Here is a 72,089-nt window from a genome sequence, read left to right as displayed (position 1 = left end):
CGGCACATGAGCGAGTGAAGCAAGCTGCACGTGTGCAAAGCGCACAAGCAGCGAACCAGTACTAACCAGTTGAGGAACCCAGCCCTGAACCTCACCACTAGCACCCAACAACAAAATGCCATAAGTATAAACACTAAAGGAAAGCCCTGATCTCTTGAAATGCCTTTCTAACAATTGCTGAACAACATCAACTTCTCCACATAGAAATTTCAGCAACTTCTTTTTCAACATTGCTCCTCAATTATTTCTAAACTTAAATGTCAGCACTAGTCTCCACTTATTTCATTATACTTTACCTTATTTAATTTGATTACTAAACATTGTGCCAGTTTGTATGAGGTTTCTTCGGTACTGTTGCTGCAACCACTTTATTACAGAAGGTAATTGTCCTTTTCTTGAGTAATAGCAGGAGTTCAACATTATTTTGAGGTTTCAAGGCACTTTAAGAGATGCAGCTGACTTCCAGAGTGTCCTCAGTAACTGTTTTCTGTGGTTCTTGAAAAAACAATCACATTATTAAATATTGATTTCCGTTTTTTTCAGAGCTGCCAATTTTACCAATTTGAGTTTCACTATTCTGCTACTATTTTGTTGTTAATTGTTAATGTGGCTAATTGTTTTATAATTTTGCATGTTCACCTTTTATGAGGTCCTGTAGCAAGGCTATTGAAAGGGGAAGGGAATCATCTGTATTCCACAGAAATGGGCTCCAGCCTTCAAGGCAAAGCTTAGGAGATGTGGCCCAATAACCACCTTTTCCACTCATTGCCGGGAATGTATCATTAATTCACTTCCTATCCATTGCCCACCACCAACAAGGCTCAATAATTGACTCCATGAAGGACCCTCTCAGTAAGCCTTTCCACTGCAAGGACCCTCTCAGTAAGCATTTCCTGGCCTGAATAAAATAAATTATTAATTTTAATCTAATTTCTAAATTTCATTGTAAATGTCTATTGGGGTTTTTGGGATATTCTATTTAATCTTTCTTTTAATTTTTGTAATATGTCTTTTTATGTTGTACGCCGCCCTGAGTCCTTTGGGAGAAGGGACGCATATAAGTCCAATAAACCTGAAACCTGAAACCTGCAGCAATTGTTTGCATCTTGATTGCTTAACAATTTCCTCTTGCCGCTGCGATCCGCTCTGCTTCTATCTCCCCCCCCCTCTGCTCCAGAGAAGCCGGCTGCTAGCGAGTCTCCACGAGCCCCGCTTCCCTCGCCGGACTTTCCGGCAATAGATGACAGCATTCCGCTCCTGCCGCTTTCTCCCAGAGCTCCAGCAGGCCTTGCGGAGTGCCAAAAAGGGGAGGGGGCTTCTTGGAACACCCCACCCCCACCCCTCTTCGCCCTTTCCTCCTGGAGCTGCTGGCTGGGAGACCGCGGCTCTCGCTCCAGCCTGCTGCGGGGGGGGGGGGGCTTTCTTTCTTTTTGCCTCACCAGGCAGAAGCTTCACCGCACGTCACTGGTGTATATGTAGCAGTTAATGCACTAGGTTACAAATTGGAAGATTGTGTGGTCTTGACCTGCCTTAGGCTAGAAGCCAGCTTGGTGACTTTGGGTCAGTTATTCTCTTACAGCCAAAATTACTGCTAGATATTTGGGCTGCAAAGAAAAATAGATTGAGGAAGGAGATTTAAGTATGTTCACCTCCATGAATAATTTATAAAAATAAGAAAGACAGAATGAAAAATACCTAAATCTAAAAAAAGATTCCTACTGAAAAGATTCCTACTATTTGTCTTAATATGACACTAATTCCAAAAACGATTCTTTTCCACATTAACTGATCATTTCAGTGGATTTTTAGAAAGGTTGGATATCAATTCGAGATGTTGGTTTTTGAAATTTGCTTCTTCATGTGCACTGTATAGTAGAAGCTTTGTCTATCCTTATCCTGTTTGGTTTAAGGTCCTAATTATTGGGATCATTAACATGTTAAAAACACTTTAACATATCTTGGGAAGATAAATTAAGTTAGAGATTTTTAATAAAAAGTGTGTCCTTATGAAATACTTTGTTGCTAAGCATCAGGAAATATCTAATCTACCAAACCCTGATTGTACACGCAGCTTATAGAACCAAACTCTCCTTCTCAGTTTTAGCTCAACTTCCATCTAAGGAATACAAATAAGGTTGCAGGAATATTTCCAATACTACTACTCCATCAAGAAAACCTTGATGTGGGTATTGGTCAAACAATCCAATGAAGTTGACTTTCATAGCTGTAAATGAGTGGAGTGTCTTTGTCATCGGATCTAAAGCTTTTTGGGAGTCTGGGATATTCTGGGGATTCCTTGTGCAAGCTCTATATCTGAGCTTCATAGAAACAACTTTTCAAGAGCTGAACAGAGCAGTAAAGGACAAAAAAATTAACACTAAGACAAGAGAGAAATAAAGAGTAAAATCAGAATCCGAAGTCCAGATCCTGCATTTCAGTAGAAGAAGATGGTACCTTGAAAAAAATGGATGTAAATATCAAGATATCTTTATTCTTTATTCACCTGTCTCCTCTTTTTCTTTTCACAGGGAATGCCCACCACCTGTGTCATCATCAAAGTGGACACAATTTTCACCTTTGCTCCTGTCCTCTTGACCTTGTGAGACCAGTTTGTGGATGGCAAGAGAGATGTTGAAGACAGTAAGAAAACTATTTTCTAATAGGGATGCCATAGATATAGATGGGGACACTCTGTCTGATGTTGTTTAGCTGCACAAAGCATTGCAAGGCTTTGAAATGAACAGGGAGAGCATTTCCTGGAGAATGTATAGACTCATGAGGCTCAGTACAGAGGAAAACTGTACAAACATTAGTATCATAGATTCACTTTCCATGGGGCAAGTTAACTGAGATAACTGAAATTAAAACATTCCTTCTCTCAAGTCTAATCATTAATCCCAAACAACAAAAAGTCATAAGCATGAATAATAAGTAAAATCCTGGTCAATTCAAATGCCTTTCTAACAGCAGCTGAACAATATCAACTTCTTCGCATAGAAATGTAGTCAGTTTATTTTCAAATACTGCTCAATTATTTCTAAGCTTAAATGTAGGTAATGGTCCTCATTTATTTTATTACTCTTTACCTTACTTAACTTGATTACCAAATACCAAGTCAGTTTGTAACTGAGGTTTCCTCATTACCGTTGCTTTACCCACTCATTACACAAGGTAATTGTCCATTTCTTGGGTAATGGGTGGAGTTCAACATTATTCTGAGGTTTCAAGACACTTTTAGAGATGCAGGGTGTCCTCATTAACTACTTTCTGTGGTATTTGTGGTATTTGAGCAAAAACAGCCACATTATTAAATATTGATTTCCTTTCTTTTCAGAGCTACTAATTTTACCATTTTCAGTCTCTCTTGGTCTGCTACTATTTAGGGTACCTGTGGTTAATTGATTTCTAATTTTGCATGTTCATCTTTTATGAGGTCCTGTAGCAAGGCGATTCGAAGGGGAGGGGATCATCTGTAGTCCACAGAAAGACCGTAGGCCTCCACCCTCAAGGCAAAGCTTAGGAGATGTGGCCCAATAACCACCTTTTCCACTCATTGCCTGGAAAGTACCCTTAATCCACTTCCTATCCATTGCCCACCACCAACAAGGCTCAATAATTGACTCCATGAAGGACGCTCTAAGTAAGCCTTTCCACTGCAGCAATTCTTTTTGTCTTGATTGCTTAACAACTTCTGTATTATATTTCTCCATGTAATACAGAAATTGTTATATCTTTGAGTAAGTATATTTTCTATCCTCCTTCTTATTCCTCACCCTTAGGATCCTTTCTCAGAGCAAATATTTTGTAGATACCGAAAAGAGAAGATAGTCTAGTCTAATACACCCTCAAATATTTCCCCTTTACTATAGCAGTTCCCTTGCAGTTGAATTAAAAAAGTCAGTGGGAAAAATATATGACTATATTTTATTTTTTTTATTTTTACTTATTAAGTTTGTTTGTTGCACTTCTTGCTGCAATCTTCCTTTAGCTGGAAGCCCAAAACTATAGGTATCCTAGGCAAATGTTGAATAGTCATATTTAGTTTTAGAAATTAGGTTGGCTATATAACTAAGTCTGAATATTTTGTTTCATGAACAGTTTTTAAGTTACTATGTCACTCAGCGTATGGGAAAGTGGCTAGTGCTTCACTTTGAAATCATCTCTAAATCTCTATAGCTTCCATGGCAACTGGATGCGACAGTTCAGAACCAACCAACCTAACTTACAGAATAACCAAGTTGGAAGGCAGTCCAATCCCCTTCTCAGTTAGAAGATCCTATACCATTCCAGACAAATGGCTTTCCAAAATATTCTTTAAAACCTCCAGTGATGGAGCACCCAAAACCTCTGGAGCCAAGCTGCTCCACTAGTTAATTCTCTGCACCCTCAGGAAATTTCTCTTTTGTTATAGGTTGGATCTCTTTCTGATATGTTTCAATCCATTACTTCTTGTCCTTCCCTAAGTTCTTTGGATATTAGGCTGACCCCTCTTCACTGCAACAGCATCTCATATATTGGAGGACTGCTATCATGTCACCCCTAGTCCTTCTCTTTATTATTCTGCCCAAACTCATTTTTTTCAGCCATTCATAGTATGTTTTAGCTTCTAGCCCCCTAATCATCTTTATTGCTCCTCTCTAAAGTTTCTATCATGGTAATCAAAATGATACAGTATTCCAAGGATTTTCTTAGCTAAGCAGTATAAAGTATAAAGTGGTACTAACATTTACGTGACCTTGATAAAATCTCTCTCTTAATGCAGCCTTGGCTTTTTTTGGTAGCCGTACCACACTTCTGGCTCATATGTAAATGGCTGTTCACTAGGCGTCTGAAATCCCTCTTGCAGGTACTGCTATTGAGCCACATATCACCTCTTCTCTAGCTGTGCATTTGGTTTTTCTTTCCTAGGTTTAAAGGCATATTGTTCTCACCACTGAAATCTAGAGATGAGTAATAAAAGTATGGCCCCATGAGATCTTCTATAGATGAAGCAGCAGGAAACATTCAATAGAACCAACACTCACAGAATACAAAGCTCTTAGAACCCAGCTTTCCTTCCCAATTTCAGTTAATCTTCTGTGTCCCACGGGACTTCTAATAATTCTTGATTAAGGGTACAGGAATATTTCCAACACGCTGCCTTCAGGGAAATAGAAATCACCTGCATGAGATAGGGAAACTACAATGAAAGCCAAAGAAGTCGGTGCTTCATCTGAGTACCACAAACACCCACCAAAAAGCACAGCTGCTGTTTTCCCCAAACCCAGCAATAAAAATGTGTCACCCCAGATTTCTACCATTGGGTTCTAAGGGCTCTTCCAAAACTCCAGCTGCTAGTGAACATGGCTGAGCATTATCATTGTGGACTTGTAGAGTTTGGGCAGCAATTCAGTAAGGAATTTTCTTTCCTCCATTAGAAATTGCAAGTCCTGAGCCTCCAATCTTTTACAACCATAGCAGGTTAGCGGTTGAACTAAGTCTGTTGCTCTTTCGTGGACTTTTGCAACATCAAACCCACAAGACTGTTTCAATTCAAGGAAGAAGCACTATTGCTTCATGTAATAACTGTAAAAATAACACCGAAGAATATTTGCAATAGTTCACTGAGGTGATATGATGCAATCATTATAATTCTATAAATAGAGAGATGTGTCTGTCCCAGGAATAAGATCTGCTCCGGACCAATCCCAGCATGAAGATCATTTATCTGCTCTTCGCTGTTCTTTTCCTTGCATTCCTGTCTCAACCAGGTAAGAAAAAAATTAGTTATAATTTAACCAGGATTGATAACTCACTTCTTTCTAAACAAGTATGAGTATCACTGAAGGCAGGATAATCTTCCGCATCTTCTTTTTGCTTTACTTTATAGAAATAGCTTTGAACTGTGTGGGCTTTTGACAACATGAGCATCCAAACATTTGAAAAACCTGCCATTGATTTTTCCTTTGTAGTAAATTGTCAGGTATTGAGAAGGGGCTGGAAAATTAATTCATTGATTCACTATTCTCCAAAAACTTTATTAGGGGTTTTGTTGCTGTAGTTTATTTTTGTTGATTTGCTTAACTTTAATATTGGCTTACCAAATTCTCAGCAAAATATGTTCCATTCGAATAAAGGGGCACAATAGAGAAACAGTTCAATCTAATGATTAAAGCAAAGGGCTACAAATCTTGGAAACTGAATTCCAGTCCCACCTTAGTCCTGAAAGGTGGCTGGGTGAATTTGGATCAGTATCTCTCTCTCTGGCCGAATCTTCTCACAGTCTTGGTGCTTTGCAGAAAATAAAAGGATGAAAGGCTATTAAATGAAACCTGGCTAGGTCTCTCTCTCCCTCTCTCCCTCCCTCCTTCCCCTGCCCCTGCCCCTCCTTCCCTCTCTCCCTCTCTCTCTCTCTCTCTCTCTCTCTCTCTCTCTCTCTCTCTCTCTCTCTCTCTCTTTCATCACCTTGAGTTATTTTTTAAAAATAAAGATGGGAAAAAATAAAAGATATATATTAATCATCTAGTGATTATATTTGTACTTAATGTGGGAAAAAGAGAAGAAATTGCAGCAAAATATCGTAAATACACAGCATTTCAAGAGCAAAAAAAAGTAGAAACATTAAGAGAAGAGGAAGAAAGACAAATGAAAACCAAACTTCTCTTGAAGTTTAAAGGAAGTTAACCCTTCTCATTCAAGGTTTTTACCCAGCAGAACCGGCCACTGTAACCCAGCATTATTTTCCAGCAAGCAAGGATCCATGTAATACTAGAGTGAAATTTATCACAGCCAGTGGGCCAGAATATTTCTTCCCTCCTATCTTATTAATGTAGGCTTACCAGCAAATTCATCTCTGAACCAAGCTTTACACCTCGGTTAATAGCTGGTTTTTTGAGATGCTGCAGGGAGATCCTGTAATTCTGTAGGAGAAGGTGATGTCTTGGAAGGAACAATGTATTTAAATATTAAGGAATCTTTACTCGTCGTTTACCTGTCTCCTCTTTTTCTTTTCATAGGGAATGCCCAACCCCGCTGTCGTGGGTTAGGAGGAATCTGCAGGCCCGGTCGATGTCGTCCTGGCCAACATTGCTTTGGGCAAATTGACTGTAGACGAGGATGGAAGTGCTGCAGACGGTAAGAAAACTCTCCTCTAATAGAGATACTACACTTACAGTATATATTTAGATTCTCTGCCTGATATGGTTTGCATTCACAAAGCTTTCCAAAGCATAGAATTTACTTTAAACTCACTTTGATCAACCTATTACTTTTTCTCATTTGTATAGGGGTAGGGGAAAGTGATGCCATCTCCATCTACCACCCTGGATGTCTTCAAGATATAGCCAATGACCTGAGATTACCGCCTGCTATCGCTTTATCTTTCTTTACATGAATCAAATTGCTATCTATCAAACTTGAAAACATTTATGCATTGAAGTAAAATTTGGCAAATATTTCCTGAAATAAAGCAAAATGAGCATTGCAGACATTGTGAAACTTCTTTAAAGAGGACCTGGAGCAATATATTCCTATTAGGGAGGGGGGAAGAGGGAGGCATCTCTATGTCTACCCTTCAGTGTGAAAGTTGTTATCTGCTTTTCAGCCACATATTATGCTCTAATTCTTGTTCTTCCCCTTCTGTCTATTTATTCTAATGGTTACTTTGCTACTGAGATTTAAAAGCTGATATAGATCTTAGCAACTGAGAAAAACACAAAACTCTTTTTTCAAAGTGCTACAAAGTACCATGTTACACTCTCAGCTCAAAGACTAAACCCAAAGCATCCTCATAAAGAAATAAAGACTGCAGAAGTCTGTTGTGCTTTGAAGAGAGTTGCCAGAGAGGCTGTGTGTCTTCTATGCATTTTTCATCTTTTATAGAGTCTCTGGTGTGTTCCTCCAGGTCAGGCTTTATACAAACAGAGCATAATGTAAACTTTGTGTAGGTTCAGCAGTTAATATTGGCCCTTTACCCAACGGACCACATGGCATTTGAGAATTCAACCAAACCTGGACTCAGCTTATAGAGTTGCCCCTGCATGGCCCCATGTGAGTCTGACAACAATCGGAATACATTTCTTGCACAGGAGGAGGAGGCAGATAGGTGGGGCCGAACAGATTATAAAAAGCCCTGCAAGCCCCTCTCTCGACCCTTCTTCTTCTTCAACCAACACCTGGAAGCATGTGATCACCTTTTCCCCCAGGACTTCAAGCCATGCGGTCCTGCCCACCATTAAACATGAAACCATCTTTCTAAGCAGCCTCCATGCCTCCAGTGTCTTTTTCCCCACTTGGAACTGAACCCAGAAGGACATTTCTTCCAATACATCTTTCCCAAATAAATCTGAATACAGCAAAAGAATTCCCATATCTAGGAATTCTTCATTAGGTCAAAAAGTCATAGTTGCATTCCCACGATCCAAAGCAGAAATCTAAGTGGCCCCAAATACTAACATCCAAGCCATAGATTACAGACATATATAGCTTGGATGGATGGATGGATGGATGGATGGATGGATGGATGGATGGATGGATGGATGGATGGATGACAGACAGACAGACAGACAGACAGACAGACAGATAGATGTTTCTTGGTAAATATATTAATAGATTTAATTACAACCACGTGTTCCTTATAAAGAATTCATTTGCAAGTTTCTAGTTATGTCAACTCTGCAGGCCACTCACTAATGGAACCAGACATTTATTATTCCAAACTATTTTAGCTATAAGCAGAACCTTTTATCCATTCTCTTTTAATTAGCTCTCTTGCTCTTGAAAGGACATTTGCAACAGTGAACCCACAGGAGTGTTTCAATAGAAGGTAATACAACAGCCAATAACTGTTAAGAGTAGTTACAATATTTCACAGTGTGATGCAATCATTATAACTGCATAAATAGAGAGCTGTGTCCTGTCCCAGGAGTAACATTTGGTCCAGAACCAATCCAAACATGATGACCCTTTATCTGCTGTTCACATTCCTTTTCCTTGCATTCTTGTCTGAACCAGGTAAGAAATTAAATTATTGATAATTGAGAAATGACTGATAACTCACTACTTTCTAAGCAAGTAAGATCATTACTGAAAGCAGGATAATCTTCAACTTCTTCTTTTAGTTTATGTTAAAGAAATAGCTTTCAACAATGTGAAGTATTGAGCCATCAAACATTTGAAGAATATGCCATTGATTTTTCCTTTAGATTAAAACTTGAGGTCCAGGGAGATGTAGGGCATCAAGGAGGGACTGGAAAACCAATTCATTGATTTACTATTCTCTACAAAGCTTAACTGGAGGCTTTATGATGAGCCGAGGTGGCGCAGTGGTTAAATGCAGCACTGCAGGCTACTGCTAGATCAGCAGTTCAGCGGTTCAAATCTCACCGGCTCAGGGTTGACTCAGCCTTCCATCCTTCCGAGGTGGGTAAAATGAGGACCCGGATTGTTGGGGGCAATATGCTGACTCTCTGTAAACCGCTTAGAGAGGGCTGAAAGCCCTATGAAGCGGTATATAAGTCTACTGCTATTGCTATTGCTATTTATTATTATTGTAATAAAATAGCTAATTTGGACAGAGTGCTATGCTTCCAGGAATTCTGTAGTGTTTTTCGACTAGGTTTGATCTAGGTTGATCACAGTTCCCCAGTTGAAAGTATGGTTAAATCTATTCTTATGTTGAGCGTTTTCATCATGTTTTATGACTGCTAGTTGGTGTCCATGGAAATAGGAGGAGGAATGAGTATTAGATACATTTGCCACCTTGACTTATTTTAAGAAATAAAGATGAGATAAAAATAAATAAAAAATAAATATTAATTATCTAGTGAATCTTGATATTCAAGGTGTAAAAAAGGTATTGCAGCAAAATGTCGCAAGTGCACCACTTTTCAAGAGCAGAGAAGAGCAGCATTAGAAATATTAAGAGAAGAGGAAGAAAGCCAAAAGTAAACCAGATCCTGAAGGTCAAAGGAAGTTAAACATTCTCACTCAGCATCTCCCTCCAAAGCACCCAGCAGAACCAGCCATAATTTAGGATTGTTTCCTAGCAAGCAAGGATCCATAGTAATAATGGAGAGAAATATATCACAGTAAGGTCTTCCTTTGGTTGAATCAGATTTTTTCCTCTGTACTACCTTAATAATTACAGGCATATCTGCCCATCCAAATCTGGCCATGCTTAAAAACTGGGTTGATATCAGTGGCCGGTTCTGGCTTCTGCTACTGCCGGTTCGCTCAGGAACACACTTTGCACACACACATGTGCGCCTGATGTGCGCATAGCACGCATGTGCAGTAGTGAAAAAATGCTTATGTGCCTAAGCAGAGAACAAGATGGTGGCGCTGATAAAACAGGTTTGAGGGCATGACTGACTGAGTTATTACCACCTCGGCCAAACCAGTCCAAACCGATAGGAACTCATCTCTAGTTGATATATGATATACTAGCTGTGATGACCCAGGTATTTATTTATCCGAATCCTGTATTAGACAGGAAAAGCCATCGCTCACTGTGGTGAAAGTAGAGACCTAATTGCCTGGCCAACAGCCTGGAAAAAGTTCTAAAGAGAACCTTTTTTAGGGTAATTATCTGCATTAGTGGGTGGGTGGATGGATGGATGGATGGAAGAAAAAGAAGCTAGGATAGGGTAGCGTAGGGTAGGTAGACAGAGGCTGCTGAATGGAGATTAACAGAAATGGATTCCTTGGCCAGAGAATTTTCTGAATTCATAGGAATCTTGCAATTATGTAGAAGAAAGTGATGTCTTAGAAGGGAAAAAATGTCTAAATAACAAAGTATCTTTACTTATCATTTCCCTGTGTACTGTTTTTCCTTTCACAGGCAATGCCCAGCACCAATGTCATCGTCAGAGAGGACTCTGTTTATGTCGATGTGAAGGAAACACTGTGAACATTGGGAGATTGGACTGTAGATTTGGATGGACACGCTGTCGACCCTAAGTAATCACTCCTCTAATAAAAATGCTACAGGTGTACATTTGGATACCCTTCATCGCCTTCCAAAGCATTCCAAGGCATTGGCCTGAAGAGGAACAGGTGTTTCAAAGGCAGAAAGCAGGACAGGAGAGATTTTTGGGTTCAGATAATAGAATTTACCTTAAACTCACTTTGATAAATCTATTATTTTATCTCATTTGTACATCTACTTTGGAAAATAATGCCATCCCCATCTACCACCCAGGATGTCTTCAAGATATGGCCAATGACCTGCAATTACAGCCTGTTATCGTTTAATTTTTCTTTACATGAATCAAATTGCTATCTATCAAACTCAAAAACATTTATGCATTGAAGTAAAATTTGGCAAGTATTCTTTCAAATAAAGTTAAATGAGCATTGCAGATATTGTGCAACTTCTTTAAGTGGGAGCTGGGAGCTGTATATCCATTTGATTATATGAATGTGTCTGTGTGTCAGTGTAGGTACGGTTGCAATGGGGTCCGGCATCCACCACATGAATTTGTGTGGCGCAAATGCACAGCGCATGCATGTGTTGTACCTTCCAGCAACATCTCTGCAAGCCTCTGTGATGCTCCAGCTGCTCGGTGGAGTGTCACGCAGGCGCTGTACGCACCATGTGCATGCGCAGAAGTGCCAAAGGCTTTAAAGGACAGGTAAGCAGCACAGGTGGGCTGGTGGGCCCTCTGGAGCACCGTACCAAAACGGTACCCGGTATTCCAGGCAGGCTCCAGTACACCCGTACCAGGGCGTACCACCTGCAACCCACCACTTCTGTGTGTTTGGGTGTCAGATCTCTGCCTACATTTCAGTGTGGAAGGTGTTTCCTGCTCTCCAACCACAGATTTGCCATAAAGTCACAAAGTTTCATTCTTCCCCATCTGTTTATTTATTGAAGCAGTTATTTTGCCACTGAGGTCTTCCAGTTGATTTGGTTGCTTGAGCAGAAGTAGAACAAAACCAAATTTAAACTATTAACTAAGACCCCACGATGGAACTTAACAGACCCAGCCTATACTGATACGTTAGAATCTATTAAAATTATTTTTTAAGCTAAATATCATAGGATAGTACTTGGAAAAAAGAATACCTTTGTCTGTTGACTCAGTAACGCATAGTCTTGTTAAAAGAATGGAAGACGTAGCAAGAGAAAATCTACATGGAAGAGATCTCTTCCTGAACCATTCTGTTTCTTAAGTGGACTGACTGTTAGATGTATTGTATTAATTTTACTCACCAGCATAAAACAAACGGAAACACCACAATACAATAAAAGTACCAGAGAGTGGTTCAGGTAGGATATGTTACAAACACACTGAGAGATGGGGAAGGGAGGGAGTGCGCAACCAAATAAGGAGTACTATTGCAGACACTGTTATACCTATGCTCATAAAGGTTGAGATCTAATGAGATGCACAAGTAAAAATATAATTTGCAAAACCAGAATGGACACAAAAGTGTAAGAAACATAATCAGAAATCAAGTCTGAACCTTCCTAATTTTTCTCCCTCTCAATTCTTGTTCACTTACTTTCCAATTCTCCTTTATTACAGTGCCTAAATTTTGAAAGGGATACAAATATTCAATTTACAACCAAATAATTTAACCTCATGGACACAAATATTCCTATAAATTCTTAAAATCTGAGCTATAAATCATAGATCACTGAAAAGACTTATTAACATATAAATAGTAATTAACTTGTATGCCTAAGATCAATTGTTTACAAATATTCACTGCCATTATACAAAACCTGGCTATTATATGGGATAGAGTATCTTATTTGGAAGCTCTATCTCATAAAAGAAAGTTAATATAAAGTACCTCAGGCTGACCTGAAGGAAAAGGGGATAAAAGAAAGACAAAGAAAAGATAAACCTTCTTCCGGTACTGTAATATAATGCACAACATAACAGCACGTGAAGAATGATATGAATCAGCTTTATAAGTTTCAGAGATGCTGTTAGGGGATGTATGTGCAATGTCTGAAATGCCCTTGAGATTGTGCGATGTAGTGAGCTCTGTGTCTTCTGCTAAATGGTATTGGTTTAATCCTATTATGCCCTGAAGGATCATGTGCTATTAGAGAAGTCTGCTTTCTGTTTTTAAGAACATGCTTCTCCATTTCTCTCTTTGGGGAAATGTAATATTATAAAAATAATATAATATTTTTAATATTTCCCAAAATATTTCATTTTTCTAGGGGGGGGGGGGGGCTTCCCACAGATGGAATCAGTCTGCCTGGAATATAGCAATCCTTGAACCAAAATGCCAGGTTTTGCAGAGATCAGTATTCTCTCCATTCTTGTTTCACATCTACCTGAAAAGTTCAGATAACATGATTGATTGCCATGAGATGAGGGACGAAATGGCAAACTGATCACAGCTCAGGATTTACAGCAAAGGTGAGTTTCTTTCAAATCTTAGTGAAATAAGTTTTAAATAAAAGTTTAAAGACACCACCTATCTTCTGTTTACTATGCAATCCTTTTAGCAGTTTCAGGAAGGCTGTCAGCCCTGGAAGCCATCTTTAATTTGGATCTTCAGGGCTGCCACGCTCGGTGGATGGGAATGCTGTGGGAAATGGGAGGGGGCTTGTATAGTCATAACAACATTCTTTTCCCTGGGAGTCAAGGACATTAAGCCTGGAGGGGCATGGCGAGGCAAGGACGTTCAACCTGGATAGGCATGACTACGAAACAACTTCAGTTGGGATGGTGACCTGATTGGTCCATACGATGGACATGTGAGTGCAGGAGAAGAGTCTTTGATTTTACTTTGGGTGGGGAAAACCTGGAGCCTTTCAGATTCACGTTTTCCGAGGTGTGCCAATATGTCATCTCTAATAAAATAGAACTTTGAGGAAAATGCCTGCCTTGGAGTTTTACTTCCTCTGGAGGTGTTACTTGAAACCTGACAAAGGCCCCATACCCATTTGCAATATTCAGGTGACTCTGCGGATATAGATAAACCTTCAAAAAGCCTCAATCACACTTAGAAAGAATGCTAACAAGCAGGTCACTGCAAGGAATATATTTCTTTCCATCCTCCATCATTTGGGCAGAGCTGAAAAGGCTTCTTGAATGAGAATGAGAAGTGAAAGGTCTGGGGGGGGGGGGCGTGCCTTTTGAAAAATCACTTTTAGGACAACCATGACCTGGATGACTGAGAATCTCCAGGGACTTTAAGGACTTTGTTTTTTTCTGGAGAAAACAGCAGAGCTGAATAAATATCAAAATAGCAAAACTAAATTGTAAGAAGTATGGGAATAGATTATTTGAGGAACCACTTCTTCCTGATTATATCCATCCATCAAGTCTGGCAGGAAGAACATCGTACGGGTTCCTTCTGACAGGATGTCTTAGAGATGGCCCATAGCCGTGATGGCGAACCTATGGCACGCATGCCACCTGTGAAGCCATTTCTTGTGGCATGTGAGGCGTTCCCTTATGTTAGCTCCAGCGTGATTTTGGCCTTCATTTTGGCCGGTTTTTCAGACTCCGGAGGCTTCAAGAAAGCCTCCTGAAGCCTCCGGAGGGTAAAAAAATGGCCCAACACACAAAACGGAAGTTGCGCGTCACCCCAGCACAGCTATGGCCCTCTTGGAGAAGTAAGTTGCTGCGCAGAGCTCCAGCTTGGCACGGAGGAGCCCCAATCCTCCGCTTCCCTTTAGCCTTTCTGCTTTCCCAGATACCAATCGTTCCCCTTTCAAAAGATAAGCACACACACAGAGAGACAAAGAGCCAGCCAGCCATTCCCTCCAGAAGCCTAACACTGCAGGCTCTGCCCAAGCGGTTGGCCAAGCAGTTGGTGAGGAAGGTTGGGGGGGGGAGCGCCTCTTGTCCTATATCTGCCAGAATAACAAACAAGAAAACACCCTTCTTCCCACCTCTTTGAAATAGATGAGCTCAGCGTACAAAGCCCCGCTTGGGGCTTTCTGAGAAGCTTTTCCTCTTCTGAGAACTTTTGCTCTTCAGCTGATCTCCTATTTCTGATCTTCCATATTCCTTTCGGTTTGTTCTGTTCGGTTTGTTCTCCCCCCCCTCCCTCCTTCTTTGGATCAATCAGCAAATCATAAGGTAGCTGCCTTTTGGAGTCCCTTGGAACCAGACTTGGCAAATGGTTGATCTGATTAAAAACAAGCCTGCCTAAGGTGGCTGGTGTTCCGGTTTTTCTCTAAATTGTCAGTTTAAAAGAAACTTTAAAAGTTAAAAAGAGCGGGAGAGAATAAAGATTAGCTAGGCTGGCTAAAACTGAAAGATAAATGCAAGCGTGTCTGTCTGTCTGTCTGTCTGTCTGTCTGTCTGATTTGTGGCTGCTATGTTCTATCCACATGTTCCCGGGTATTGTTACAGGTAGGTGGGATTTTGCCATTTGCTAACTCTTGGGATCGCTCTCTCCCTCCCTCACTCCTCCCCCACCTTTATCTCCTCCTTGCAACTCTCCTACTTGCAGGTTTGGTAGGGGGGGGGGACATTGTTTCCATTTGTTTTGCCCTGGAATCAATTCCCCAGGTTTCACTTTAGAACTCTTGGGAAACTTCATTGGAAAGAGCCAAACTTAGGGTGGATTTTTGTAAAATGGAACTGGGCTGGGATCCTGCTTTTTATAAGTGATCTTGCCCTGGGTTTTTTTCTTTTCCTTTTTGCTGGGGGCTGACTAAAACTGAAAGATAAACACAAGGGTGTGTGTGTGTTTGTGTGTCTGTGTGTGTGTGTGTTTCTATTCGTTTTGATCTTGAATCAATTTCGCAGGTTTCACTTTAGAACTCTTGGGAAGCTTCATTGGAAAGCTAGGATCCTGCTTTCTATAAGAGATCTTGCCCTGGGTTTTTGTTTCCTTTTTCTTTTTGCTGGGGGCTGCATGCAGGCCTCTTGGAACGACAGCTTCTCCCTCTTCAGCACTGGAAACTTCTGAGTTTCGGATAGAAATAGTCACCTTATTCAACTGGCCTCTTTCGGGGTATTCCCAGGCTGATAGGCCTAATTGGGGCCACCTCCAAGACATCTTAATTATTTTCCTCCAGAAGCAGAGGGGCTCAAGCCTTCCAAGGTAGTGGACCCCCCCCCCCCAAAAAAAAACAAAAACACCTAGCTCTCCTTCTGGAATTTCAGCCTTAGAACAAACAAAGGAGAGATCTGGCTTACCTTGAAAGGCCTGTCCTGGCTTCAACCCTCTCAAGGTCACATGTGCATGTGCAGGGGGCACGGCGTGGAAGGGTTAAGTTATGGGGTGGGCATGCAAGAGCATGCGATATCACGCATGCTCGTGCTTTTAGCGCCCAAGGCGAAAAAGGTTCGCCATCACTGGCCTATACAGCTGTAGTGGAGAATCATTCAGATTTTGTTATCCTTTAGTTGTGTAGGAAGTTATCACTAGGGTGACCAGATGACCCGATTTCAGCATGATAAGCACGCTTTATAACAATTTTTCCCGTGTCCCTCCGCCTTTTAAAAAAGTCCCAATTTTCTGGCTTCATGTTGAAAGCCCAGTGGATTTGCTTAAGAAATCCTAACCGGGGCAAGACAAAAGACACCCTGTCTAACCTCTCTCTCTGTCTCAGTACTTTCATTGAAGATATTAAAACATTAAAGCAACAAAACGGACCACCCCCCGCCCCGTGCCGTTTTTACTCACTTTTATAAGAAAAAAATGATCTAGTACCATAGAGCTGCAGGAAATGGCTAGAGAGGTTACTTCCTGGATTTTCTGGAGGGGAGGGGCACGTAGGTTGGAGGACTGCTCCGAAATATGGTGGCATTTTTCCCTGACTAATTTCACCATTTCAATTTGCTCAGTTCTTTGTATTAACATCTACATCATTCTGGGTTTACTTGGAGTGCAAGCCTGCTGGTAAGTGGGTTTTTTTCTTTTATTTTAAAATAATATTTTATTTATTGTGCATAGGATTTATTAAAATAGTTTTATTCTGTGTGGATTTAAGTTAAGAACTCCCTGTCATTAAGCTTTCCTCAACTAATCTCTGAGTAGATTCCCACCAACTTCAAGATCCCAAGGGCACATCTTGGAAGCTACACCTTTGCTTAGTTTATAGATGATGCCTTTCCTTAAATATGAAAATAAATACATTTATTGTTCAAATGTGTACATCTCAATAGAAATGACTCTCAGGGATGACAACAATCCACTAAAATAATAATATAAAACAGTAATTACAAAAACAGGAGCAACTGTTATGAAAATTATTATTAAAAAATAAAGAATAAAAATTGAGTTATTAAGTATATTAATTGCAGCAAAAACAATACAATACCTCGGTCCTTCTTTTTATTAAACTAGACATACCCAATTCCAAGGAATTAAAAGACGGTTGCTCCTGGGGAGGAAAGCTATGGCAAATCTAGACAGCATCCTAAAAAGCAAGATGACCAGATTTTCAGTAAAGAGGGAAACCTTTGACTGGGGGTGGGGGCTTGATTAAAAATTTTATACGGAGCAACAAAAAATTTCATACAATGGAAAAATAGTATTGTAATATATTTTTTTTATTTCAACATAACTACAATTTACAAATATAAATTGTAACTGTTGCCAAACATCAAAATTTTGATCGTGTGACCATGAGGATGCTGCAACGGTCGCTAAGTGTGAAATGGTCGCTAAGTGTGATAAATGGTCGCTAAGTGTGAAAAATGGTCATCAGTCACTTTTTTCAATGCCATTGCAACTTTGGTCACTAAGCCCATTATACCACCTTTCTTGCCACAGTGCTTAAGTGAATAACTGCAGCTGATAAGTTATTAGCATAAGTGAATCTGGTTTCCCCATTTGACTTTGTCAAAAGGTGATTATATGACCCCAGGACACTGAAACCATCATAAATACGAATCTGTTGCCAAACATCAAAATTTTGATCGTGTGACCATGAGGATGCTGCAATGGTCGCTAAGTGTGAAAATGGTCATCAGTCACTTTTTTCAATGCCATTGTAACTTTGGTCACTAAGCCCATTATACCACCTTTCTTGCCACAGTTCTTAAGTGAATAACTGCAGCTGGTATTGTCTTAGACTATTTTAAAAAAGATTCAATACAAAATACCAGCTGCAGTTATTCACTTAAGAACTGTGGCAAGAAAGGTGGTATACTGACCAAAGTTACAATGGCATTGAAAAAAGTGACTGATGAGCATTTTTCACACTTAGCGACAATTTTCACACTTAGCGACCGTTGCAGCATCCTCATGGTCACGTGATCAAAATTTTGATGTTTGGCAACAGTTACAATTTATATTTGTAAATTGTAGTTATGTTGAAATAAAAAAATATTACAATACTATTTTTGTGTTGTATGAAAATTTTTGTTGCTCCATATAAAATTTTTAATCAAGCTCCTCCCCCCCCCCGTCAAAGGTGTCCCTCTTTACCAATCTGAAAATCTAGTCACCTTAGTTATCACCCACCCCTCTCCTAGAAAAATGAAATATCCTAGGAAATATTGAAAAGGCAGAATATTTCTCTGGATGTGAAAAGGAAGAAATATGTTTCAAAAAGACAAAGTAACTCTCCCTGCAGCTTCCTGCCCCCTCTTTTTGTCAATGAGCCATTAAAACCTGAGCCAGTCCACTCTACATAATAAAGGGTTCTCCCCTTCAGCTCCAGGGGGATGGGATTAAGGCATGATAATATTGGCCTTTTACCCAACTGACCGCATGACATCTGAGAATTCAACCAAACCTGGATTCAGCCTAGAGAGTTGACCCTGCATGGCCCCATGTGAGTCTGACAACCAATCAGAATACGTTTCTTACACATGAACAGGAAACAGATAGGTGGGGCCGAACAGATTATAAAAAGCCCTGCAAGCCCCTCCCTCAGCCCTTCTTTTTCTTCACCCAACACCTGGAAGCATGTGATCACCTTTTTCCCCAGGACCTCAAATCATGCGGTCCTGTCCACCACTAAACATTAAACCATCTTAAATAAAGTTATACCTAGAAACCAGCATGAGTTTCTTAAAAACAGATCATGCCAAACCAAACTTATTTCATTCTTTGACAAAGTAACTAAATTAGTATGGTAGATCAGCAAAATGCTATGGAGCTAGTATACTTAGACTTCAGCAAGGCATTCGACAAAATCTTGATAAACTAGAAAAATGTGGGATAGACAGCATCACCACCAGATGGATTTTTAACTGACTGACAAACCAGAGTCAATGAGTAGTCCTTAATGGTACTGTCTGGGTACATCTACATGGAGGGAAGTAAGTAATGGGGTACTACAAGGTTCCTTCTTAGGCCCAGTACTCTTCAATATCTTCATCAATGACCTAGATCAGGGAATAGAAGGAGAACTCATCAAATTTTCAGACAACACTAACCTGGCAATAGGAGTAGCCAACACTCCAGAGGATAAACTCAGGATCCTAAAAGATCTTGACAGACTTGAAAAATGGCCCCTATCCAACCACATGAAATTTAATAGCAATAGCACTTAGACTTATATATAACTTCATAGTGCTTTTACAGCCCTCTCTAAGCCATTTACAGAGTCAGCATATTGCCCCCAAAAATCTGGGTCATCATTTTACCCACCTCGGAAGGATGGAAGGCTGAGTTAACCTTTAGCCAGTGAGATTTGACCTGCCGAATTGCAGGTAGAAGTCAGCTGAAGTAGCCTGCAGTACTGCACTCTAACCACTGCGCCACCTCAGCTCAATGTGGAGAAAAGCAAGATTTTATACCTAGGCAAGAAAAACCAAAGGTACAAGTACAAATTAGGCAAAACCCAGCTCAAAAACAGTAACTGGGAGAGGGATTTTGGAGTCCTAGTGGCTGATCACTTAAGCATGAGCCAGCAATGTGCGAGAGCAGCAAAAAAGCTAGCACAATACCTGATTGGATAAACAGAGGCATAGAATCAAAATCACATGAAGTATCCTCCGCGGTGCGCACATGCAGCCCCAGGATATCCGCCCACCCACCTGCCCGGAGCACCACCACCGCCAGATGCTGACCCCATTGGGATCTGAAGGGCAGGCGTTTGGGCCAGCAGAGGTGCATGTAAATCGAGGGGTAGTCCTCAATTTATGGCAACAACTGAGTTAACATTTCCATTGCTAAGCAATATTTCAGTGAGTTTTGCTCCATTTTGTGATTTTCCTTGCCACAGTTAAGTGATGTTCAGTAGTAGTAAATAAATAGAGATTGTATCTTGTTGAGGCCAGGAGGCGGGGCCAGGAATGGTGAGTGATGTTCAGTTGGCCACACCCAGCCAGTCACATGACCACTCAGCCATGTCCACTCAGCCATGCCCACCCAGCCAGTCATTACGGCAAAGATCCGGTTGTTAAAAAAATTGCAGCCCACCACTGGATGAAGGATTCATGTTCCATTCATTAAGCTAGTGAAAAACAAACAAACCCTCCTCGGCCATTGTTTAGCCAAGTGAACACTTTACTGCAACTTAAATGGATACAGAAGAATTGTGAAGCTGGCTTTGGTGGTTCCACATGCAAAAAGTGCAATTAATTGTTCGTTTCCCCTGCAACCCCCTGCCACCCCCCTACCCCATTATCTACAGATAATTAAGTGCTGGTATATTATTTGGGCAACAGCTGTCAGCATTGCAGGGTTTTTTTCCCTTCACATTCCATTGGGTAATCTTGGAGATCAGATGTTCTTCATCCATCGGCTGGCACAGTTGGTTTCCTTCCCCCCCCTTCCTCCCTGCATCCCAAACCCCCTTTCCTCCCCTCATTGCTAGTGTCAGGCTGTCTGTTTTTCAAAGCTTGCTTTGGAGATTGGCAGCCATGACAGTGACTTTGAAAAACAGGAGGTTGTTGGAGTTGGAAAATGATGATTTGAGATGGTGGTTTGTGGTATGACAAAATTAAGGTTAATATAGATTTCAATAATCATTTTATTAGCCGTGCTATGTTGAGCATATGGAATCAGTATAGAACAAGATTGACTACCAAAATTCATATACAGTTATCGCTCCCAAAAACTTTTTTTAGAACACATCAAGACAGTTTTTCATAATATAAAACAGCAATGGTTGACAGGGGCCAAGTGTACCAGTGTTTAAACCAAGGTCCAGTCCAGAATCCAAGTGCTAATCAAAGTCAACTCAAATTAACCTTTCCAGTCAGTCAGATTCATGAAGCCTTGGTCAAAGCTAAATTATCAACGCATTATCATGTTACCTTCAGAAGTCATAGGATTTTTGAATTGAAATCATGCTAAGGCTTGAGACTGGGGCTTGGATTTTATTATTACTTGGATTGAATTGGATTAGTTTTCATTCTATGTCTCTTTTTTAAAGGTTTTTGGAAATCAACTTGTTATCATATAGTCTTTCTTTTTGGGATACCACCGAACAAAAGCACTGTCCTATTGATCAGGTTTGAACATTGATAGCTTTTTGATATTCTCTTCTCATACTATGCAGTTCACAGAAAATACTTGAGTATTAAATTCAAACAGCTTTGTGAGAGATTTGGAAGTGGAATTATGAATCCAGTAGAAGTGCCCTCTTATTGGGCAGAGAAGCACCACAACAACTTCTCAGTATCGCAGAGGGTCAATAGAAGATAACCTGGTTCATTTTAAAATGTATCTTTCTCCATTTCTCCCTTTGGGGAAATATAATATTCTAAAAATAATATAATATTTTTAATATTCCCCAAAATGTCTTCTGCCACTGCCAGCATGGCTCTGCACATGCGCAGAGTAACTTTTAGTCAAATGCACAAGAGCAAGCAACGTGTGGCCGGCACATGAGCGAGTGAAGCAAGCTGCACGTGTGCAAAGCGGACAAGCAGCGAACCAGTACTAACCAGTTGAGGAACCCAGCCCTGAACCTCACCACTAGCACCCAAAAACAAAATGCCATAAGTATAAACACTAAAGGAAAGCCCTGATCTCTTGAAGTGCCTTTCTAACAATTGCTGAACAACATCAACTTCTCCACATAGAAATTTCAGCAACTTCTTTTTCAACATTGCTCCTCAATTATTTCTAAACTTAAATGTCAGCACTAGTCTCCACTTATTTCATTATACTCTACCTTATTTAATTTTATTACTAAACATTGTGCCAGTTTGTATGAGGTTTCTTCGGTACCGTTGCTGCAACCACTTTATTACAGAAGGTAATTGTCCTTTTCTTGAGTAATAGCAGGAGTTCAACATTATTTTGAGGTTTCAAGGCACTTTAAGAGATGCAACTGACTTCCAGAGTGTCCTCATTACCTGTTTTCTGTGGTTCTTGAAAAAACAACCACATTATTAAATATTGATTTCCTTTTTTTTTTAGAGCTGCCAATTTTACCATTTTCAGTATTACTGCTCTGCTACTATTTAGTTGTTAATTGTTAATGTGGCTAATTGATTTATAATTTTGCATGTTCACCTTTTATGAGGTCCTGTAGCAAGGCTATTCAAAGGGGAAGGGATCATCTGTAGTCCACAGAAATAGGCTCCAGCCTTCAAGGCAATGCACTAGGTTACAAATTGGAAGATTGTGTGGTCTTGACCTGCCTTAGGCTAGAAGCCAGCTTGGCAACTTTGGGTCAGTTATTCTCTTACAGCCAAAATTACTGCAAGTTATCTGGGCTGCAAAGAAAAATAGATTGAGGAAGGAGAAGTAAGTATGTTCACCTCCATGAGTAATTTATAAAAATAATAAAGACAGAATGAAAAATACCTAAATCTAAAAAAAGATTCTTATGAAAAGATTCCTACTATTTATCTTAATATGACACTAATTCCAAAAAAGATTCTTTTCCACATTAACTGTTCATTTCAGGGGATTTTTAGAAAGGTTGGATATCAATTCGAGATGTTGGTTTTTGAAATTTGCTTCTGTATAATAGAAGCTTTGTCTACCCTTATCCTGTTTGGTTTAAGATCCCAATTATTGGAATCATTAACATGTTATAAAACACTTTAACATATCTTGGGAAGATAAATTAAGTTAGAGATTTTTAATAAAAAGTGTTCCTTATGAAATACTTTGTTGCTAAGCATCAGGAAATATCTAATGTACCAAACCCTGATTGTACACGCAGCTTATAGAACCAAACTCTCCTTCTCAGTTTTAGCTCAACTTCCAACTAAGGATTACAAATAAGGTTGCAGGAATATTTCCAATACTACATATTTCCCCCATCTTCAGATAGGCAGGAATCAATAGCCTTAGGAAAATACTGAAAAGAAAGCAAATTTGGCCAGTACTTTGAGTAACTCAGACATACACCAAGGTGCAGAGCCCATACATCAAATTCTGCTGCAAGGACAGTAGTGAAAATCCAGGGTTTCTAACATGTCCTTCTAAACTGTATCATTGCTCCTCCAGAATTCCATCCCCCGGTGAATATGGTTGAACTTTATCTTTCTTGACTGATAGAAGTCCACAATTCAGATAATTTTCTTCTCTAAACCATTATCTACTAAGATGTACTTAATATCATCAAAGTGGACACAATTTTCACCTTTGCTCCTGCCCTCTTGACCTTGTGAGACCAGTTTGTGGATGGCAAGAGAGATGTTGAAGACAGTAAGAAAACTATTTTCTAATAGGGATGCCATAGATATAGATGAGGACACTCTGTCTGATGTTGCTTAGGTTCAGAAAACATTGCAAGCCTTTGAAATGAACAGGAAGAGCATTTCCTGGAGAATGTATGGACTCATGAGGTTCAGTACAGAGGAAAACTATACAAACATTAGTATCATAGCTTCACTTTCCATGGGGCAAGTTAACTGAGATAACTGAAATTAAAACATTCCTTCTCTCAAGTCTAATCATTAATCCCAAACAACAAAAAGTCATAAGTGTTGACTCCCGAGTAAGTCCTCGGACTTACAAATGACAGCTCGGCAACAGCCAGGTGCGCCTTAGCCAATCAGGCGCCACCTGCAAGTTCCCGGGCTGTCATACGCGCGGCTATTGGTTCTCCTGTCTGACAGCTCTATATAAAAAGCTGTCAGACAGAGAGAGGGTGCCGGTCTACTTCTGTTGTTTGTTCTTGCCTGTAATAAACGTGTTATACTTATGGTTACCTCAGATGCCTCCCACCTGGTTCTTTCCGAGAATCTAACACTGGCGACGAGCTGGTGGGATCACGGGCTCTGAGTACGACCTACAGGGCAAGCAACAATATTTTTTTTAGGCACCCCTTGACCGGACAATTTTCCGCACCTTGCTTCACCTCAGCCGCTACTCGACATGGCCGGAATGCCTGCTTTTGCTCCTTTCGGAGCTGCCGGCGAATCCTGGGCTGCCTTTTTGGATTGGTTCAAGTGCTTCTTAATTGCTAACAACCGGCAGGGGTACTCGCAAGCCAGAAAGTGCGGGTTCTTTTTGACCGCCTGCGGACCCGAAATGTTCACGACAGCATGCTCCTTCACGGCCCCGCGGGCTGTCTATGACCTGTCGTGGGACGAACTGATGAAGGGGCTCCAAGCCCATTATGCCCCAACGTCGTCCAAAATTACGTGCCGGTTTGCATACCGCCGGTGCGTTCAGAAGCCAACTGACTCAGTAAACCGGTTCCTCCAGGCGTTACGAGTTGCCGCTGCTCAGTGTGATTTTCCTGACCTGGAGGACAATTTGACTGAGCAGTTCGTCTGCGGCCTTAAGGACCTTTTCCTTAGATGGTGTCTCCTCGGCAAAACCAACATCATGCTGACATTTGCCATTGACGAGGCAAGGGCCACAGAGCTCGTGGAGCTGTCCACCGTGGAGATGGCCCGCTACCTACCTCCCGCACCCGCCTTGCCCGCCGTGCCTGCCGTGCCTGCCCTACCGGCTCCTGCCTCTCTGCCTCCGCTGCCTTCTTCGCATGTTACCAATCTCATCGATGAACTGGTTCCCCTGCCGGACCAGTTCTATGAGGCCCAGGTCGATCGACTGAGGGCCATCCCTCGGCGGCCTCAGCCACAACAACCTTCTCTAATTCGGGCTCCCATGCTGCTGCCACCTGTCTCGGCTGCGGCGGCACTCATGCCCGGGCAGCCTGCCCTTTCAAGACGGCCGTCTGCCGCCGCTGTGGCAAGAATGGCCACCTGGTGCAGTTCTGCCGGGCCAACTTGCCACCTCTGCCTCAAGCCGACCAGCTTCCAGCCTACGGTCCCCCTGTGCCAAGAACCAACCGGCCAGATGCCAGCAAGCCCACCGCGATGACTGCTACGCCCTGGCAGATGATGTCCCTGCCACCCCTGCAATGTCGGTCAACCTCGCCTCGGCGGGTACGCAGAAGATCTCCATCAAAGTTTCTATTGAAGGTTCCCCCTGCCTAATGGAGGTCGACTTGGGCTCCTCCCGGTCACTCCTCTCCTGGGCCACCTTCACCAGACTGTGCCCGCGAGTCTCAAAGTCACAGCTATCTCCCTTGGACACCTTGTTAAGGGACTACCAGGGGACTAACATTCCGACCCTGGGCTGTTATGGGGTGCGGGTGCAGTATGGGGGCAACTGTGCTGTTCTCCAGGTCCTAGTTGTTCAAAAGCCCCTCCCCCTCTATTTTAGGCCTTGACTGGTTCACCCCTCTGAGCTTATCCCTGACAGGGGTGCATGCTGTGGCGGACACACCCCCTGACATGGCGGTTGTCCTTCAGGACTATGCCGACGTATTCAATGGGGAACTTGGGCAGTATAAGGGCACCCCTATCTCCCTCAACTTGGACCCCCAGGTTGCCCCCATCCAGCTGAAGGCCCGCAGGGTGCGTTTTGCCTTGAGGCCTAAACTCGATAAGCTGTTGGCACAGGGTGTCCTGGAGCCCGTCGACCATTCACGCTGGGAGACCCCCATAGTGATCCCCGTGAAGGCCAATGGGTCCATCAGGATCTGCGCCGACTACAAGTCGACGATCAACCTTGGCCTCCAGGCAAACCCCTATCCAGTCCCTGTCGTGCAGCACCTGCTCCACTCCTTGGGGCAGGGCTGCATTTTCACCAAACTGGATATGGCGCAGGCCTACCAGCAGCTCCTGGTGGATGACGATGCGGCAGCTGCCCAGACCATTGTCACCCACCGCGGGACTTTCCATTGTCGCCGCCTCCAATTCAGCATTTCCGTTGCCCCGGGGATCTTCCAGAGCCTCATGGAGCGCTTGCTCCATGGGCTCCCTGGCGTTGTCCCTTACTTTGATGATGTCCTGATTGCTGCAACCAGCCGCTCAGGACTCATCGAAGTTCTCTGGAAGGTCCTTGACCATTTTAGGGGCGCGGGTCTCAAATTGAAGCGCAGCAAGTGCTCCTTTGCTGTGCCCCAAGTGGAATTCCTGGGCTTCTTGATTGATGCCCAGGGAATCCACCCCACCCCCTCCAAAATTTTGGCCATCAGGAACGCTCCCACTCCTACCTCCAAGGCGCAGCTGCAAGCGTTCCTCGGCCTTTTAAACTTTTACGCGCTATTTCTTCCTCACAAGGCGTCACTAGCCGAGCCGGGATCCGTGGCCTGGCAATGGGGCAGCCGTGAAGCGCATGCGTTTGCGGCTGTCAAATCCCTGCTGACATCAGAGGCAGTCTTAGTCCAGTATAGCGACAAGATGCCCCTGACGTGTGACGCCTCCCCCGTGGGTTTGGGAGCGGTCCTGAGCCATGTCCTGCCCAATGGCTCGGAGGCCCCCATAGCTTTTTACTCCCGGACACTTTCCTCGGCCGAGAGGAACTACAGCCAGATCGACAAGGAGGCTCTGGCTGCGGTGTCTGGGGTTAAAAAGTTCCACGATTACCTTTATGGTCGGCACTTTACACTCTACACTGACCACAAGCCTCTCCTTGGGCTTCTGGCCGGTGATAGGCTGACCCCTCCCATCCTGTCCCCCAGGATGACCCGCTGGATGGAGTTCCTAGCCGCATATTCATACGCGCTGTGCTACCGTCCGGGCAAGCACCTAGGGCATGCTGATGCCCTTAGCCGCTGCCCTCTTCCCTGCTCTGACCCCCAGCCGGTCCCCTGCCTTTCCGTCCTCTCCATCACAGAGCTGGACCTCCCCTTGACAGCCTCTGACGTGGCCGCCCACTCGCAAGCTGACCCTGTCCTCTCCCAGATCGTGATATGGGTCCTGAGGGGCTGGCCTACAGGGAGCGTCCCTCCTGACTGCTGCCCTTTTAAAACTCGTCAGATGGAGCTGTCACTCCACTGCAGTTGCCTTCTCTGGGGTGACCGCATGGTCATCCCTTCGGCCCTCCGCCGCCTGATCCTCCAGCGGCTCCATGCCGATCACCCCAAGGTCGCGCGCATGAAGGTGCTGGCCCGCAGCTACGTATGGTGGCCCTGCCTTGCCGCTGACATCGATGCCTGGGTCAGCAGATGTGACCTGTGCCAGGTGTCCTGCCCATCTCCCCCCTCCTCCTCCTCCCGGGAGTGGGAGATACCCCGTGGGTCCTGGTCCCGCCTTCACCTTGACTTTGCGGGTCCCTTCCACGGCCAGGTCTTCCTGGTCGCTGTGGATGCCTACTCGCGCTGGGTGGAGCTAGTCCTCATGCGCTCCACCACAGCGGAGAGTACGATGCGGGCACTGCGACGCTTGTTCGCTACCCATGGGTTGCCGGACACAATGGTGTCCTACAACGGCCCGCAATTTACATCCGCAGTCTTCCAGTTCTACCTGGCCACCCAAGGAATCCACTATGCCACAGTCGCCCCTTACCATCTGGCCAGCAATGGCCGGGCGGAGAGGGGGGTACGATCGGCCAAGGAGGCTTTGGGCCGCATGGACCGTGGCGACTGGCCGGCAAGGGTGGATGCTTACCTACTGGCACAGCACTCCACACCTTGCCCACTCATGTGGCAAAGCCCCACGGAGCTGCTGATGGGTCGACGCCTGCGGACCACCCTGGATAGACTATACCCCCTCTATTCAGGACTTCAGCCTGGCAACCTGGGGCATCCCTCCTGTTCCTTCTCTTCCGGGGATTTGGCCTGGGCTCGTAATTACTCGGGGGACCCTCGGTGGGTGCCTGCCACCGTCACCAAGGCAACCATCTCCTACAGGGTCCACCTATCCGATGGCAGCGAGTGGCGGCGCCACCTGGATCAACTAAGGTGCCGCCACCCCCCGGAGGTTGCAACTCAACCCGACAGGCAGAGGCCAGCCACCGACGCCTCGTAGCCAGCTCCGGACCCAGTTACATCGCATCGCGCCTCCACTGGCCTTCCCAGAGTCAGGCCATCCTGCCCGGGCCGCCAGGTCGCCTCCACCCCCAGACCAGCCTCCTGCAGCCTCTCAATCCAGCCCCGTTTCCCCCGCATCCACCCAGTTAGGCCTACCATTCACAGGCCTTTCCCACCCCCTGGCCGCCTACTGGCTTGTTCAAAATCCACCGCCACTCCCTGTCGTGCCCCCTCCGCCCGGCCTACCTCCTCCTTGGGTGCCGCCTCCTCCACTAGGCCGCAGCAGTGATGTCACCCGGAGCTCCACTCCCCGCAGGGAGGAGCTCTCATGGGGACGTCCTTACCCTCCAGCGCCGCCTCTCCAACTGCGGCATTCTGGGCATGTCCGCCGTCCCCACGCCTACTTGCGTGACTACGCATGCGCCCTTACCGACGCATGTGCCCTCGCTGGGGGGGGAAGGAGTGTTGAGTCCCGAGTAAGTCCTCAGACTTACGAATGACAGCTCGGCAACAGCCAGGCACGCCTTAGCCAATCAAGCGCGACCTGCAAGTTGACGGGCTGTCATACGTGCGGCTATTGGTTCTCCTGTCTGACAGCTCTATATAAAAAGCTGTCAGACAGAGGGAGGGTGCCGGTCTACTTCTGTTGTTTGTTCTTGCCTGTAATAAACATGTTATACTTATGGTTACCTCAGACGCCTCCCACCTGGTTCTTTCCGAGAATCTAACAATAAGCATGAATAATAACTAAAATCCTGGTCAATTCAAATGCATTTCTAACAGCAGCTGAACAATATCAACTTCTTCACATAGAAATGTAGTCAGCTTCTTTTCAAATACTGCTCAATTATTTCTAAGCTTAAATGTAAGTAATAGTCCCCATTTATTTTATTACTCTTTACCTTACTTAACTTTGGTAACTGATTACCAAATACCAAGTCAGTTTGTAACTCAGGTTTCCTCATTACCATTGCTGTACCCACTCATTACACAAGATAATCGTCCATTTCTTGGGTAATGGGTGAAGTTCAACATTGAGGTTTCAAGACACTTTTACAGATGCAACTGACTTCCAGGGTGTCCTCATTAACTACGTTCTGTGGTACTTGAGCAAAAACAGCCACATTATTAAATATTGATTTTCTTTCTTTCCAGAGCTACTAATTTTACCATTTTCAGTCTCACTTGGTCTGCTACTATTTAGGGTACCTGTGGTTAACTTATTTCTAATTTTGCATGTTCATCTTTTATGAGGTCCTGCAGCAAGGCGATTCAAAGAGAAGGGGATCATCTGTAGTCCACAGAAAGACCGTAGGCTTCCACCCTCAAGGCAAAGCTTAGGAGATGTGACCCAATAACCACCTTTTCCACTCATTGCCTGGAATATATCCTTAATCAACTTCCTATCCATTGCCCACCACCAACAAGGCTCAATAATTGACTCCATCAAGTAAGCCTTTCCACTGCAGCAATTCTTTTTGTCTTGATTGCTTAACAATTTCTGTATTATATTTCTGCATGTAATACAGAGTAAGTATATTTTCTATCCTTCTTCTGATTCCTCACTCTAAGGAGCAGTTCCCTTTCAGTTGAATAAAAAAAGTCAGTGGGAAAAATACATGACTATATTTTATTTACTGTATATACTCGAGTATAAGCCTAGTTTTTCAGCCCACTTTTGGGGCTGAAAAAAGCCGCCTCGGCTTATACTCGAGTCAGTGAAAAATTTGCCCGAAATGGAGGAGAAAAAGGGGCGGGGCCATGCCGCTGGGTGACACTCGTGAATGGCCCAGTGCCCCTGTGAGTTTCCCCTCCCTCTGTGTCAGTTTGCCGCGCAGCGCGCACCGCACCATCCCCCCTCCTCACGTTCAAATGTAATGCAGGGCTGTCTTACGATTCCCCTTCCTCCCCCTCCTGCCGCTCTGCAACGATGTCCCACCTCCTCCTTGTTATGGCAAGCAGCCACATAGCGATGTCCCACCTCCTCTGGTACAGTGATCCAATGATAGGAATCACTGTGCCGTGTGTCATAAGAGGCGGGACATCGCTCCCGCGGCTGCACGGGACATCATCATCACAGCGGGACATCAGCATCATGAGGTGAGTGAAGTATTTCATTGAATACACCGCTAGTTTACTGTTTTTCTTTGAAATAAATATTCAAAAACATTATTGGTATCTATTTTTATTTTTGAAATTTACCGGTAGCTGCTGCATTTCCTACCCTAGGCTTATACTCGAGTCAATAACTTTTCCAGTTTTTTTGTGGTAAAATTAGGTGCCTCGGCTTATATTCGGGTCGGTCTATACTCGAGTATATACGGTATTTTTACTTATTAAGTTTGTTTGTTGCACTTCTTGCTGCAATCTTCCTTTAGCTGGAAGCCCAAAACTATAGGTATCCTAGGCAAATGTTGAACAGTCATATTTAGATTCAGAAACTAGGATGGCTATATAACTAAGTCTGAATATTTTGTTTCATGAAAACAGTTTTTAAGTTACTATGTCACTCAGCGTATGGGAAAATGGCTATGATTCACTTTGAAACCAACCAACATAACATACAGACTAACCAAATTGGAAGGCAGTCCAATCCCCTGCTCAGTTAGGAGATCCTATACCGTTCCAGACAAATGGCTTTCCAAAATATTCTTTAAAACCTCGAGTGAGTAATAAAAGTATGGCCCCCATGAGATCCTCTATAGATGAAGCAGCAGGAAACATTCAATAGAACCAACACTGACAGAATACACAGCTTTTAGAACCCAGCTTTCCTTCCCAATTTCAGTTAATCTTTTGTGTCTCACGGGACTCCTAATAATTCTAGTTTAAGGCTACAGGAATATTTCCAACACTAGACATATGTGCTGCCTTCAGGGAAATAGAAATCACCTGCATGAGATGGGGAAACTACAATGAAAGCCAAAGAAGCCGGTGCTTCATCTGAGTACCACAAATACCCACCAAAAAGCAGAGCTGCTGTTTTCCCCAAACCCAACCATAAAAATGTGTCACACCCAGATTTCTACTATTGGGTTCTAAGGGCTCTTCCAAAACTCCATCTAATAGTGAACATGGCTGAGCATTATCATCGTGGACTTGTAGAGTTTGGGCAGCAATTCAGTAAGGAATTTTCTTTCCTCCATTAGACATTGCAAGTCCTGAGCCTCCAATCTTTTACAACCATAGCAAGTTAGTCTGTTGCTCTTTCGAGGACTTTTGCAACATCAAACCCACAGGACTGTTTCAATTCAAGGAAGAGGCACTATTGCTTCATATAATAACTGTAAAAATAACACCTAAGAATATTTGCAATAGTTCACTGAGGTGATATGATGCAGTCATTATAATTCTATAAATAGAGAGCTGGGTCTGTCCCATTAATACGATCTGCTCCGGACCAATCCCAGCATGAAGATCATTTATCTGCTCTTCGCTGTTCTTTTCCTTGCATTCCTGTCTCAACCAGGTAAGAAAAAAAATAGTCATAATTTAACCAGGATTGATAACTCACTTCTTTCTAAACAAGTATGAGTATCACTGAAGGCAGGATAATCTTCAGCATCTTCTTTTTGCTTTACTTTATAGAAATAGCTTTGAACTGTGTGGGCTTTTGACAACCTGACCATCCAAACATTTGAAAAACCTGCCATTGATTTTTCTTTTGTAGTAAATTGTCAGGTATTGAGAAGGGGCTGGAAAATTAATTCATTGATTCACTATTCTCCAAAAACTTTATTAGGGGTTTTGTTGCTGTAGTTTATTTTTGTTGATTTGCTTAACTTTAGTATTGTCTTTTAAAATTGTCAGCAAAATATGTTCCATTCGAATAAAGGGGCACAATAGAGAAACAGTTCAATCTAATGATTAAAGCAAAGAGCTACAAATCTTGGAAACTGAATTCCAGTCCCACTTTAGGCCTGAAAGGTGACTGGGTGAATTTGGATCAGTATCTCCCTCTCTGGCCGAACCTTCTCACAGTCTTGGTGATTTGAAAAAAATACGAGGATGAAAGACTATTAAACGAAACTTGGCTAGTGTCTCTTTCTCCCTCCCTCCCTCTCCCTCCCCCTGCCCCCCTTCCCTTTCTCTCTCTCTTTCATCATCTTAAGTTATTTTTTTAAAAATTAAAGATGGTAAAAAAAATAAAAGATAGATATTAATCATCTAGTGACTATATTTGTACTTAATGTAGGAAAAGGAGAAGAAATTGCAGCAAAATATGATAAATACACACCATTTCAAGAGCAGAAAGAAAGAGTGATAGACACATTAAGAAAAGTGGAAGAAAGCCAAAGGAAAACCAAACTTCTCTTGAAGTTTAAAGGAAGTGAAACTCTTCCTACTCAAGGTTTTCATCCAACAGATCCGGCCACTGTAACCCAGCATTATTTTCCAGCAAGCAAGGATCCATATAATACTGGAGAGAAATTTAATACAGCAAGGGCTTCCCTTCAAGTGAACCAGATTATTTCTTCCTTACTATCTTAATAAATGTAGGCTTACCTGCAAATTCATCTCGGAACCAAACTTCACACCTCGGTTAATAGATGGTTCTTTGAGATGTTGCAGGGAGATCCTGTAATTCTGTAGGAGAAGGTGGTGCCTTGGAAGGAAAAATGTATTTAAATATTAAGGAATCCTTACTTGTCGTTACCTGTCTCCTCTTTTTCTTTTCATAGGGAATGCCCAACGCCGCTGTCGAAATCGAGGAGGATACTGCTGTCGAACTCGATGTCCTCGTCCCCACCATTGCTTTGGGCGAATGGACTGTCCACCGAGACACAACTGCTGCAGACGGTAAGAAAACTCTCCTCTAATAGAGATACTACAGTTACAGTATATATTTAGATTCTCTGCCTGATATGGTTTGCATTCACAAAACTTTCCTAAGCATAGAATTTACTTTAAACTCACTTTGATCAACCTATTACTTTTTCTCATTTGTATAGCTATGGTAGAAAATGATGCCATCTCCATCTACAATCCTGGACGTCTTCAAGATATGACCAATGACCTGAGATTACCGCTTGCTATCGCTTTATCTTTCTTTATATGAATCAAATTGCTATCTATCAAACTTGAAAACATTTATGCATTGAAGTAAAATTTGGCAAATATTTCCTGAAATAAAGCAAAATGAGCATTGCAGACATTGTGAAACTTCTTTAAAGTGGAGCTGGAGCAATATATTCCTATTAGGGAGAGGGGGGGAGGGAGGCATCTATTTGCCTACACTTCAGGGTGAAAGTTGTTATCTGCTTTTCAACCACATATTATGCTATAATTACACACATTCTTGTTCTTCCCCTTCTGTTTATTTAGTCTAATGGTTACTTTGCCACTGAGACTTAAAAGCTGATATAGATCTTAGCAACTGAGAAAAACAGTGCTACAAAGTACCGTGTTACACTCTCAGCTCAAAAACTAAACCCAAAGCATCCTCATAAAGAAATAAAGACTGCAGAAGTCTGTTGTGCTTTGAAGAGAGTTGCCAGAGAGGCTGTGTGTCTTCTATGCATTTTTCATCTTTTATAGAGTCTCAGGCGTGAGGAAAGGACTGTACTCCCTTTGTTCCTCCAGGTCAGGTTTTATACAAACAGAGCATAATGTAAACTCTGTGTAGGCTCAGCAGTTAACTATGCAAAATACTCATGGAAATCACTCAGCTTTTGTGTCCCTTTACAATGAGGAGGCCATTTGTTCACCATTTTTAAAATAGTAACTTGATATTCTTTTCTACCATAAAACTCTAGACTTTACATTGACTATCCACATTTCACAGACACCAAATCTTTGGATACTCCAGGGCATTGAAATCCTGAGGGTTTTTTTCCTTCCTCCTTTCCAAGTCAATGTATACCTTGTAAGGAGCCTGATCTATGTTGATTCTCCAGCTCTTTGCATTTGGAGTGGACATTCAGCCCTCTATTCTTATGTTGATAAGAACTAACATCTGAATGAGCCACTTCACCATGTGTGTCTTCTCTTGATAACACATAGTATAGAAGTGATACATAGACAAAATTATGGATTCAATCACATAGTCACTCCATATTCATTCTCCTCATCCCCAATATCTCTTCTTAGGCCAGATGAACTTTGTCATTGTACGTGAAGACCTTAAATCACTTATTTTTCACCAGATCACATGATTGGTTGTCAGACTCACATGGGGCCATGCAGGAGGCAGATAGGTGAGGCCGAACAGATTATAAAAAGCCCTGCAAGCCCCTCCCTCGACCCTTCTTCTTCACCCAACACCTGGAAGCAAGTGATCACCTTTTCCCCCAGGACCTCAAGCCATGCGGTCCTGTCCACCATTAAACATTAAACCATCTTTCTAAGCAGCCTCCATGCCTCCAGTGTCTTTTTCCCCACTTGGAACTGAACCCAGAAGGACATTTCTTCCAATACATCTTTCCCAAAGAAATCTGAATACAGCAAAATAATTCCCATATCTAGGAATTCTTCATTAGGTCAAAAAGTCATAGTTGCATTCCCAGGATCCAAAGCAGATATCTAGGAGTCCCCAAATACTAACATCCAAGCCATAGATTACAGACAGATATGGCTTGGATGGATGGATGGATGGATGGATGACAGATAGACTGATAGACAGACAGACAGACAGACAGATGTTTCTTCACAAAACGGAAGTTGCGTGCCACCCCAGCACAGCTATGGCTCTCTTGGAGAAGTAAGTTGCTGCGCAGAGCTCCAGCTTGGCACGGGCTGCACTGTGTGTGTGTGTGTGTGTGTGTGTGTGTGTGTGTGTGTTTCCATTCGTTTTGATCTGGAATCAATTTCGCAGGTTTCACTTTAGAACTCTTGGGAAGCTTCATTGGAAAGCTGGGATCCTGCTTTCTATAAGAGATCTTGCCCTGGGTTTTTGTTTCCTTTTCCTTTTTTCTGGGGGCTGCATGCAGGCCTCTTGGAAGCTTCTCCCTCTTCAGCACTGGAAACTTCTGAGTTATGGATAGAAATAGCCACCTTATTCAACTGGCCTCTTTCAGGGTATTCCCAGGCTGACAGGCCTAATTGGGGCCATCTCCAAGACACCTTAATTATTTCCCTCAAGAAGCAGGGGGCTCAAGCCTTCCGAGGTAGTGGACCCCCCCCCCCCCCAAAAAAAAACCACCTAGCTCTCCTTCTGGAATCTCGGCCTTAGAACAAACAAAGGAGAGATCTGGCTTACCTTGAAAGGCCTGTCCTGGCTTCAACCCTCTCAAGGTCACATGTGCATGTGCAGGGGGCATGGCATGGAAGGGGATTAAGTTATGAGGTGGGCATGCAAGAGCATGCGATATCACGCATGCTCATGCTTTTGGCACCCAAGGCAAAAAAGGGTCGCCATCACTGGCCTATAGAGCTGTACTGGAGAATCATTTAGATTTTGTTATCCTTTAGGTCTGTAGGAAGTTATCACCCACCCCTCTCCTAGAAAAATGAAATATCCTAGGAAATATTGAAAAGGCAGAATATTTCTCTGGATGTGAAAAGGAAGAAATATGTTTCAAAAAGACAAAGAAACATTCCCTGCAGCTTCCTGCTCCCTCTTTTTGTCAATGAGCCATTAAAGCCTGAGCCAGTCCACTTTACATAATAAAGAGTTCTCCCCTTCAGCTCCAGGGAGATGGGATTAAGGCATGATAATATTGGTCTTTTACCCAACTGACCACATGGCATCTGAGAATTCAACCAAACCTGGATTCAGCCTAGATTGCCCCTGCGTGGCCCCATATGAGTCTGACAACCAATCAGAATACATTTCTTACACATGTATAGGAAACAGATAGTTGGGGCCGAACAGATTATAAATAGCCCTGCAAGCCCCTCCCTCGGCCCTTCTTTTTCTTCACCCAACACCTGGAAGCATGTGATCACCTTTTTCCCCAGGACCTCAAGTCATGCGGTCCTGTCCAACATTAAACATGAAACCATCTTTCTAAGCAGCCTCCATGCCTCCAGTGTCTTTTTCCCCACTTGGAGCCGAACCCAGAAGGACATTTCTTCCAACAGTTCAATAGGAATATATTTGAAGGGAAGAAAACAGACGCAGAAAACTACATACCAATAAGGTATGGAATACCTTGCTGTTACCTAACAGCAATACTTGGAAAGATACTGGAAAAAATAGTCAAAAAACATATCTTTGAACCTCTAGAAAGAAATAAAGTTATAACTAGAAGCCAGCATGAGTTTCTTAAAAACAGATCATACGAAACCAAACTTATTTCGTTCTTTGACAAAGTAACTAAATTAGTATGGTAGATCAGCAAAATGCTATGGAGCTAGTATACTTAGACTTCAGCAAAGCATTTGACAAAATACACCACAACCTGCCTCTTGATAAACTAGAAAAATGTGGGATAGACAGCATCACCACCAGATGGATTTTTAACTGACTGACAAACCACTTCATATACCACTTCATAGTGCTTTTACAGCCCTCTCTAAGCCATTTACAGAGTCAGCATATTGCCCCCAAAAATCTGGGTCATCATTTTACCCACCTCGGAAGGATGGAAGGCTGTGTCAACCTTTAGCCAGTGAGATTTTACCTGCCGAATTGCAGGTAGAAGTCAGCTGAAGTAGCCTGCAGTACTGCACTCTAACCACTGCGCCACCTCAGCTCAATGTGGAGAAAAGCAAGATTTTATACCTAGGCAAGAAAAACCAAAGGTACAAGTACAAATTAGGCAAAACCCAGCTCAAAAACAGTAACTGGGAGAGGGATTTTGGAGTCCTAGTGGGTGATCACTTAAGCATAGCCAACAATGTGCGAGAGCAGCAAAAAAGCTAGCACAATACCTGATTGAATAAACAGAGGCATAGAATCAAAATCACATGAAGTATCCTCTGCGATGCGCACATGCAGCCCCAGGATATCCGCCCACCCACCTGCCCGGAGCATCACCGCCGCCAGATGCTGACCCCATTGGGATCTGAAGGGTAGGGCGTTTGGGCCAGCAGAGGTGCATGTAAATCGAGGGGTAGTCCTCAATTTATGGCAACAACTGAGTCAACATTTCCATTGCTAAGCAAGATTTAAGTGAGTTTTGCTCCATTTTGTGATTTTCCTTGCCACAGTTAAATGATGTTCAGTAGTAGTAAATAAATAGAGATTGTATCTTGTTGCGGCCAGGAGGCGGGGCCAGGAATGGTGAGTGATGTTGAGTTGGCCACACCCACCCAGTCACATGACCACTCAGCCATGTCCACTCAGCCATGCCCACCCAGCCAGTCATTAGGGCAAAGATCCGGTTGTTAAAAAAATTGCAGCGCACCACTGGATGAAGGATTCATGTTCCATTCATTAAGCTAGTAAAAAACAAACAAACCCTCCTCGGCCATTGTTTAGCCAAGTGAACACTTTACTGCAACTTAAATGGATACAGAAGAATTGTGAAGCTGGCTTTGGTGGTTCCACATGCAAAAAGTGCAATTAATTGTTCCTTTCCCCTGCAACCCCCTGCCACCCCCCTACCCCATTATCTACAGATAATTAAGTGCTGGTATATTATTTGGGCAACAGCTGTCAGCATTGCAGGGTTTTTTCCCCTTCACATTCCATTGGGTAATCTTGGAGATCAGATTTTCTTCATCCATCGGCTGGCACAGTTTTGGTTTCCTTCCCCCCGCCCTCTCCTCCCTGCATCCCAAACCCCCTTTCCTCCCCTCATTGCTAATGTCAGGCTGCCTGTTTTTCAAAGCTTGCTTTGGAGACTGGCAGCCATGACAGTGACTTTGAAAAATAGGAGGTTGTTGGAGTTGTAAAATGATGATTTGAGATGGTGGTTTGTGGTATGACAAAATTAAGGTTAATATAGATTTCAATAATCATTTTATTAGCCATGCTATGTTGAGCATATGGAATCAGTATAGAACAAGATTGACTACCAAAATTGATATACAATTATCGCTCCCAAAAACTTTTTTTAGAACACATCCAGACAGTTTTTCATAATATAAAACAGCAATGATTGACAGGGGCCAAGTGTACCGGTGTTTAGACCAAGGTCCAGTCCAGCACCCAAGTGCTAATCAAAGTCAACTCTAATTAACCTTTCCAGTCAGTCAGATTCATGAAGCCTTGGTCAAAGCTAAATTATCAATGCATTATCATGTTACCTTCAGGAGTCATAAGTTTTTTGAATTGAAATAATGCTAAGGCTTGAGACTGGCGCTTGGCTTGGTATTGCTTGGATTGAATTGGATTAGTTTTCATTCTATGACTCTTTTTTAAAGGTTTTTGGAAATCAACTTGTTATCATATAGTCTTTCATTTTGGGATACCACCGAACAAAAGCACTGTCCTATTGATCAGGTTTGAACATTGATAGCTTTATGATGTTCTCTTCTCATACTATGCAGTTCACAGAAAATAATTGAGTATTAAATTCAAACTGCTTTGTGAGAGATTTGGAAGTGGAAATATGAATCCAGTAGAAGTGCCCTCTTATTGGGCAGAGAAGCACTACAACAACTTCTCAGTATCGCAGAGAATCAATAGAAGATAACCTGGTTCATTTTAAAATGTCTTTGAGAGATTACAGTGTGGAAGCAGGATGTATAAAAGTGTAAACTTTACATCACCTTGATGTAGAAAAGATGTTGAGACTCTAGAAAGAGTGCAGAGAAGAGCAACAAAGATGATTAGGGGACTGGAGGCTAAAACATATGAAGAGCGGTTGCAGGAACTGGGCATGTATGTCTAGTTTAATGAAAAGAAAGACTAGGGGTGACATGATAACAGTGTTCCAATATATCAGGGGCTGCCACAAAGAAGAGGGAGTCAAGCTATTCTCCAAAGCACCTGAGGGTAGGACAAGAAGCAATGGGTGGAAAGTAATCAAGGAGAAAAGCAACTTAGAACTAAGGAGAAATTTCCTGACAGTTAGAACAATTAATCAGTGGAACAGCTTGCCTCCAGAAGTTGTGAATGCCCCAACACTGGACGTTTTTAAGAAGATATTGGATAACCAATTGTCTGAAGTGGTGTAGGGTTTCCTGACTAAGCAGGAGGTTGGACTAGAAGAACTCCAAGGTCCCTTCCAACTCTGTTATTCTGTTCTCATGATATTTCGCACTTGAATGATGAAAAACTCAAACTAATAAAACTGCTAAAAGTGCAAATGTACTTGTTGAATTACCTTCATCTATTACCTGCATGACATCAGTACAAGTACCAAGCCAGATTCCCAAGAAACAATCTGCCTTAGTAGTAAAATTTATGGAATCATGAGGCCTAGTACAGAAGAAAGCTGTCCAAAGATTGTGGCATGTTCTATCATAATTTCACTTTCCATGTGGCAAGTTAACTGACATAACTGAAACTAAAATTTTCCTTCCCCCAGATAACAAAATGCCTTAAGCATAAATAATAAATAAAAGACGTGATCTCTTCAAATGTATTTCTAACAACTGCTGAAAAATATCAACTCCTAAATGGCAGCATTAGTCTCCACTTGTTTTGTTTTATTATTCTTTATCTTACTTTTCTGAATTACCAAATACCACGTCCGTTAGTACCTGAGGTTTCCTCATTAACCTTGCTGCACGCACTCCTTACACAAGTTAATTCACCATTTCTTGGTAACAGTAGGAGTTCAATGTTATTGCAAGGCTTCAAGGCAGGTGGCTTCCAGAGTTTCCTCATCAGCTGCTTCCTGTGCTTCTTGAGCAAAGAAACACATTATTAAATATTAATAATGTTCACCTTGTATAAGGCCCTGCAGCAAGAGTATATGGAGTGGGAAATCATCTGTGGTCCACAAAATTAGGCTGCATCCTCAAGGCAAAGCTTAACCACTTTTTCTACTCTTTTCCAGGAATGTGTCCATTGCTCACCAACAACCAGACTCAATATTTGAGTCCATTGTGGACCCTCTTGGTATGTCTTTTCACTGCATCAATTAGTTACATCCTGATTGTTCACCCCAATTTATAGGCAGGATATATTTAACAAAGTAATTGTTGAGTCTTCAGAGTAGGTTTATTTTCTATTCTTCTTGTCCCTCACTCTTATGATCCTTTCTCAAAGCAATTGTATCGTAGATAGGGAGGAAAGAAAAAGGTGAACTAGCCTAATAATCCTGAGATGTGGTCCTTTTATAGCTGTTGTCTTGCAGTGGAATAAAAGAGTCAGTGGGAAGAGTGCGTAATTGTGTAATTAAATTTATCTTTTTGTGCAATCAACAGCAAGATAGATTCTATAGAAATCTTCATGCTAAATTAGTACAGTGGGACTATAGTTCCTGTATACTATTGGGTGACTGGAATGGAGTGATAGACACTAAGAGAGATAAGAAGATTTCCCGCCTAAATACCAAGATGCGAGCAAAGTTACCCAAATCTTTCTTTGACATTATGGATGATTTTGAATTAAGAGATATTTGGCGAGAAAGAAATGCAGAGGAATATGACTTCACTTTCTTCTCGGACAGGCATCAATCCCTTTCAAGGATTGATTTTATCCTAACCACTAACGATTTGCTTTCTAGGGTCAAGAAAACAAAGATTGCAGTTAGGGTCCTTTCTGACCATAATCCAGTTTGGATGGAGTTGGGAAGGGTAGTGCAGGCAAGAAGGTCTTGGAGATTGAATGAAAACTTATTTAGATATGAAAAGTATATTAATGATTGTAAAAAATTACTATCTGAATATTTTGTTTTGAATATGAATAAGGGTACATCTATGGAATTTGTATGGGACGCAAGCAAAGCGTATATGAGAGGAGTTTTGATGAATATAAATAAAACACATAGAAATAAGCAAGGGTTAAAACGAACAGAATTGGAAGAGGAAATTAAGAGAAAAGAGCTGGAGTTAACAATGAACCCAGACGATACAAAGGTTAAGGAAGCTATTAACATATTAAAATCTCAATTTGACATGTTGATCTCTGACCAGGTGGCTACTAATCTATTATATGCAAAACACAATACTTTTTGTAATGCAAACAAACCTGGCAGATGGTTAGCTTATCAGATTAGGAAAAAAAGGAAAACTCGAAATATATCTAAACTGTTTTACAGAGGGAAGGAGGTGTTTCAACAGGAAGAGATTCAAAAGGCTTTCTGGGAATTTTTTACAGAACTGTATAAAGGGGATAAAATTAATGGTTTAGACATAGACAAATATTTAGACAAAGAGAAAATACCTTCAGTTAGAGAAGAACACAGGCAAAAATTGAATCAACCAATAACCTAGGGGGAAATCCTGCAGGTAATTAAGCAATTAAAGTTAGGGAAAGCACCAGGTACAGATGGCTTGACAGCGGTTTACTATAAAAACTTACAGTTAGAAATGGTAGAACCTCTTAGAGAATTATTTAATATGATTCAAACGGAAGGTAAAGTCCCTCCATCTTGGAAGACAGCGTTTATATCTTTGATACCCAAAGAAGAACAAGATACTACTCAACCCAAAAATTATAGACCTATTTCATTACTGAATGTAGATTATAAAATTTTTACTAAAATATTAGCAAATAGGTTAATGTTGGTCATTCAACAATTGATACATACGGACCAAACAGGTTTTATACAAGGGAGACAGATGAAAAGTAATGTTAGATTAATTATTAATGCATTAGAATATTTGGGAAAGAACAACCAGATCCCTGCTGCGTTTATATTTTTGGATGCTGAGAAGGCCTTTGATCGAGTTAACTGGCAATTTCTGTTGAAGATACTGCAAAAAATGCAGATAGGAGATAATTTTCTACAGTCAATTAAAGCAATATACCAACAGCAAACAGCACAAATTATAGTCAATGGAAGTCTAACAGACTCTTTTCAAATTGGAAAAGGTACAAGACAGGGCTGTCCTTTGTCCCCATTATTGTTTATTATAACTTTGGAAGTATTGTTGAATAAAATACGGGGCTTGGATGGTTTAAAAGGGATCAAGATTAGGCAGCAAGAATATAGAGTCCGCGCTTTTGCGGATGATTTGGTCATAATATTGGAACAACCGCAGGAATCTAGTATGGTTTTAATGAATATGATTAATCAATATGGTCAAGTGTCGGGCTTTAAAATAAACTTAGGAAAAACCAAAATATTAGCTATAAATATGAATATTAAACAAAAGGAAGAATTAGGAGTGATGCTAGGATGTGAGGTAGTTAAAAAAGTTAAATATCTTGGAGTTAACATTTTAACTTCAAATGGGAAATTATATAAGCATAATTATGAACCACTTTGGCATAGCATACAGACAGAGATGAAAAAATGGGAGAAATTGCACTTATCTTTGCTGGGTAGGATAGCGGCAGTGAAAATGAACATTTTACCAAAATTTTTATTTCTCTTCCAAATGTTACCTATACTTAAAAAAGATGCGAACCTTTTAGAATGGCAGAAGGGTATCAACAAATTTGTGTGGGCAGGAAAGAAGCCGAGGGTAAAGATGAAAATAATGCAAGATGTACGTGAGAGAGGAGGATTGAAACTACCTAATTTAAAAATATATTATGATGCAGTGGTATTATCTGTAATTAGTGACTGGATTCACTTAACCAATGATAGAATATTGAACATTGAGGGACACGATCTGGTATTTGGTTGGCATGCTTACCTGTTATTCAACAAAAAATTGGATAAGAACTTTAAAAGTCATATTTTAAGAAATGCTTTATTGCGGGTCTGGAAGAAATATCAATATAAATTAAATGACAAGATACCCATGTGGGCAATTCCTAGACACGCAATTGAAAATATGAATACAGCACAAAAACAGGACAGAATTACCTACAGACAGCTTCTTACCTCGGAAAGGGGGGTATTACAATTAAAATCTTTAGAGGTATTAAAAGAGGAGAAGGTAGTTCAAACATGGTTCCAGTATGGGCAATTACAGGCTAGGTGGAAAATAGATCAAAAAATTGGTTTTATTCAAGTTGAGGATAATTTGTTTAAACAAATAAGAGATCAAAGCTTAATGCATATAAAGAGGATATATAATGTATTAATACAGATGGATTCGGAAACAGAATTAGTTAAAGATTGTATGATAAAATGGGCTCAAAATATTGAGGAACCAATAATGTTGGATACATGGGAAAGAATCTGGGTAAGAAATGTGAAATTTACACAAGCTCAAAATCTGAGAGAAAATTTTTACAAGATGTTCTATAGATGGCATTTAGATCCTAAAAAGTTGGCTTCTATGTATCCGAATGTACAGCCTAAATGTTGGAGATGTGGTTCTCTCGATGCTACATATTATCATATATGGTGGACCTGCCAAAAGGTTAAAGCATTTTGGATAAAAATATGGTGGGTCATGCAAAATGTTTTTAAAAGAAGGATAAAGTTTAGTCCTCAGTTATTTTTACTAGGTATATGTACTGACTTTACAGTGGTAGAGACCAATTTGACTCTGCACCTGATAACTGCAGCAAGACTGTTGGTGGCGCAATATTGGAAGAAGGAAGACTTGCCTACAATTCAAGAATGGACATTGAAAGTAACAAACTTAGCTGAAATGGCTAAAATATCGGCATATCTCAAAGATCATTCAAATGAGAGATATAAACGAGACTGGAAAAAATGGATTGACTATATACAAAATAAATACGGGACTAAGAAATTCCAGTTAGCCTATGCTTAAGATCAGAAATGATTTAAATTGTTTAAAGTTAGTTCAGTAAGAAGAAGCTAAGGTCAATCTAGAATGTCATTAATTTCTTTATTTCTTTTTTCTCAATAGATTTTAGACTGTGTTAGTTAAAATTCTATACCGTGTACGGGTTCTGGGAAGTCGGCGGGGGGGAAGGAGGAGGGGGGGTGGGGGGGTGGAGGGAGGGAGGGGTACACACACAAAAAAAAAAAATTGTACTTCAATGTTTTAATGATTGACAAATGATGACATATTTGTGTTTTTTTTTTTTAAAAGAAAAATAAAAAAGTTCTGTTATAGAGTAGGTTTATTTTCTATTCTTCTTGTCCCTCACTCTTATGATCCTTTCTCAAAGCAATTGTATCATAGATAGGGAGGAAAGAAAAAGGTGAACTAGCCTAATAATCCTGAGATGTGGTCCTTTTATAGCTGTTGTCTTGCAGTGGAATAAAAGAGTCAGTGGGAAGAGTGCGTAATTGTGTAATTAAATTTGCTTGCTGCCCTTCTTACCACAATCTTCCTACAGCTGGCAGCCCACAATGCTTGATGTTGAACAGCCATATTTAGTTTGGGTCTAAGACTTGGATGACTGTATAACTAAATCTGAATATTTTGTTTTGTGAAAGCAGCTTTGGAGATTAGGTTGACCACCCTCTTCTCTGTGACAGCCCCTCAAATATTGGAAAACTGCTATCATGTCACCCTTAATCTTTGTTGTTGTTGCTGCTGCTGCTGCTGCTGCTGTTGTTAGACTGGACATATCCAGGTTTCTACAACTATTAATCTGTTTTGGCCCCAGCCAGCTAGTAATTGTTCCTGACGCCTAGTAGCTCTTCGATGGCATGCATCCAGGAATAACTCACTGCTGGCTTCTGGATCACTCTCCCTTGTCTCCTCCCCACTGGTCCAAGGCTCAGCCGCCACCTGGTGGCCAACCAGTCTCTCTGAGCCCTGCTCAGAGTCAGAACCCTGTCCAGGGTCCTCCACATCCTCCAGAGCCAACTCTCTGGAGGATGTGGTGGCAGCTCCAACGGCTCCTGCTGGGCCACAACAGGATACTATGGGGTCGTTCACCTGGGGAAGCTTTAGGATATCCTCCATGGCGGCCTCCATAGAATACAGCTTCTTATTCACCCCACTTGGATTTGCCATGGAACCCGGCTGGGCCCATTGGCGCTGAATAATGTCCAGGAAAAAGTGGGAACCTGGAACCAGCTCCTGGGGGAGGGGGGGAAATGGTCTCTTTGAACAGTCCTGCACCTAGATCCTGAGTTCCCTCTGTTGGCTTATTGCCCTGATCAGTAGAATTCTTATCTAATTGGGCAGGAAGCCCCATCTGGACAGAAGAGGCCCTAGCCTTGGTAAGAATAGCCCGGAACATGGAGGACTTAAATAAACCCAAAAATGCAGGAACGTCGGGGGTCGGATTCTCATCTTCCGACAAATCTGGGGCTTCTTGACTGCCCTCCTCTATGTCAGAAGCTTCGCTGACGGCTGAGGAGGCCAGAGGGGAGACCCTGCCAGCCTGCTGTGGGGGATCAGGAGCCCTTGCCTTGGCTCTGGTTTGGCTTGGGAGGCGTAGGGAGAGGCCCAATTGCTGGTTACCATCAGCAATCCCTTGAGATATGGCTCTTGCAACCACCTCCTTCATGGCTGTGGTCAGTTCGGGGGTGTGATCCTGGTCCTGGGGCAAAGCCCTGGCGACAAGCCCAGAAAGAGGGATTTCCTCCTCCAATAAGGAACCAACCTCCTCCAAGTACTTCTCCTCTAGGGATGAGGCTAAAGTTCTGGGAGAGACCCTAGAGGGGTTGGGGGAGAACCCAAATTCATCTTCCTCTACCATAGATGGGGGCTCATCTGAATGAGGATCTAGAAGGAGTGGATCAGCAGGAATCTCAGCAGGTGGAGGGAGATCCTGTTGAGGCCCTTGGTTGACCTGAGCCTTTTGAAATTGCTTTTCAAGGGCTCTCTGGTGTCTCTCAGCCAGCCTCTCTGCCTTGGACCCTCTCTTTGTTCTAGGCTGCTTCCCTTTAGTGGGACATGCTCCACTGGCACCCTTGGCCAAAGGATTGGGCCTGCTGTGCTTGCTGCTGCTAGGCCCTGCCTGATTTGCGACCTTCTCCACACTCTTGCTGGCCATGGTGAACTCTCAGCCCTCAAACCTCGATATTCAGAAGGTTGCTTGGAGTAAGAAGAGTCCCAATAGGAGATGAGTCTCTGCAGGAAATGCAGCAACAAAATGACACCCAATAGGAGAAGTCCTCAGGGCGCTGCAGATCCACGCTGTTAATAGAGAGAAGGAATGGCCCAGAAAGCCAAACTCCTTGTGGCTGCCAGTCAAGATCTTTGGGGGAGGGGGAGGCCTGCCTGGCGATCCACAGCAAGGCCACTTGACCAGCACCCCTCCCGGCAGCGATCTGCTAAGGGACCAGGCTGCAGCAGAGCGAACAGGAGAAAAGCACCTTGGATTTAAAGTGTGCACTTTTTTCCCTCCCAAAATGGCCACCGCACGTTTTGGAGCGACACCGGGCTGCCATCAGAGATCCGGAGTGCGCCTCTGGAGCTAAGAGGAGTTTTCCAATGGATTGCAGGGGTACTTGACTTCCCTACCTGACCCCAAGGCTTGCCAGCGGCCACTAACGAGCCTCCCGGTGCTGCCAGAGCCTCGTGGAAATGAGGAAGGCTATAGTGCTCCCAGCGGCCTAGTCTGCGTGTGAGGAAACAATTAGACGAAGGGAACTCTGTTCATTGGTAAAACAAAAAAAAACTAGATCTATCTAAAACTACCACACTGGGGTGGGGGAAACAATAAAAAGGCTACACTAACGCTATTAGGAGAAATCCAGCTTGCTATTCAAGGACTGGAAATCTCAAAAACACATCCTTATAGGGCAACTGAGTTTTTCAAAACTGACCTCCAAAGGGAGAAGGAGGCGTGGCTACACTAAAGATTTAAACTCAGTCTTTGGGCAACAAGTTGAAGTTAACCCATGCTTGGACACTCCAAGCAGCGCCTAGGAGAATAAAAAGTTCATGGTCCATGTTGCAGAAAACACCTTAACCCACATTGATCAACCTAGTGTTTTATCTCATTTCTACAGCAACAAAGGAATATAATGTCATCTCCATTGACCACCATGGATATATTCAAGTTCAAGCCAATGATCTGGCATCATCGCCTGCTATTGCTTTATCTTTCTTTATATATATATCAAATTGCTATCTATCAAACTCTAAAACTTTTCTACATTGAAGTAAAATTTGGGAAATATCTCTTGAAATAAAGCTAAACAAGCATTGCAGATATGGTCAACTTCTTTAAGAAGGACTGGGGGCAGTATATTCATATTACAGAGGGGGGAGGGAGGGAGAGGGAGATAGAATGTTATATCTCTTTGTCTATATTTCAGTGTGGAAGGCAGTCTATGTTCTTCAACAACATATTATGCCATAACATCACACAGTCTTGTTCTTCCCCATCCCCATATATATAGGAGGTACTTTGCCACTGAGGTCTTCCAGCTGATGTGATTGCTTGAACAGAAGTAGTACCAAACCAAACTTAAAACTATTAGCTAAGACCACACAATGGAACATAACATAATTCTGGGATAATATCAGAAGCTCAACATTATTTCTAACCTACTTGAGATTGTGTTTTTTCAAGCTAAATTCCATGGGGTACTAACTTACAATAATAATGTCTTTGTCTGATGACTCACGATCAGCATAGACTGGGACTTGGTAAAAGAATGGAGATGAGAGAGATGGTTTTTTCCCTGGACCATTCTTTTATTAAATGGATAGACCAACAGATGCGTGTTATTCATTTTAGTGACCTGCATTAAACAAATAAAAAGAGTACACAATAAAATCAAACTATTGGATGTTGAGTCAGATAGAACCTGATGCAGACACACAAATAGCCAACATATGAGGGATATTATTGTGGACACTATTATAACTATGCTAATAAAGGGATGTGATCTAACAATGTACACAGATGAAAATATAATTTTCCAAACCAGTTTGCACACAACCCTAAGTCCACTTAATTCCCCCCCCCATTAAATTTCTTCACTCACTTGCTGCTTCTCCTTTTTTACAGTGTCTAAATTTGTAAGATGTAAATATTCAACTTCAATAATTTAACCCATGGATACTAGTCTTCCTATAAAATATTAAAATTTGAACTATGAATCTGACTTCACTGAAAAGAATTATTGAAATACAAATAGTCATTGCCAATGTAAGCCTAGGATCAATTGTTTAGACATGTTTGCTACTGTTTATCTGCCTTTTTACTAAAGCAATTCTTTATAACATGGGAAGGGTACATGTAACACAAAAAACACTGAGTTGGTTTTTAATTTACAGTAGATTTCCCTCTTCTACGTTTATCCTCATCTCTCACTTTTAGGGTCATTTCTCAGTTCAATTCTATCACAATATGAAAGGAAAAGGAGGTGGGAATAGTCTAATATACCCCAAATTGTTTATCCATTTTCTGTAGCAGTTCTCGTTCAACAGAATAAAGGGAGTCTGAGGGAAGAGTGTGGAATTCTTATACCTACCACTGTATTTTTCAGAGTATAAGATGTTCCAAAATATAACATGCACCTAGCTTTTGAGGAGGAAAACAAGGGGGAGGGGAAATCTGCCTCTGCCTCCCAGCAATTTGCCTCCTTGCAGCAAATAGCAAACAGGAAAGACAATGTACATTGTTTGTGGTGTTACATTTCAGACTATATACTCGTACAGATCCTGTTAAAATTGATGTGGCTTTCTGGAAGTATATCTAATTCTCTGCTATTTAAAAGAAGATGCAATAGCACTGGGCCTCTTCAGATCAAACATTTATTTTAAAAAGCTGCTTCCTCATGTTAAGTTATCTAGAACAATAACAAAGCAGTATTTAAAAAATGAGTCTAATAATTTGAACATTGTTGCCTCTGCAAGCCCCATTTTCCCAGTTTGCTACAAAGAGGTAAATTGCTGAGAGGCAGAGGCCAAAGGGTGGAGGCTGGTGGGTGGGTAGTACTACATTAGGTGTATAAGACACACCCAAATTTTCACCCTCTTTTAGGGGGAGAAAAAGTGTGTCTTATACTCCAAAAAACACAGTAAATCTTTCTGATGATTAAGCAATGAAGCCTGTGACTATAACAGGTAACTTTCTTCAAGTAGGAAGCTCACAATTATGTTTCAGGTAAATATTGAACTGCCATATTTAGAATAGAATAACAGAGTTGGAAGGGAGCTTGGGAGTCTTCAAGTCCAACCCTCTGCTTAGGCAGGAAATTCTACACATTTCAGACAAATTATTGTCCAATCTTTTCTTAAAAACTTCCAGTGTTGGAGCATTCACAACTTCTGGAGGCAAGTTGTTCCACTGATTAATTGTTCTAACTGTCAGGAAATTTCTCCTTAGACTAAAATCCATTTACTTTGAATCTAACACTAGGTGGACTGTATAACTGCATAATCAGGCCATAATAAGGTGAATATTATTTTATTCTTTATCTTATTTAACATTATTACTAAGAACGTGTCAGTCTGTTCCTGAGATTTCCTCATTTCCCTCTCTGCACACACTCATTACAAAAGACAATTGACTAATTCTGGAATAATGTCAGGAGCTCAACATTATTTCTAGATTTCAAGGCACTTTTAGAGATACAGTTGGCCTCCACCTGCTTCCTGTGGTTCTGAAGCAAACAATTGCATTATTAAGCATTGAAATAACTGACTAGCTGCCAGTTTTATCATTTTCAGTCTCACTGACCTACTAATATTCAGTGCATCTGTTATTAATTTAGTTCTGTCTTTATATGTCATCTTTTATGAGGGTCTGTGTCAAGGCTGGCAGGAGGGAATTCACAGAAATAGGCTCTACCCTGAAAGCAAAGCGTTCTTTCTAAGACCAATTCAAACACAGGCAGGAAGGAGAAGGGAGGTTGAGTAGTCTAATACACCCTGAAATGTTCTCCTATCTCTTCTAGCATTTCTCATTCAGTTGAATAAAAAATCCATGAGAAGAGTGAGGAATTCTTATACCTACTGAATCTTTTTGATGATCCATGTTACCCAATCAGTTGCTACATTAGTTAAATACATATTTCCCTTTGCTGACAGCCCCAAAATATGTTCCAATTTTGAACAACAGCATTTAATTTGGATTTAAGACCAGGTTGACTGCATAACTAAATCTTTATAATCTGAAGCATGGGGAAATGTTTTCTGTTTCTCTGATTAAGAAAAGTATCCTTTTTTATGGCAGAAGGGAACATTTGAGAAATTGCAAGACAGATTTTTTTTCTTACTAATGTAATTTGTAATTTGTACTGTCATTTGGGATAAACACTAATCAACTTTCAGTTGTTCATTTTCTTCTCCAGGTTAAGATGTCTTTCTCTGCTGTTCTTATAACCCCTTTCCTTTTGCAAATTAGAAGCTAGGATATTCTGAGTTTGTCCACAGAAGAAAGATAATGGAGTATTATACAAGAAAAGGAAACAAGAACCAATTATCACTTTAACTATGATCACCTTAAACAGAAAACTAATATTCTTCAGAAAATTACAGAAAAACTTTCATATAATTCCTTATTTATATTATTTTGCATGACTACTTTCATTTCAGAAAGCAAGCAGGAGACAAACTATAAATGAAAAAAGTGGAATATTTATTTTAGTTAACAGCTTTTTAAGAAATCTAGGTATTGTTTTATGTTATAACTGAGTATGTTTCACAGTTATTAAAATGATTTTATTAGGAGTTGTCCAGAGTTGTTTGAGACATGGGTTTTAAATATTTTAAATAAACAATTTTTGTGGAATTCCAATTGTTAGCTACCAGCCTAGGACAACCCCTGCTTGCTCTCAATATTTCTATTGTCTATTGTCATTTGGAAATAAATGTCAGGTTTGGAGGGATCAGAGAAACACCCAGCAATTTGTTCAATAGAAAGAATAAAATGCAAGTAAACAATGAACTTATTAGAGTTATTGCTTCAGAGGTTGATCAGCAGGGCAGGACAATGCTTCCAATTGCATTCCAAAGGATAGATTTAGGACCACAAATCTAGCACCTCTCAGTGCAAGGCTACATTAACAGAGGGATAGAATCAAGATCATGTGAAGTGTTACTACTGCTTTATAAGGTCTTGGTAAGACTACATTTTGAAATTTGCATCCAGTTTTGGTCATCACAATATTTAAAAAAAGAAGAAGTTGAGGCTCTGGAAAACAGAGACAGCAACAAAGATGATACGGGGTCTAGAGACTAAAACATATGAAGAACAGTTGAAAAAATTGGGTATATCTAGTCTAGTGAAAAGAAGGACTAGGGCGACATGACAGCAGTGTTCCAACATTTGAGGGGTTGCTACAAAGAAGAAAGGATCAACCTATTTTCCAAAGTACCAGAAGCAAAGACAAGAAGCGATGGTTGAAAACTAATCAAGGAGAGAAGCAACCTAGAACTAACGAGAAATTTCCTGACATTAAGAACAATAAAACAGTGGAATGGCTTTCCTTCAGAAGCTGTGGGTGCTCTATCACTGGAGGCTTTTAAAAACAGACAGGAAAGCCATTTGTCTAAAGTAGTGTAAGATCTCTCTCCTGCTTGAGCAGGAGATTGAACTGGAAAATCTCCAAGGCTTCTTCCAACTCTCTTATTCTATTACTCTATTATTCTGATATTATTCTGGATTCTGCTATTTTGATATTCAGCATGTCAGATCTATCATCAAACCACTTTAGCCCTACTTAGCTTCACTTTGATGGCAGCCTGCCATAAAATGGGAGGAGGGGAATGGGAAGATAGGGAGGGGAAATGACAGGAACTAGAGGTGCCATCCAGAGACAACAGTTGAAAGATCCAACACACAAGACTGGGAATGGAAAGTGAAACACTCATCAAAGACGTGCCAAAATGTGGAACTTCAGTAGAAGTTTACCTTTCACCACAAATGGGGTCAAGGGTATTTCTTTACTGAATGTTTAAGGTGTGACAAGTTTGACATTAAGTAATGATCTTTGTTTGCTATGGGGACTGTACATGGAATGTCTAACCATGAGAATGAGCAGGAGAAGATAAGAGTCCTGGAAAGAAGCCATTTCAAGCCCCAGGAGCAGTGAGGGCTCCCCCAAACTCAAAAAAACTTTGACGTGGTATTTCAAAGATGGATATGAGTGAAGTGACTTTGTCATCTTCTCTAAAGCTTTTTCAAAGTGTGGGATATCCTGAGGGTTCTTATGCAAGCTGGAATTGAGTTTCATGTCCTTTTGAAGAGGAGAGAAGAGCAGTAACAGACAAAAAACTAATATAAAGAAAAGAGCAAAATCCGATACCAAACTTTAAAGGAATTAATCATTTACATTAAAAGTCTCCATCCAAAGCACCCAGGAGAATCAATCATTCTAAGTCCAGTTTATTTCTTAGCAAACAGGGATTAATGATAATAATGGAAATAGGTATATCACAAATATATATAAACCAGATTTTTTCCTCCTTGCTATCTTAATAAATACAGACATATCAGCCAATTCAATTCTAAGCCATGTTTCAAATTTGTCTTCAGATCAGATTTATTTGGGCTGCTGCAGGAAGATCAGGAGAAATGGATTACTCTGGTTACAGGAAACTACCTGAAGTTGCAAGAATCCTGCAATTCTATAGAAGATGGTGTTTTGGAGGAGAAAATTGTATTTTAGTCCTTCACATTTCTCCTCTTTTTCTTTTTATAGGGATTGCCAGCCGATTCTGTTTTAGTCAAAATTCATCCTGCTTTCCCTAGCGTATGTATGGCTGTTTAAGGGATTGGGATTGTCCAGTAGATTGGTGGTGCTATAAGTAAGGACAATCTCTTGTAATAGAGATGCCAGAGATGTATTTTGTGCTATTCTGCCTGATATTGTTTGCAGTCATAAATCATTGCAAAGCATTGATGTGAATAGGAAGAGGCCCTCAAGGAAAATACTGTGTTAAAAGAAAGGTGGGAAAGGAAAATTTTGTGGTTCATGTGGCAGAAATTCACTTTGATCAACTCTTATTTTATCTTACTGCTATAGACTCCATTCTGGAAAATAATGCCATCTTCGTCTACCACCATGGATATCTTCAGGATAGTGAGTCAAGGGCAGCCAACATAAGCAACTTCTTCCTTACACATTGATTACCAGGAGAAACATGAGTGCTGGGACAAGATTTCTGCTTCAAAACACATCAAAAACTGAAGTCAGCATACTTTAAAGTAGTTGAGTGCTGCGGTAGTGTTAGGTAAGCTCCCTGTTAGGAGAACGAGTGCGTGTAGAGAAGCGTAGTGAGAGTGATGTGGAAGAACGTATAAACCAGCATATGGAGACACTGAATAGTAAAACAGATAGTATTTTACTTCTGTGGAAAATAGAGGTATGCAGAGTCCAATTCATACACGATTAAGACAGTCAGTTATCAAAATTCTCAGTTAAGGGGTGATCCATCAAACACAGTCCAGTATCATATAATCAGTTCAGCACACAAAGTCGCTAACAGTAGCAAAACTCACAGTAATTCACGCTGAGCAATACACGACACCTCTACAAACAGTATTCAATGATCAGCACCTAACAATCAGAGAGCTAACAGTCATTCTGGCTCCATCCTATGGCCGTTTGAGGTAACAGCAACCAATTACATTTACATCAGTTAAAGAAACAGTACTACTATCATGGCTTATATGTTGCTAACCCAACTGTGGGTTAGCAATGTTAGCTTACATTCCTAACAGGTATGGCTGTATTAGGTTTGTTCACCTCCATAGAAAAATTATAAAGATGATAAAAAATAAAAATTAAAAATTAAACAAACAAAAATTGTTCATAAAACCCTTACAATGTTGATCTAGTCCAAAACAAAAGTAAAATGTTTTCCTACTTTCTTGATATGACTAATTCAAAAAAGATAATCTTCATATTTATTGCACATGTCAATGGATTTTCAGAAAAGTTGGAAATCATTGCAGTGTCACTTATTCAATTCCTCTATTGTTGTCCTCTTTAGTTTTGGAGAAGTGAAATAAAGTTTAGAGATGTTTAATATAAAGTACGGCCTTGTCAAATACCTCATAGTTGAAGCAGCAGCAGGAGATATCTATTGTACCAAGCACTGACTGACTATGCAACTGGTGGAATCCAGCTCTCCTTCTCAGTTTCACTTCAGCACTCTAGGTGGCTAAGAATCTCCACAGACAGTTTTGAGTTATTTTTAAAAAGTAAAGTTGGGAAGAAAATAGATAGTAATCACCTAGTGAATCTATTTGTGTTTAATTTACAAAAAAAGAGAAGAAATTGCAGCCAAATGTCACAAATGCACAGCTTTTCAAGAGCAGAGAAGAGCAGCATTAGAAACAGTAAGAATTTTTAAAAGCATTTTGAACCAACAAAGCCACAAGAGTATTCCAATACAAGCAAGATGCAACAATGCCTATGTAACAACAGTAAAACGTAACATGTAAGAATATTTGCAATATTTCACTGAGGTGACATGATGCAATCATTAACATTCTATAAATAGAGAGATGTGTCCTGTCCCAAGAATAAGATTTGGTCCAGAACCAAACCAGCATGAAGATCCTTAATCTGCTGTTCCAATTCCTTTTTGTTGCATTCCTATATGAACCAGGTAAGAAATAAAATTGCTAATAATTTAGAAAGGGTTGGTAATTCACTACTTTCTAAGCAAGTATGATCACTGAAAGCAGGATAATTTTCAACATTCTTTCTGTTTTACTTCAAAGAAATAGCAGTTTGAGCCTCAAAACATTTGGAAAATATGCCATTGATTTATCTTTTGCATTAAAACTCAAGATCTAATAAATTATCAGGTGTCAAAAAGGGCTGGAATATTAATTCATTGATTCACTATTCTCAATAAAACTTCACTGGGGTTTTTGTTGTAGCTTGTTTTCATTGGTTTGGTTTGTTTTAGTTTTGGTTTACCAAATTCTCAACAAAATATGTTCTACTTCAATAAAGAGGAACAATAGAGAGCCAGTTTCGTCTAGTGATTAAAGCAAAATGCTAGAAACATGGAGGCTGAGTCCTTGACTTACAACCATTCATTTAGTGACCATTTAGTTACATTGAAAAAAGTGACTTATGGCCAGTTTTCACACATATGGCCTTTGCAGCGTCCCCATAGGTAGGTGATCATTTGGGTGCTTAACAATTGGCGTATATTTATGAGAGTAGCACTTCTCCTAGGGGCATGTAGTCCCCATTTGTAGCCTTCTCAGCTGGCGTCCGACAAGCAAAGTCGATGGGGAAGCCAGATTCACTTAAGAACCACATGATTCACTTCACAACTGTGGCAAAAAAGGTCATAAAATGGGCCACAACTCACTTAGCAACTGTCTTGCTTAGCAATGGAAAATTTAGGTGCCATTGTGGCCATAAGTCAAGGTTTACCTGTAGTGTTGAAAGGAATGGAAGTTCATAACATAGGTATCCCGGCCAAATTATCTTGTTGGAATTGTTTCAGAGAGGACATAATTTATTGTATTATAATTACATTTGCACTATTGGACTATTGAAATTATGAGCCTCAAAACAATTGGAAAATATGCCATTGATTTGTCTTTTGCATTAAAACTCAAGATACAGTAAATTATCAGGCATCAAGAAGGGACTGGAATATTAATTCATTGATTCACTATTCTCAATAGAACTTCACTGGGGTTTTTGTTGTAGCTTGTTTTCATTAGTTTGGTTTGTTTTAGTTTTGGTTTTGGTTTACCAAATTCTCAACAAAATATGTTCTACTTGAATAAAGAGGAACAATAGAGAGCCAGTTTCATCAAGTGATTAAAGCAAAAGGCTAGAAACATGGAGGCTGAGTTCCCATCTGAGACATAAAAGCTGGCTGGGAGAATTTAGATATATATCTCCCCACCCCATCTCTCTCTCCCTTTCCCTCTCTTTCTCTCTCCCTGAATCTCTGCACATAGTTGCTGTTGTGGAGAGAAAAGGATGAGGAAATAACTTCACTATCTTAAGTTATTTTTTAAAAAATAAAGATGGGATAAAAGTTAAAAAAAATTGTAACCATCTAGTGCATTGGTTTCTATTTAATTTGGCGAAAAGAAAGAGGAAATTGCAGCATGTCACAAATGCATTTTTTTCGAAAGAAGAAAATAGGAGTGTTAGAAACATAAAGAGAAGGGAAAGAAGCCAAAGGAAAATCAGGTTCTGTGGTTCAAACATTCTCACCCAAGGTCTCCATCCAAAACACCAAGGAGAACCAACCATTCTAAGACTGGGTTATTTCCTAGCAAACAAGCATCCATGGTTATAATGGGGAGAAACATATGACAGCAAGGTTTTCCCTTGGCATAAACCAGAATTTTTCCTTATTATCTTAACAGATGCAGGCATACCAGCCAATTCAATTCTAAACCATGCTTCAAATTTGGCTTCAGATCAGATTTACTTAGGCTGCTGTAGGAAGATCAGAAGAAATGGATTCCTGTTAGATCGGTGATTCCCAACCTTTTTTTGGCCATGCCCCACCTAAGAATCTCTAAAATCCCCTGTGACATATAATTCTTACTTTACTCAAAGAGTGAACTCTACTCACGTGGAGGAAGCCTGAAAGGCCATTAACTTGGTTTACACAAGGTTCAAATTTCCCCCAATAAAAATCAAGTTGCCCCCCCTGTGAGGTGTGGGCTCCATGTTGGGAATCCCTGGAGTTGTAGGAATCCTGTAATTCTGTAGAAAATGGTCTCTTGGAAGAGAAAAGGAATCTAAATATTAAATAAATATCAATAGATATCGAAGGTGTTTTTAGTCATCATTCATATTTCTCCTCTTTTCCCTTTTATAGGGATTGCCGGCCAATGCTGTCCTTTTAGATACTGCTATGTCATTAGCATTCATTTCCCTGGCTGTTTTAGGGATCGGAATTGTCCAAGGGGTTGGTGGTGCTGTCCACGGTAAGAACAATCTCTTCTAATAGAGATGTCAGAGAGCTATTGCTATTTGAGCTATTCTGCCTAATATTGTTTGCATTCATTGAACAGGAAGAGAGTTTCAAGGAAAATACTGTGAAAAAAGAAAGACAGGAGAGAAAAATGTTGCGGTCCATGTGGCAGAAAATACCTTAAATCCATTTTGATCAACTATTATTTTATCTCATTGCTATAGACTCCATCCTGGAAAATAATACCATCACCATCTACCACCATGGATATCTTCAGGATCTGGCCAATGACCTGGCACCATTGCTTGCTTTCTCTTTCTTTGCATAAATCAAATTGCTCCCTTCAAATTCTGAAACATGGCAGTAAATAAAGTAAACTTGGTAAATATTTCTTGAAATAAAGTTAAATGAGCATTGCAGATATTGTGCAACTTCTTTAAGAGGCATTGCAGGCAGGATATTCACATCACTATCAGTGTGTGTGAGAGAGAGGGGGTACATACATACATACATACATACATACATACATACATACATACATACATACATAATTCAGCATGGAGGTGTTCCATGTTTTCAACAATATATTACAGCATAACGTGACACAGTCTCATTCTGCCTCATCTATTCATTCATTGAAGCAGTTTCCTTGCCATTGAGGTCTTCCAGCTGATGTGGTTGCTTGGTTAATAGTACAAAACCAAACTTAAAACTATAACTGAAGACCCTGCAATGGAACATAAAAGAATCTCTTTAAATTATTTTTTGTTGATGTTAAATACCACATGATACAACTTAGAATTAGAATGACTTTCTCAGATGACTCAATATCAGCATAGGCTGGGTCTTGATAAAAGAATGGAAGACGAATCAAGAGAAAATTGGCATGAGAGAGAGGACCTCTTCTGGACCATTCTTTTTATTAAATGGATAAAAAGGCGGATGTATGTTATTCATTTCAGTGACCCACATAAAACAAATGGGAAGACAAAGAGCCAACGTATAAGGTATATTATTTTGAACATTATTATACCTAGGCTAAGAAAGGAGTATTATCTAACAATATACACAGATAAAAATATCATTTGCCACACCAGTATGCACAAAAGTCTGAACCACATTAATTTTGTTCACTTTCTACTTCACCTTTATTATAATGTCTGAGTTTATAAGGAGATGTAAATATTCAACTTCTGACAAAACAATTTAACTCCATGTGAACAAATCATCCGATAAAATTTTAAAATCTCAGCTATGAATCGTATTTCACTGTAAAGAATTCTTAAAATACAAATAGTAATTTTCAATGTTGGCTTAGGACCAATTGGTTATGCACATTTGCCACAGTTTATCCTTTTGACTGAAGCAGGGTACATGTAACACAGAAATCACTGTTTTAGTGAATCTAGCAGCTAGATTTCTCTTTTCCACTTTTATCCTCATCTATCATTTTAGGTTCTTTTCTCAAATCAGTTCTACTGCAGCATAAAGGACAAATGAGGTGGGATAGGCTAATACACCCAAAAATCTTTGTCCATCTCTTTTAGCAGTTTTCATTCAGTTGAATAAAAGAATCCACGGCAAGAGTGTGGAATTCCTATACCTGTTGAACCTTTCTGATGTGACCCGACAAAAGCGCGCCGACAAAACCGCGTCGAGAAAACCGCAACATCATAAAGGCACCCACAACAATGCGCCCACAAAACCACGCCCACAAAAGCGCGATTTAAGTTAAGGTAAGGGTTAGGGTTAGGGTTAGGTTCAAGGTTAGGTTTAGGGTTAGGTTTAGGGTTAGGGTTAGGGTTAGGTTTAGGGTAAGGTTTAGGGTTAGGGTTAAGGTTAGGGTTAGGGTTAGAATTAGGGTTAGGGTTGTTTGTTGAAGGCGCGCTTTTGTCGGCACGCTGTTGTCGGCGCACTTCTTCGTGCATTCATCGGCGTGATTTTGACCTCGCAGTTTTCTTGCTGCAGTTTCATCAGCGTGCTTTTGTCGAGCACGCATTTGTCAGTGAACCCCTTTCTGATCATTCAAGTAACCCAGCTTGTTGCTGCAGCAGATAAATACATACTTTCCTCAGTTGGAACCCCAAAATTATGTTTCACATAAATGTTGAATTGCCATATTTAGTATGGATCTAAGGCTACATTGACTGCATAACTAAATCACAATATTGTGAATATTATTTAATTCTTTATCTTATTTAACTCTATTACAAAACACCATGTCAACTGAGATTTCCTCATTTTCCTCCCTGCACACACTCATTACACAAGATAATTGACCATTTCTGGGATACTATCAGGAGCTCCAATGTTATTTGTAGACTTTCAGGCATTTTTAGAGATACAATTGGCCTCCATCAGTTTCATGTGGGTCTTGAGAAAAAAAAACATTATCAAACTTTGACTTTATTTCTTTCCAGAACTGCTAGTTTTATCATTTTCAGTCTCACTGGCCTACTAATAGTCACTGTATTGGTGGTTAATTCATTTCAATTTTTGCATGTTCATCTTTCATGAGGGCCTGTGGAAAGCTGGCAGGGGGGAAGGAATCATCTGTAATGCAGAGAAATGGGCTCCATCCTCAAGGCAAAGGGTCCTTTCTAAGACCAATTCTATCATAGGCCAGGAGGAGAAAGGCTGTTGAGTAGTCTAACACAGCCATAAATGTTCTCCTATTGCCTCTAGAACTTCACATTCAGTTGAATAAAAGAATCCATGGAAGAGTGAGAAATTCTTATACCTACTGGATCTTTTTGATGATCCATGTTACCCAATCAGTTGCTACAACAGTTAAATCCATGCTTCCTTCGGCCAATCAATATGTTCCAGGCAAATGTTGAACAACCATATTCACTTTGGATTTAAAACTGATAGGTTGACTATCATAAGTATGCCATGATATTGTGAAGATAGGCATTATGTTGCAAGGTCACTACAGGCATGGGGGAATGTCTTGCGTTTCACTGTGAAATCATCTCTCTGTCTCTATAATAGCCATGGCAGCTGACACTTCGATGGCATCCCAAGTGAGATAACAGGAGAGACTCCTCCTAAAAGGTTTTTCCACATTGGGCAGAAAAAGGGCAACCAGCAAAGCTTCTGAATTATGGGAAAGTATTTAAGAGATAGCCACAAAACCAACAGTAGAACCCTCTGCCACTTCCAAAAGGAAGGGCATTCAAAAGCAGCACCAGAGTATTTTGAGAGAAATTATTTTCTCATTAAGATAAACATCTCTTCTAATAGCAGAACCCCTGAGAAATTGCAAGGTAGATTTTTTTTCTTACAAATATGACCCTCTAATCTGGTACTGCCATTTGGGATAAACACTAAGAGATCTACTCCAGATGTCCTTCTCAGCTATCTTTCCGGCTCCTTTTCTTTTGCAAATTAGAAGCTAGGATATTTCTGAATTTGTATGGACAAAAATGGTATAATGGAGGTATACCGGTGTGGAAATGTTGCAAAGATTATAATTGTGTTAAAAAAACTGAAAAAAAACCTGTTCAATAAAAATATTTAAAAAATAAAAAATAACAAAAGGATATTTCTGAATTTGTTCACACACAAAAAAAGAGAATGAACTATTATATTAGGAAAGGAGAAAAGAACCAATTATCTCTTAAACAATGATGATTGTAGAGAAAAAATAAATATTTCAGAAATACTGCAAATATTTATGTATATAGTTCCATATTTATATTATGTCATATGAATACTTTCATTTCAGAAAGTAAGCAGGAGACAAACTATGAAAGGAAAACAAATATATTTATTTCAATTAAAAGTTTTGAAAATCATACAGGTGCTTCTTGTTTTATGTTTTAATTGAGTATGTTTTAGAGTTTTTAAAATGATTTTATTGGGAGCTGCCCAGGGTTGGCCAAAAGAAGGATGGCTATTTAAATGTTTTAAATAAATAAATGTTTGCGGATGTCAACAACATGATTTGCTGGGCCCTCAATTTATTGTCACTCCTTTCTGAGTCCAGATATTTCTATTTTCATAAGCAGTGTTAGTCATTTGGAAATAAATGTCAGTCTTGGAGGCAGCAGAGCGAGATTCATCAATTTGATAAATAGAAATGCAATTAAACAATGAGTTTCTTACAATGGTGAAATGGGGAGCCATTCAGTAAGACTATGCAATGTTACCAGTTGCAGAAGCTCCCCGTCAACTTAGAAGAAAACAACTGTTTCTTCTTTTCAAATTGCTACAAACTACTATGTTCTACTCTCAACCTAACAATTAGACCTTAACACAATACAGAAATAGAAACTGCAGAAGTCTATTGTGATTTCAAGAGAGTGATGTTGCAAGATGGGTTGTGGGGCCTCTTGGTATTTTCTATCATTCTTGGCTTTGTAGGCAGGAGGAAAGGGCTGCCTCTCTCTATTTATCCTGGTCAGGCTTCATAAACACAGAGAACAACCCACCTTCTTCTGCATTCAGCTCTTATGGGGTGAGTATGCAAAATACTCATGAAGATGACTCAGCTACATCAGTCCCTTTACCACAGATAAAAGTGAAACCATACACAGAACATTTGCTCACTGTGGCATATATTTTGAAGGGACACAGTGGCCTAAGACGCTGAGCTTGTCGATCTGAAAGGTCGGCAGTTCAGCAGTTCGAATCCCTAGTGCTGCGTAATAGAGTGAGCTCCTGTTACTTGTCCCAGCTTCTGCCAACCTAGCAATTCAAAAACATGTAAAAAATACAAGTAGCAAAATAGGGACCACCTTTGGTGGGAAGTGTTAAGTCCTCCTGTGCCAGCCGACGGGAGGGGCCGGAGCAGCCGCAAGCTGATTGGCTGCGACGCACCAGCCAGCTGGAGCTAGACGTGGCGAGCGTCTATTGGCTGACCAACTGACAGCTCCGTATATAAAGAGCTGTCAGTTGGCCGGGAGCTGTCCACGTCCTGAATCCTCCTAGTTACCAGACCTGTATTGAATGAAGCTGTGAAAACCGTTACTGCAGCCTGCAGGTGACTTCCCAAAGCCAGAGAAAGCAATAACTCAAAGTGCAAAACCAGAGACTGCAGTAGAAAGAATGCTGGGCGACTGATCACCAGAGCCAAACCAAATTAAAAGGCATGGGAATTTAACACTTATGCTGATACTACTTATACACATGGAGCAATGGTGGGTTGCAAATATTTTTACTACCGGTTGAGCATGCACAGAAGTGTCCGGGCGGGTGGGCGGGCCTCCCGTCACCGCTACTGCCGGTTCGGCTGAACTGAGCCGAACCGGGAGCAACCCACCACTAACATGGAGGATAACTGTCACGTCCTCTATCATCTCCTCCCATTCTGTGGAGGGAGGGGGAGGCTTGCTAGTATTTTCCACATGCCTTTGCTTTTGCTGTAATTGCTTGGGAATTAGGGAGGGGGATTGACTTCGGAGATGGAGCAGATTCCCTTCCAGCCTGGTTCCATCATGCCCTGAGAATGAACTGTTATCTACCTAGCACCTCAAAACAACCTTGCAGCATCATATCTAGTTCCTCCAGTCAACAAAACCATACCTTACATTTGTGTTTCCTTCACAAACATAGCACAAAGGGATCAAGTCCTATAAAAATCTCACCAGTGTACCAGTCAGTTGCCTGTTGCCCCCAAAATGAGCCCTCATTTGTTTTTGGAATAAAGAGAGACCTTCTTTCCAGCAACTTGCACTTCTTTTTCTAGGCTCAGAAGAAAAGGGACCCAGAGAAACTAGACAACAGATTAAATCAAGAAGTAAATAAAATACACTGTAATGAGCCTGATCTGTGTTCTATCTAGTGCACGAACCATTGGTAGGTTCTCTCCAGCTTATTCACCTGCAGAAATGGAACTTGGATGAAGCAAAACAAGAAGAGTATTGATATCTTTCAACTTTGATGTTGTAGATCTGGAGATTACCATAGCGGGCCAAGAAAAGCAAACCATTAGATAATTGAACAATTTCTCACTTGAGGGATGAGTACAGACTCAAATTATTCTATTGGACACATTACATTAAAGCCCTAGCTCCTTGGAATGGTATAATGCTGGGAAAGATAGAAAAAAAAGGAAGGAAGAGGACATCCAGCTACCACATAAATGGATGCAATTGCATTACTGATTATGCACCATTGGTAGAACCAATACACTAAATCATGGAGATACTACCTGCATCCAAAATTACAGTGTAAATATGCCACAAGAGATAGAATAAACAGCCCTTTCATGCTGGAAGGGGAAAGGAAGTAGCTAGGAAGAATTTTCACATTCATCTTTCTTCTATGTTCTTTCTGCAAAATTGATCAATTAGTTCCTTAACAATGACCCCCTTAGGCAGAAACAGCAATATTTCAGAAAGACTGCAGATAAAGTTTCATATAATTCCTTACTTATATTTCTTCGTGATTACTTTCATTTCAGAAAGCAAACAGGAGACAAATGATAAAAAGAAGAAAAATAGTGGGTATATTTATTTCAGTTAAATGTTTTGAAAGAAATACTGGTAGTATTTTAGGTTTTATTGAGTATGATTTATAGTTTTTTAAATTATTTTATTGGAAGCATCCCAGAGTTATCTGAGACGTGAGTGGCTATATAAATGCTTTAAATAAAAAAAATGTGGGATCCCAGTTATTAGTGAGTAGCCTAGGGTCACCCCTTTTTTCAGTCCAATATTTCTATTTCTAAACTTTCTTAGCCATCTGGAAGTAAATGTTAGACTTGGAGAGAGCAGAAAGAGAGCCATCAATTGGATGACTAGATGGACTAAAGTGTCAATATACAATGAGCTTATTAGAGTTGTTGCATCAGAGTGTGATCATTAGGGTTGAGCAATGTTTCTAATTGTATTCGTCTTTAGGACTGAAAGTCCAGCATCTCTCAGTGAGTCACCCTAACCCTAACCCAACTTAGAAAAACACATAGCTCTCATTCAAATTGCTACAAAGTACTGAAACTAAACCCAAAGCATCCCCATAGAAACTGCAGAGGTCATTGCAATGTCAATAGGATAATGTTACCAGAAAGTCTTGGGGCCTCTATGCATTTTGCATCCTGATCAGGCTTGATTGACAGCTTTCACCTTTGCCCTTATACAGCCTGAACCAGGGACGTGCAGTCAGGGGAGGCAGGGGAGGCAGAGCCTCACCACTGTCATGAAAAGAAAAAAAATGTAAAAGGAAAAAGGCAAGAGCTGAGGTCAAGCTGAGCTAGTTGCTGCCAGAGTCACCATGGATGACTCTGCTTAGTGCTTAACTGTTTAAAAAAGCCTTTAAAAAAGTGTCCTCTACAGGAGGCGGCAGGGGAACGAGGTGCCTCATCTAGTCTGACTTTATGATCACTCAAGCAGAGCTAAGCAAGCGTTAAAAGCAAAAAAATTCCTGATGTAGATGAGGCACGTCATTCTCCTGCCTCCTGTAGAGGGCGGTTTTTTTAGAGGCTTTTTTAAACAGTTAAGCAGAATCATCCACACGGTGACTCTGGCAGCAACTAGTTCAGCCTGACCTCAGCTCTTGCCTTTTTCCTTTTACATTTTTTTTCTTTTCATGATGGCAGGCAAGAGCAGAGTTGAAATCCTCTCTGAAACAGCTGGAAAAGGTACGTGTGGGTCAGAGGGAGGGGGAGGAATTCAAACTTCATCCTCCTGGTGCAACTTTGTGTGTGTGTGTGTGTGTGTGTGTGTTTGAGAGGGGGGAGGGAGCATATTGAGGCATTTCTTTAGTTTATGCACTATGTAACACTCTAATACTTTGGGTTTTCTGAAATTTTAATTATCCAATCATAAGCAAAAACAATGTTTTCAGTAGAATGAATTTCCACTTCTACTTACACCTGCCAGCCAAAATGCTGCTAGTGGTATTGCTAACATGGGCTGAGGAGGAAAACCTAAATTTTCTGAATCCTGGTGCAACTTTGTGTGTGTGTGTGTGTGTGTGTGTGTGTGTGTGTGTGTGTGTGTGTTAGAGAGAGAGGGGAGGGAGGGAGAGAGGGAGGAAGGAGGGGAAGGGAGAAGAAAAAGAAAAAGAAAGAAGGACACGTATTTAGCAAAGGAGAAAAACAAATGCTGTCATTTTAAATCGGAACTGAGCATGTCTCGCTGTAGAATTCTGGGAGTTGAAGTCCACAAGTCTAAAAAAATTGCTGCCTCCCCAGCCATAAAACTCACCCCATGTCACTGGCCTGAACATATCATGGAAAGGCACAAAACAAATGATTGGCTAATCAGAACAATTTCTCAATTCAGGGACAAGTGCACAGACTCAAATTATCCTATTTGGAAACATTACCTGCAGCCTAGCTTTCTGGAGAAAGCTCTAATGCTGGGAAAGGTAGAAGGGATGAGATGAAGAGGACAACCAATTGCAACATAGATGGATTCAAGTACAGTAGTGATGATGCGCTATTGGAAGAGCCGAAGGATCAAGTTAGGCACAAATTGTCATGGAGAAAATCTATCTATGCAGGTGCTAAGAGTCAACACCAACTTTATGACACATAATTAATCAGGATGATCAGTGCATGGTTGGATGGCACTTCCTGCAGCCAAGAAATGTGATGCAAATATGTCCAAAAACAAAAAGCAGAATAGAGAGCCCCTTCATATTGTAAGGAGAAAGAAAAGAAGCTATGAAGAAGGTTCACATTCATCATCCAGCTATGTTCTTTCTACAAACAGTTATTCAAGGTTACTCAAGGACCATCAGCGGTTTCACCTTAATGCAAGATTAAATGTAGAAATGGCTATTGCAAACTGTGTCCTTGAGGTACTGCAATTTTATGTGCTATAGAGGTGTACAGAATTGCTCTATGGTTACATAACTTCGTTGCTACAGCAAGTGAGGCAACCACCTAGACGCTCACCCAAAATGAGCATGGAAATTGAAACACTTGGTCTGCTTGCTATTTAAACTGGAAGAAAAGCTTGTTTCTGGCCTGAGAATAAACTATTTTCCAACAATGTAATGATCACAACTGCTCTTTTATTAGTATCTGTGACACTAATAAAACACCTTCTCTTGTTCTGAATTGAACATTACCCTGTGATGGCCAATACATTTGATAAGTAGGTAAATACAGATAGATAGATGTGAGAGAGTGGGAGAAAGAGAAAGGAAGTGAAAGATTGAAATTTTTCCTTCACACAATCATTTATTCAGTCACTAGCACTTTGTGAGGCTCAAATCTTATTCCTGTCAATAATGCAGGAATAATGCTTAATGTAGATAATATAAGAAGATAAGAATGAAAAAAAATGTAACTTTAAGTCTGGGGAGAGAGTCAGATTGTTGTAGTGTTTAGTGCATCAGGCTGCAAATTGGAGGCCTAGGTGTTCTTGACCTGCCTTAGGCCAGAAACTAGCTGAATGACTTTGGGTCAGTCACTCTCTTTCAGCCCAAATCACTGGGCCTGTTGAGGAAAATGTGTGCTGAAAGTAATGCAATGGTACCTCAGTCCTCATTGCTGTAATTTGTCCTGGAACTTGCAATGAATACTAAATCTGATGGGTTTTAGAGCAGAAAAGAGCAGCATTAAAAACATTAAGAGAAGAGGGAGAAAGCCAAAGGAAAACCAGGTTCTGAAATCCAAAGGAAGTTAACTAATCTTACTCAGCATCTTCATCCAAAAGACCCAGGAGAACAAGCCACTAAAACTCAACATTATCTCCTAGCAAGCAAGGATCCATGGTAATAATGGAGAAAAATATATCACAGCAAGGTCTTCCTTTGATGTGGGCCAGACTTTTTTCCTTCCTTAATAGATTTAGGCATAACAGCCAATTCAACACTGGTCCACACTTCAAACCTGTGTTGATATTTATGTCAGTTTTGGAATCCATTTTTTTTTCTTTTTAGCTTCCTGACTGCCACATATTTTAGCCTGGGAAATTGGGAGGGTTTTTTTTTTATTGGAGCTGTGGAAACTAAGCCATAACAACATTCCTTATTCTGGGAATCAAGGACATTTGCCTGCACCTGGATGGTTGTGACTGGGGATTGTCCCCAGTTGAGTCTGAAGAATGGATTGGACCATGTGATGAACTTGTGGGTGTGGAGCAGGCTTGTGAACTTTCAGTTGGGTGGAGAAAACCTGGAAGCTTTCAGATTCAGGTTTTCTCAGATGTTCCAGCCAACATGACATCTCAAATAAAGTGGAACTTTGAGGAATGTATTGCCTTGGAGTTTTATTTTGTTGGGGGTGGTTTATTTTTGAACCCTGACAATATATTGGGGCTGTTGCAGGGAAATCAGCAGAAATGGATTCCTCTGGTCAGAGGGAACTTCCTGAATTTATAGGAATCACTCAGTTCTGCAGAAGATTGGAAGGAAAAATGTATCTAAATATCAAGGTATCTTTATTCATCATTCACCTGTCTCCTCTTTTCTTTTTATAGGAATACCAGCCGCTACTGTCATAGTATAGGTCAGGAGTATCAAACTCAAGGACCGCAGGTCGGCTTTGGCCCACAGTGCTGGTCTGGAAAGATAAAAGGAGCAGCCCACAGTGGCTCTGCTGACCACAATTGGCCCCCTATGGCCCATTTTAGGCCTCCTTAATCTCCAGTAGCACTCTACTGGCTGAAAATGGGGAGAGGGGGAGAGGGAGAGGGAGAGGGAGAGAGAGAGGGAGAGGGAGGGAGGGAGAGAGAGGGGGAGAGAGAGGGGGAGAGAGAGAGAGACAGTTTTTATGCCTCAGATGGGAACTCAGCCTCCATGTTTCTAGCCTTTTGCTTTAATCACTAGACGAAACTGGCTCTCTATTGTTCCTCTTTATTCAAGTAGAACATATTTTGTTGAGAATTTGGTAAACCAAAACCAAAACTAAAACAAACCAAACTAATGAAAACAAGCTACAACAAAAACCCCAGTGAAGTTCTATTGAGAATAGTGAATCAATGAATTAATATTCCAGTCCCTTCTTGATGCCTGATAATTTACTGGATCTTGAGTTTTAATGCAAAATACAAATCAATGGCATATTTTCCAATTGTTTTGAGGCTCATAATTTCAATAGTCCAATAGTGCAAATGTAATTATAATAAAATAAATTATGTCCTCTCTGAAACAGTTCCAACAAGATAATTTGGCCGGGGAACCTATGTTATGGGCTTCCATTCCTTTCAACACTACAGGTAAACCTTGACTTATGGCCACAATGGCACCTAAAATTTCCATTGCTAAGCAAGACAGTTGCTAAATGAGGTGTGCCCCATTTTATGACCTTTTTTGCCACAGTTGTAAAGTGAATCATGTGGTTCTTAAGTGAATCTGGCTTCCCCATCGACTTTGCTTGTCGGATGCCAGCTGAGAAGGCTACAAATGGGGACTACATGCCCCTAGGAGAAGTGCTACTGTCATAAATATACGCCAATTGTTAAGCACCCAAATGATCACCTACCTATGGGGACGCTGCAAAGGCCATATGTGTGAAAACTGGCCATAAGTCACTTTTTTCAGTGTAACTAAATGGTCACTAAATGAATGGTTGTAAGTCAAGGACTACATGTACTACACTGTTTCACCTGACTCCGTAACAATTCATTGCTGGCCCTCAAGACACCCTTAAGCCAAGCTCAGATTCCAGTGTCTGCATCTACATGGCTTTCTGAGCAACACCATGGAAGTGATTTGTCCTTGCCTTTTTCCAGAATATTTCTCCACTTCCCAATTCAATCAGCCAGTCTGGAATTCTCATCCAAATACTGCTCTGGTCTGATCATGCTCGTCCTTTCAAATCAATGAAAATCAATTAACTGCTGCCATCTGCTGCCAGTATTGCCAACTACAATTTACTAAATATTTTATATGTTAAAAGTTTAAGGTGTTTGAGTCCGTGTTATTAATTAGTTCAAGAATGATAGCACTTTAGCTGTTTCCTATTGGTTATTCTCTGGGGTTACCATACAGAGATAGTAGAAATAAATAGGGTTTCCTCTTTCTGTTTACCCAGATTTCAAGGAGAAATGTTGGCATGTCTTCCATAGGTACACCTTTGGTTATGGGGATTCTCAGTCATCCAGGTCACGGTTGTCCCAAAGGTGCCTTTCAAAAGGAAACTGGACTTTGTTTTTTATTTGAACATTTTTTATTTTGCTTCCCATCCAAGCAGCTTTTTCTGGACTGAAAAAAAAAGTCCAGTTGCCTTTTGAAAAGTGCCTTTGGGATATCTTTGGTTATGCCGCCATCTAGTGGTCACCTGGAAGACGCCATTTATCATTTTAAAGTACAGTTACTTTTTAAAGAGTTTAACTGGGGCTACCGTACATGAGTAATTTCTCAGGCAAATTGTTGGGTTTTTTAAACTCTGAATTGCAAGCATGAAATTAAAATGAGATAAAAATGTCCAGAATTGTTTCTAAATAAACTGGAATACCTACCCACTCCACTTCATCCCTGAATGCCCCAATCATTTCTTTTTACCTTGATTCTGTATTTCTTCCCTCGTATACCTTGTGTACTCATTTTCTCTTTTTAAGCCCTGATTTCTCCAAATTAAATCAACACAACTAATCTGGCAAAGCCTAGCTATCTATTAATTGCTTGTGTAAGATTTTGGGTTTCAGGAGATGCTCAGAGATCATTGTAAAGAGATTATTTGGGCCTCTGCATGGATGTCCTTAGGTTCTCCTTGCTTCTTTGTCCTATCCTGAACAAATGATAGCAGGTGGATTTGGGAATATTGTCCTAGATCTAGCTACCACATGAGAACCTTATCTCCTGTTGTCGCTAAACGCCAGGTCTGTTGTCCACAAAGCTCCCCTCATCCGGGACTTAAATTTAGACGAGGGGGCAGACCTTAAATAAGAGGGATACGGGGGACCCCTTGCAGGGTAGGGCTGAAGACTATGCCCAGTTCTTGGCGGACAAAGTTGCTCGGTTTCGGTCGGATCTGGACTCCACCCTTGCAGACCCAGCCGAGGCACGAGTAGACGACTTGGTAGACCAGCGCTGGGTTGAGTTTCAAGATGTTACCCCCGGGGACGTGGACAAGGCCATGAGGGCTGTGAGTGCCTCCACCTGTGTACTGGACCCGTGTCCCTCCTGGCTGGTAGCTAACAGCAGGGAGGTGACACGGAGCTGGATCCAAGCGGTTATTACCGCCTCGCTTCGGGAGGGGCACTTCCCCACCGCACTTAAAACGGCGGTGGTGAGACCCCTCCTGAAGAAACCATCTCTGGATCCAGCTGTACTCAACAACTATCGTCCAGTCTCCAACCTCCCCTTTATTGGGAAGGTTGTTGAGAAGGTGGTGGCCTACCAGCTTCAGCGGTCCTTGGAGGAAGCCGATTACCTGGACCCCTTCCAGTCCGGCTTCAGACCTGGTTACAGCACAGAAACCGCTTTGGTCGCATTGACCGATGATCTCTGGAGAGCCAGGGATGGAGGTCATCCCTCCATCTTGGTTCTTCTCGACCTCTCAGCGGCTTTCGATACCATCGACCATGGTATCCTTCTGCGACGACTGCGGGAGGTGGGGGTGGGAGGCACTGTTCCTCCTACCTCTCGGACAGGTCGCAGTCGGTGTTGGTCGGGGGACAGAGATCGACCATGAGGCCCCTAACACATGGGGTGCCGCAGGGGTCGGTCCTGTCCCCCGTACTATTTAACATTTACATGAAACCGCTGGGCGAGATCATTCGGAGGCACAGGATAAGATACCATCAATATGCGGACGATACACAGCTGTATCTGTCCGCCCCGTGCCAACTCAATGAAGCGGTGGACGTGATGAACCAGGGTCTTGAGGCCGTTAGAGACTGGATGCGGGCTAACAAGCTTGTACTCAACCCAGAAAAGACCGAGTGGCTGTTGTGCTTCCCTCCCAACAATTTGGCTAGCATTCCATCACTCAGGCTGGGGGGCCAAATTTTACACCCCTCAGACAGGGTCCGCAACTTGGGAGTCCTCCTGGATCCACAGCTGACCTTTGATCACCACCTGTCGGCTGTGACCAGGGGGGCATTCGCCCAGGTTCGCCTGGTGCTCCAGTTGCGACCCTACCTGAATCGGGAGGCACTCACAACAGTCACTCGCGCCCTCGTGACCTCTAGGCTGGAATACTGCAACGTGCTCTACATGGGGCTGCCCTTGAAGAGCATCCGGCGACTTCAGCTAGTCCAGAACGCGGCCGCGCGAGTGATTGTGGGTGCACCTCGGTTCACCCACATAACACCTATCCTCCGCGAGCTGCACTGGCTACCTGTTGATCTCCGTGTGCGCTTCAAGGTGCTTCTTACCACCTATAAAGCCCTCCATGGTAGTGGATCTGGGTACTTGGGAGACCGCCTCCTGCCGATTACCTCCTCGAGACCGATTAGATCTCATAGATTAGGCCTCCTCCGAGTGCCATCTGCCAGCCAGTGCCGGCTGGCCACTACGCGGAGGAGAGCCTTTTCAGTGGCAGCTCCGACCCTCTGGAACGAGCTCCCCGTGGGGATCCGTACCCTCACCACCCTTCAGACCTTCCGCGCAGCCCTCAAGAACTGGCTATCCTGCCAGGCCTGGGGGTAGAGATTGATCTGCCCCCACCCGAATGTTGGATGAATGTTGTTTACTTTTTAATTATATGTAATGTTATATGTTATTGTCTGTACCCCCCTCCCTATGAGTTGTTAGCCGCCCTGAGTCCCCTCAGGGAAAAGGGCGGCCTATAAATAAACCCATTCAATTCAATTCAATTCCTGACTGAATTCACCTTCTTAATTATCTCAAAGTCCTATGATCTTTACCTTTCACACAATTCCTTAACCTCCAAGTGTCACATTAAGCCACAGTGGTTAGAGTGCAATAGTACAGGCTACTTCTGCTGACTGCCGGCTGCCTGCAATTTGACAATTCAAATCCCACCAGGCTCAAGATTGACTCAGCCTTCCATCCTTCCAAGGTGGGTAAAATGAGGTCCCAAATTGTCAGGGGCAATATGCTGACTCTGTAAAGCACTTAGAGAAGGCTGTACAGCACTGTAAAGCGGTATATAAGTCTAAGTGCTATTATATTTCTCTGAAATGTTGGTATGAATGTCTTTTTACTACTTATATGAAAACTGTGTGGGCTAATCTAGGGTTTTCAAAAATGTGAAGGACAGATATGCTGCCAGGCACTCTGGACATTTTAGAACAATTCATCTGTAAGTTGCAAATAGTTATATTAGAGTTTCCAATTAGTCTATGAAATACCATTATATTCATTCAGCAAAAAAAAGCCCTGAAATTCCTTCCAGATGTTCTTTTCTACAATCAGAATCTGGTTTATGTTTTTAGAAAATTGGCATTACCTCTGATTATAGAGTAAACACTACACACAGTTGACACATGAAGAGGCTGGAAGAAGATTTTCTGAAGTAATCCATCTGGAATTTCTAGCCATATTAATGAGAAAACTCCAAATTTCACTCTGGATGGGTTGCTGTCAAAAGAATCAGTTCACACATAACGAAATGATGCATAAACATTGCAACTATTCAAAT

This window comes from Thamnophis elegans, chromosome 4, assembly GCF_009769535.1.
Source record: "Thamnophis elegans isolate rThaEle1 chromosome 4, rThaEle1.pri, whole genome shotgun sequence".
Classification (NCBI taxonomy): domain Eukaryota; kingdom Metazoa; phylum Chordata; class Lepidosauria; order Squamata; family Colubridae; genus Thamnophis; species Thamnophis elegans.
This window is presented reverse-complemented; position numbering follows the sequence as displayed.